The sequence below is a fragment of the Schistocerca gregaria genome, chromosome X (assembly GCF_023897955.1).
Source record: "Schistocerca gregaria isolate iqSchGreg1 chromosome X, iqSchGreg1.2, whole genome shotgun sequence".
Classification (NCBI taxonomy): domain Eukaryota; kingdom Metazoa; phylum Arthropoda; class Insecta; order Orthoptera; family Acrididae; genus Schistocerca; species Schistocerca gregaria.
Window position 1 is genome coordinate 1,521,930 of NC_064931.1, and position 69,073 is coordinate 1,591,002.

At 45.4% G+C, this 69,073-nt stretch overlaps 42 non-coding genes across 42 annotated transcripts; all 42 read right to left on the reverse strand.

The window, feature by feature from the left end:
* Positions 1-26,065: 26,065 nt before the first annotated feature.
* Positions 26,066-26,140, reverse strand: Trnas-cga (transfer RNA serine (anticodon CGA)). Its single transcript has one exon. It is a non-coding gene; the product is annotated as a tRNA-Ser (tRNA).
* A 225-nt stretch (positions 26,141-26,365) lies between these two features.
* Trnas-cga (transfer RNA serine (anticodon CGA)) lies at positions 26,366-26,440 on the reverse strand. The gene has a single exon. It is a non-coding gene; the product is annotated as a tRNA-Ser (tRNA).
* A 225-nt stretch (positions 26,441-26,665) lies between these two features.
* On the reverse strand, positions 26,666-26,740 carry Trnas-cga (transfer RNA serine (anticodon CGA)). The gene has a single exon. It is a non-coding gene; the product is annotated as a tRNA-Ser (tRNA).
* Positions 26,741-27,265: 525 nt separating this feature from the next.
* Trnas-cga (transfer RNA serine (anticodon CGA)) lies at positions 27,266-27,340 on the reverse strand. Its single transcript has one exon. It is a non-coding gene; the product is annotated as a tRNA-Ser (tRNA).
* Positions 27,341-27,565: 225 nt separating this feature from the next.
* On the reverse strand, positions 27,566-27,640 carry Trnas-cga (transfer RNA serine (anticodon CGA)). The gene has a single exon. It is a non-coding gene; the product is annotated as a tRNA-Ser (tRNA).
* Positions 27,641-27,865: 225 nt separating this feature from the next.
* On the reverse strand, positions 27,866-27,940 carry Trnas-cga (transfer RNA serine (anticodon CGA)). The gene has a single exon. It is a non-coding gene; the product is annotated as a tRNA-Ser (tRNA).
* A 225-nt stretch (positions 27,941-28,165) lies between these two features.
* Trnas-cga (transfer RNA serine (anticodon CGA)) lies at positions 28,166-28,240 on the reverse strand. Its single transcript has one exon. It is a non-coding gene; the product is annotated as a tRNA-Ser (tRNA).
* A 225-nt stretch (positions 28,241-28,465) lies between these two features.
* Trnas-cga (transfer RNA serine (anticodon CGA)) lies at positions 28,466-28,540 on the reverse strand. Its single transcript has one exon. It is a non-coding gene; the product is annotated as a tRNA-Ser (tRNA).
* A 225-nt stretch (positions 28,541-28,765) lies between these two features.
* On the reverse strand, positions 28,766-28,840 carry Trnas-cga (transfer RNA serine (anticodon CGA)). The gene has a single exon. It is a non-coding gene; the product is annotated as a tRNA-Ser (tRNA).
* An 825-nt stretch (positions 28,841-29,665) lies between these two features.
* On the reverse strand, positions 29,666-29,740 carry Trnas-cga (transfer RNA serine (anticodon CGA)). Its single transcript has one exon. It is a non-coding gene; the product is annotated as a tRNA-Ser (tRNA).
* A 225-nt stretch (positions 29,741-29,965) lies between these two features.
* On the reverse strand, positions 29,966-30,040 carry Trnas-cga (transfer RNA serine (anticodon CGA)). Its single transcript has one exon. It is a non-coding gene; the product is annotated as a tRNA-Ser (tRNA).
* Positions 30,041-30,265: 225 nt separating this feature from the next.
* Positions 30,266-30,340, reverse strand: Trnas-cga (transfer RNA serine (anticodon CGA)). Its single transcript has one exon. It is a non-coding gene; the product is annotated as a tRNA-Ser (tRNA).
* A 225-nt stretch (positions 30,341-30,565) lies between these two features.
* On the reverse strand, positions 30,566-30,640 carry Trnas-cga (transfer RNA serine (anticodon CGA)). Its single transcript has one exon. It is a non-coding gene; the product is annotated as a tRNA-Ser (tRNA).
* A 225-nt stretch (positions 30,641-30,865) lies between these two features.
* On the reverse strand, positions 30,866-30,940 carry Trnas-cga (transfer RNA serine (anticodon CGA)). Its single transcript has one exon. It is a non-coding gene; the product is annotated as a tRNA-Ser (tRNA).
* A 225-nt stretch (positions 30,941-31,165) lies between these two features.
* Trnas-cga (transfer RNA serine (anticodon CGA)) lies at positions 31,166-31,240 on the reverse strand. The gene has a single exon. It is a non-coding gene; the product is annotated as a tRNA-Ser (tRNA).
* A 225-nt stretch (positions 31,241-31,465) lies between these two features.
* On the reverse strand, positions 31,466-31,540 carry Trnas-cga (transfer RNA serine (anticodon CGA)). The gene has a single exon. It is a non-coding gene; the product is annotated as a tRNA-Ser (tRNA).
* A 225-nt stretch (positions 31,541-31,765) lies between these two features.
* Positions 31,766-31,840, reverse strand: Trnas-cga (transfer RNA serine (anticodon CGA)). Its single transcript has one exon. It is a non-coding gene; the product is annotated as a tRNA-Ser (tRNA).
* A 225-nt stretch (positions 31,841-32,065) lies between these two features.
* Positions 32,066-32,140, reverse strand: Trnas-cga (transfer RNA serine (anticodon CGA)). The gene has a single exon. It is a non-coding gene; the product is annotated as a tRNA-Ser (tRNA).
* A 225-nt stretch (positions 32,141-32,365) lies between these two features.
* Trnas-cga (transfer RNA serine (anticodon CGA)) lies at positions 32,366-32,440 on the reverse strand. Its single transcript has one exon. It is a non-coding gene; the product is annotated as a tRNA-Ser (tRNA).
* Positions 32,441-32,665: 225 nt separating this feature from the next.
* Positions 32,666-32,740, reverse strand: Trnas-cga (transfer RNA serine (anticodon CGA)). The gene has a single exon. It is a non-coding gene; the product is annotated as a tRNA-Ser (tRNA).
* A 225-nt stretch (positions 32,741-32,965) lies between these two features.
* On the reverse strand, positions 32,966-33,040 carry Trnas-cga (transfer RNA serine (anticodon CGA)). The gene has a single exon. It is a non-coding gene; the product is annotated as a tRNA-Ser (tRNA).
* Positions 33,041-33,865: 825 nt separating this feature from the next.
* Positions 33,866-33,940, reverse strand: Trnas-cga (transfer RNA serine (anticodon CGA)). Its single transcript has one exon. It is a non-coding gene; the product is annotated as a tRNA-Ser (tRNA).
* Positions 33,941-34,465: 525 nt separating this feature from the next.
* On the reverse strand, positions 34,466-34,540 carry Trnas-cga (transfer RNA serine (anticodon CGA)). The gene has a single exon. It is a non-coding gene; the product is annotated as a tRNA-Ser (tRNA).
* A 225-nt stretch (positions 34,541-34,765) lies between these two features.
* Positions 34,766-34,840, reverse strand: Trnas-cga (transfer RNA serine (anticodon CGA)). Its single transcript has one exon. It is a non-coding gene; the product is annotated as a tRNA-Ser (tRNA).
* A 225-nt stretch (positions 34,841-35,065) lies between these two features.
* Trnas-cga (transfer RNA serine (anticodon CGA)) lies at positions 35,066-35,140 on the reverse strand. The gene has a single exon. It is a non-coding gene; the product is annotated as a tRNA-Ser (tRNA).
* Positions 35,141-35,365: 225 nt separating this feature from the next.
* On the reverse strand, positions 35,366-35,440 carry Trnas-cga (transfer RNA serine (anticodon CGA)). The gene has a single exon. It is a non-coding gene; the product is annotated as a tRNA-Ser (tRNA).
* A 225-nt stretch (positions 35,441-35,665) lies between these two features.
* Trnas-cga (transfer RNA serine (anticodon CGA)) lies at positions 35,666-35,740 on the reverse strand. The gene has a single exon. It is a non-coding gene; the product is annotated as a tRNA-Ser (tRNA).
* Positions 35,741-35,965: 225 nt separating this feature from the next.
* On the reverse strand, positions 35,966-36,040 carry Trnas-cga (transfer RNA serine (anticodon CGA)). The gene has a single exon. It is a non-coding gene; the product is annotated as a tRNA-Ser (tRNA).
* A 225-nt stretch (positions 36,041-36,265) lies between these two features.
* Positions 36,266-36,340, reverse strand: Trnas-cga (transfer RNA serine (anticodon CGA)). Its single transcript has one exon. It is a non-coding gene; the product is annotated as a tRNA-Ser (tRNA).
* A 225-nt stretch (positions 36,341-36,565) lies between these two features.
* Trnas-cga (transfer RNA serine (anticodon CGA)) lies at positions 36,566-36,640 on the reverse strand. Its single transcript has one exon. It is a non-coding gene; the product is annotated as a tRNA-Ser (tRNA).
* Positions 36,641-36,865: 225 nt separating this feature from the next.
* Positions 36,866-36,940, reverse strand: Trnas-cga (transfer RNA serine (anticodon CGA)). The gene has a single exon. It is a non-coding gene; the product is annotated as a tRNA-Ser (tRNA).
* Positions 36,941-37,165: 225 nt separating this feature from the next.
* On the reverse strand, positions 37,166-37,240 carry Trnas-cga (transfer RNA serine (anticodon CGA)). Its single transcript has one exon. It is a non-coding gene; the product is annotated as a tRNA-Ser (tRNA).
* Positions 37,241-37,465: 225 nt separating this feature from the next.
* Positions 37,466-37,540, reverse strand: Trnas-cga (transfer RNA serine (anticodon CGA)). The gene has a single exon. It is a non-coding gene; the product is annotated as a tRNA-Ser (tRNA).
* A 225-nt stretch (positions 37,541-37,765) lies between these two features.
* On the reverse strand, positions 37,766-37,840 carry Trnas-cga (transfer RNA serine (anticodon CGA)). The gene has a single exon. It is a non-coding gene; the product is annotated as a tRNA-Ser (tRNA).
* A 225-nt stretch (positions 37,841-38,065) lies between these two features.
* Positions 38,066-38,140, reverse strand: Trnas-cga (transfer RNA serine (anticodon CGA)). The gene has a single exon. It is a non-coding gene; the product is annotated as a tRNA-Ser (tRNA).
* Positions 38,141-38,965: 825 nt separating this feature from the next.
* Positions 38,966-39,040, reverse strand: Trnas-cga (transfer RNA serine (anticodon CGA)). The gene has a single exon. It is a non-coding gene; the product is annotated as a tRNA-Ser (tRNA).
* A 525-nt stretch (positions 39,041-39,565) lies between these two features.
* On the reverse strand, positions 39,566-39,640 carry Trnas-cga (transfer RNA serine (anticodon CGA)). The gene has a single exon. It is a non-coding gene; the product is annotated as a tRNA-Ser (tRNA).
* Positions 39,641-39,865: 225 nt separating this feature from the next.
* Positions 39,866-39,940, reverse strand: Trnas-cga (transfer RNA serine (anticodon CGA)). Its single transcript has one exon. It is a non-coding gene; the product is annotated as a tRNA-Ser (tRNA).
* A 525-nt stretch (positions 39,941-40,465) lies between these two features.
* Positions 40,466-40,540, reverse strand: Trnas-cga (transfer RNA serine (anticodon CGA)). The gene has a single exon. It is a non-coding gene; the product is annotated as a tRNA-Ser (tRNA).
* A 225-nt stretch (positions 40,541-40,765) lies between these two features.
* On the reverse strand, positions 40,766-40,840 carry Trnas-cga (transfer RNA serine (anticodon CGA)). Its single transcript has one exon. It is a non-coding gene; the product is annotated as a tRNA-Ser (tRNA).
* Positions 40,841-41,065: 225 nt separating this feature from the next.
* Positions 41,066-41,140, reverse strand: Trnas-cga (transfer RNA serine (anticodon CGA)). Its single transcript has one exon. It is a non-coding gene; the product is annotated as a tRNA-Ser (tRNA).
* A 525-nt stretch (positions 41,141-41,665) lies between these two features.
* Trnas-cga (transfer RNA serine (anticodon CGA)) lies at positions 41,666-41,740 on the reverse strand. Its single transcript has one exon. It is a non-coding gene; the product is annotated as a tRNA-Ser (tRNA).
* Between the last annotated feature and the right edge of the window lie 27,333 nt (positions 41,741-69,073).

Genomic DNA, 69,073 nt, shown 5'->3' on the forward strand with positions numbered 1-69,073 from the left:
ACACAGAAATTGCATCGGGATTGAATACAACAGTCCCCATCCGCACTTTCCTCCATGGGAGTAATGTCTCAAACAGTCTACGCTTTGATCGTTCCCTGGAAGACCAGCAGTAGTTTCCGATGCACATCTGGTGGCACTCTGTAATCTGTGGACCATCAGAGTGTTGATGAAATACAGACATTGCATCGGGATTGAATACAACAGTCACCACGCGCACTTTCCGCCACGGGAGTAATGTCTCAAACAGTCTACGTTTTGATCATTCCCTGTAAGACCAGTAGTAGTTTCCGATGCACATCTGGTGGCATTCCGTAATCTGTGGACTATCAGAGTGTTGATGAAACACAGAAATTCGTTCGGGATTGAATACAACAGTCACCATGCGCACTTTCCTCAATGTGAGTAATGTCTCAAACAATTTACGCTTTGATCGTTCCCTGGAAGGCCAGTAGTAGTTTCCGATGCACATCTGAAGCCAATCTGTAATCTGTGGACCTTCAAAGTGTTGATAAAACACAGAAATTACATCGGGATTAAATACAACAGTCACCATGCACACTTTCCTCCATGGGAGTAATGTCTGAAACAGTCTACGCTTTGATCGTTCCCAGGAGGAACAGTAGTAGTTTCCGATGCACATCTGGAGACAATCTGTAATCTGCTTACTATCAGAGTGTTGATAAAAATCACAGAAATTGCATCAGGATTGAATACAACAGTCACCATCCGCACTTTCCTCCATGGGAGTAATGTCTGAAACAGTCTACGCTTTGATCGTTCCCAGGAAGACCAGTAGTAGTTTCCGATGCACATCTGGAGGCAATCTGTAATCTGTGGACTATCAGAGTATTGATGAAACACAAAAATTCCATCGGTAGTGAATACAACAGTCACAATGCGCACTTTCCTCCTTGGGAGTAATGTCTCAAACAGTCTACGCTTTCATCGTTCCCTCGAAGACCAGTAGTAGTTTCCGATGGACATCTGGAGGCAATCTGTAATCTGTGGTCGTTCAAAGTGTTGAAGAAACACAGAAATGGCATCGGGATTAAATACAACATTCACCATGCGCACTTTCCTTCATGGGAGTAATGTCTGAAACGGTCTACACTTTGATCGTTCCCTGGAAGACCAGTAGTAGTTTCCGATGCACATCTGGAGGCATTCTGTAATTTGTGGACCTTCAAAGTGTTGATGAAACACAGAAATTGCATAGGGATTTAATACAACAGTCACCCTGCACACTTTCCTCCATGGGAGTAATGTCTCAAACAGTCTACGTTTTTGATCGTTCCCAGGAAGACCAGTAGTAGTTTCCGGTGTACATCTGGAGGCAATCTGTAATCTGTGGACTATCAGAGTGTTGATGAAACACAGAAATTGCTTCGGGATTGAATACAACAGTCACCATGCGCACATTCTTCCATGGGAGTAATGTCTCAAATAGTCTACGCCTTGATCGTTCCCTGGAAGACCAGTAGTAGTTTCCGATGCACATCTGGTGGCATTCTATAATCTGCGGACTATCAGACTGTTGATGAAACACAGAAATTGCATCGGGATTGAATACAATAGTCACCATGCACACTTTCCTCCATGGGAGTAATGTCTGAAACTGTCTACGCTTTGATCGTTCCCAGGAAGACCAGTAGTAGTTTCCGATGCGCATCTGGAGACAATCTGTAATCTGTGGACTATCTGAATGTTGATGAAACACAAAAATTTCATCAGGATAGAATACAACATTCACCATCCGCAATTTCCTCCATGGGAGTAATGTTTGAAACAGTCTAAGCATTGATCGTAACCCAGGAAGACCAGTAGTGGTTTCCGATGCACATCTGGAGGCATTCTGTAATTTGTGGACCTTCAAACTGTTGATGAAACACAGAAATTGCATAGGCATTTAATACAACAGTCACCCTGCACACTTTCCTCCATGGGAATAATGTCTCAAACAGTCTACGTTTTTGATCGTTCCCAGGAAGACCAGTAGTAGTTTCCGGTGTACATCTGGAGGCAATCTGTAATCTGTGGACTATCAGAGTATTGATGAAACACAAAAATTCCATCGGTAGTGAATACAACAGTCACAATGCGCACTTTCCTCCTTAGGAGTAATGTCTCAAACAGTCTACGCTTTGATCGTTCCCTCGAAGACCAGTAGTAGTTTCCGATGGACATCTGGAGGCAATTTGTAATCTGTGGACGTTCAAAGTGTTGACGAAACACAGAAATGGCATCGGGATTAAATACAACATTCACCATGCGCACTTTCCTCCATGGGAGTAATGTCTGAATGAGTCTACGCTTTGATCGTTCCCTCGAAGACCAGTAGTAGTTTCCGATGGACATCTGGAGGCAATTTGTAATCTGTGGACGTTCAAAGTGTTGACGAAACACAGAAATGGCATCGGGATTGAATACAACAGTCACCATGCGCACTTTCCTGCATGGGAGCAATGTCTCAAAGAGTTTAGGTTCTGATCGTTCCCTGGAAGACCAGTAGTAGTTTCCGATGCACATCTGGAGGCATTCTGTAATCTGTGCACTATCAAAGTGTTGATGAAACACAGAAATTGCATCGGGATTGAATACAACAGTCCCCATCCGCACTTTCCTCCATGGGAGTAATGTCTCAAACAGTCTACGCTTTGATCGTTCCCTGGAAGACCAGTATTAGTTTCTGAAGCACATCTGGTTTTATTCTGTAATCTGTGGACCATCAGAGTGTAGATGAAACACAGAAATTGCATCGGGATTGAATACAACAGTCACCACGCGCACTTTCCGCCATGGGAGTAATGTCTCAAACAGTCTGCGCTTTGATCATTCCCTGTAAGACCAGTAGTAGTTTCCGATTCACATCTGGTGGCATTCTGTAATCTGTGGACTATCAGAGTGTTGATGAAACACAGAAATTGCATCGGGATTGAATACAACCGTCACCATTCGCACTTTCCTCCATGGGAGTAATCTCACAAACAGTCCACGCTTTGATCGTTCCCTGGAAGACCAGTAGTAGTTTGTGATGCACATCTGGTGGCATTCTGTAATCTGTGGACTATCAGAGTATTGATGAAACACAGAAATTGCATCGGGATTGAATACAACAGTCACTATGCGCACTTTCCTCAATGTGAGTAATGTCTCAAACTATTTACGCTTTGATCGTTCCCTGGAAGACCAGTAGTAGTTTCCGATGCACATCTGGAGGCAATCTGTAATCTGTGGACTATAAGAGTGTTGATGAAACACAGAAATTGCATCGGGATTGAATTCACCATGCGCACTTTCCTCCATGTGAGTAATGTCTCAAACAGTCTGCGCTTTGATCGTTTTCTGGAAGACCAGTGGTAGTTTCCGATGCACATCTAGAGGCATTCTGTAATCTGTGGACTATCAGGCTGTTGATGAAACACAGAAATTGCATCGGGATTGAATACAACAGTCACCATGCGCACTTTCCTCCATGGGAGTAATGTCTCAAACAGTCTACGATTTGATCGTTCCCTGGAAGACCAGTAGTAGTTTCCGATGCACATCTGGAGGCATTCTGTAATCTGTTGACTATAAGACTGTTGATGAAACACAGAAATTGCATCGGGATTGAATACAACAGTCACCATGCGCACTTTCCTCCATGGCAGCAATGTCTCAAAGAGTTTAGGCTCTGATCGTTCCCTGGAAGACCAAAAGTAGTTTCCGATGCACATCTGGAGGCATTCTGTAATCTGTGTACTATCAGAGTGTTGACGAAACACAGAAATTGCATCGGGATTGAATACAACAGTCCCCATCAGCACTTTCCGCCACGGGAGTAATGTCTCAAACAGTCTACGCTTTGATCGTTCCCTGTAAGACCAGTAGTAGATTCCGATGCACATCTTTTGTCATTCTGTAATCTGTGGACTATCAGAGTGTGGATGAAACACACAAATTGCATCGGGATTGAATACAACAGTCACCATTCGCACTTTCCTCCATGGGAGTATGTCTCAAACAGTCCACGCTTTGATCGTTCCCTGGAAGACCAGTAGTAGTTTCCGATGCACATCTGGTGGCCTTCTGTAATCTGTGGACTATCGGAGTATTGATGAAACACAGAAATTGCATGGGGATTGAATACAACAGTCACCATGCGCACTTTCCTCAATGTGAGTAATGTCTCAAACAATTTACGCTTTGATCCTTCCCTGGAAGACCAGTAGTAGTTTCCGATGCACATCTGTAGGCAATCTGTAATCTGTGGACTATAAGAGTGATGATGAAACACAGAAATTGCATCGGGATTGAATTCACCATGCGCACTTTCCTCCACGGAAGTAATGTCTCAAACAGTCTACGCTTTGATTGTTCTCTGGAAGACGAGTAGTAGTTTCCGATGCACATCTGGTGTCATTCTGTAATCTGTGGACTATCAGAGTGTTGATGAAACAAAGAAATTAAATCGGGATTGAATACAACAGTCACCATGCGCACTTTCCTCCACGGGTGTAAAGTGTCAAACAGTCTACGATTTGATCGTTCCCTGGAAGACCAGTAGTAGTTTCCGATGCATATCTGGTGGCATTCTGTAATCTGTGGACTATCAGAGTGTTGATGAAACACAGAAATTGCATCGGAATTGAATACAACAGTCACCATCCTTACTTTCCTCCATGGGAGTAATGTCTGAAACAGTCTACGCTTTGATCGTTCCCAGGAAGACCAGTAGTAGTTTCCGATGCACATCTGGAGGCAATCTGTAATCTGTGGACTATCAGAGTATTGATGAAACACAAAAATTCCATCGGTAGTGAATACAACAGTCACAATGCGCACTTTCCTCCTTGGGAGTAATGTCTCAAACAGTCTACGCTTTCATCGTTCCCTCGAAGACCAGTAGTAGTTTCCGATGGACATCTGGATGCAATCTGTAATCTGTGGTCGTTCAAAGTGTTGAAGATACACAGAAATGGCATCGGGATTAAATACAACATTCACCATGCGCACTTTCCTTCATGGGAGTAATGTCTGAAACGGTCTACACTTTGATCGTTCCCTGGAAGACCAGTAGTAGTTTCCGATGCACATCTGGAGGCATTCTGTAATTTGTGGACCTTCAAAGTGTTGATGAAACACAGAAATTGCATAGGGATTTAATACAACAGTCACCCTGCACACTTTCCTCCATGGGAGTAATGTCTCAAACAGTCTACGTTTTTGATCGTTCCCAGGAAGACCAGTAGTAGTTTCCGGTGTACATCTGGAGGCAATCTGTAATCTGTGGACTATCAGAGTGTTGATGAAACACAGAAATTGCTTCGGGATTGAATACAACAGTCACCATGCGCACATTCTTCCATGGGAGTAATGTCTCAAATAGTCTACGCCTTGATCGTTCCCTGGAAGACCAGTAGTAGTTTCCGATGCACATCTGGTGGCATTCTATAATCTGCGGACTATCAGACTGTTGATGAAACACAGAAATTGCATCGGGATTGAATACAATAGTCACCATGCACACTTTCCTCCATGGGAGTAATGTCTGAAACTGTCTACGCTTTGATCGTTCCCAGGAAGACCAGTAGTAGTTTCCGATGCGCATCTGGAGACAATCTGTAATCTGTGGACTATCTGAATGTTGATGAAACACAAAAATTTCATCAGGATAGAATACAACATTCACCATCCGCAATTTCCTCCATGGGAGTAATGTTTGAAACAGTCTAAGCATTGATCGTAACCCAGGAAGACCAGTAGTGGTTTCCGATGCACATCTGGAGGCATTCTGTAATTTGTGGACCTTCAAACTGTTGATGAAACACAGAAATTGCATAGGCATTTAATACAACAGTCACCCTGCACACTTTCCTCCATGGGAATAATGTCTCAAACAGTCTACGTTTTTGATCGTTCCCAGGAAGACCAGTAGTAGTTTCCGGTGTACATCTGGAGGCAATCTGTAATCTGTGGACTATCAGAGTATTGATGAAACACAAAAATTCCATCGGTAGTGAATACAACAGTCACAATGCGCACTTTCCTCCTTAGGAGTAATGTCTCAAACAGTCTACGCTTTGATCGTTCCCTCGAAGACCAGTAGTAGTTTCCGATGGACATCTGGAGGCAATTTGTAATCTGTGGACGTTCAAAGTGTTGACGAAACACAGAAATGGCATCGGGATTAAATACAACATTCACCATGCGCACTTTCCTCCATGGGAGTAATGTCTGAATGAGTCTACGCTTTGATCGTTCCCTCGAAGACCAGTAGTAGTTTCCGATGGACATCTGGAGGCAATTTGTAATCTGTGGACGTTCAAAGTGTTGACGAAACACAGAAATGGCATCGGGATTGAATACAACAGTCACCATGCGCACTTTCCTGCATGGGAGCAATGTCTCAAAGAGTTTAGGTTCTGATCGTTCCCTGGAAGACCAGTAGTAGTTTCCGATGCACATCTGGAGGCATTCTGTAATCTGTGCACTATCAAAGTGTTGATGAAACACAGAAATTGCATCGGGATTGAATACAACAGTCCCCATCCGCACTTTCCTCCATGGGAGTAATGTCTCAAACAGTCTACGCTTTGATCGTTCCCTGGAAGACCAGTATTAGTTTCTGATGCACATCTGGTTTTATTCTGTAATCTGTGGACCATCAGAGTGTAGATGAAACACAGAAATTGCATCGGGATTGAATACAACAGTCACCACGCGCACTTTCCGCCATGGGAGTAATGTCTCAAACAGTCTGCGCTTTGATCATTCCCTGTAAGACCAGTAGTAGTTTCCGATTCACATCTGGTGGCATTCTGTAATCTGTGGACTATCAGAGTGTTGATGAAACACAGAAATTGCATCGGGATTGAATACAACCGTCACCATTCGCACTTTCCTCCATGGGAGTAATCTCACAAACAGTCCACGCTTTGATCGTTCCCTGGAAGACCAGTAGTAGTTTGTGATGCACATCTGGTGGCATTCTGTAATCTGTGGACTATCAGAGTATTGATGAAACACAGAAATTGCATCGGGATTGAATACAACAGTCACTATGCGCACTTTCCTCAATGTGAGTAATGTCTCAAACTATTTACGCTTTGATCGTTCCCTGGAAGACCAGTAGTAGTTTCCGATGCACATCTGGAGGCAATCTGTAATCTGTGGACTATAAGAGTGTTGATGAAACACAGAAATTGAATCGGGATTGAATTCACCATGCGCACTTTCCTCCATGTGAGTAATGTCTCAAACAGTCTGCGCTTTGATCGTTTTCTGGAAGACCAGTGGTAGTTTCCGATGCACATCTGGAGGCATTCTGTAATCTGTGGACTATCAGGCTGTTGATGAAACACAGAAATTGCATCGGGATTGAATACAACAGTCACCATGCGCACTTTCCTCCATGGGAGTAATGTCTCAAACAGTCTACGATTTGATCGTTCCCTGGAAGACCAGTAGTAGTTTCCGATGCACATCTGGAGGCATTCTGTAATCTGTGGACTATAAGACTGTTGATGAAACACAGAAATTGCATCGGGATTGAATACAACAGTCACCATGCGCACTTTCCTCCATGGCAGCAATGTCTCAAAGAGTTTAGGCTCTGATCGTTCCCTGGAAGACCAAAAGTAGTTTCCGATGCACATCTGGAGGCATTCTGTAATCTGTGTACTATCAGAGTGTTGACGAAACACAGAAATTGCATCGGGATTGAATACAACAGTCCCCATCAGCACTTTCCGCCACGGGAGTAATGTCTCAAACAGTCTACGCTTTGATCGTTCCCTGTAAGACCAGTAGTAGATTCCGATGCACATCTTTTGTCATTCTGTAATCTGTGGACTATCAGAGTGTGGATGAAACACACAAATTGCATCGGGATTGAATACAACAGTCACCATTCGCACTTTCCTCCATGGGAGTATGTCTCAAACAGTCCACGCTTTGATCGTTCCCTGGAAGACCAGTAGTAGTTTCCGATGCACATCTGGTGGCCTTCTGTAATCTGTGGACTATCGGAGTATTGATGAAACACAGAAATTGCATGGGGATTGAATACAACAGTCACCATGCGCACTTTCCTCAATGTGAGTAATGTCTCAAACAATTTACGCTTTGATCCTTCCCTGGAAGACCAGTAGTAGTTTCCGATGCACATCTGTAGGCAATCTGTAATCTGTGGACTATAAGAGTGTTGATGAAACACAGAAATTGCATCGGGATTGAATTCACCATGCGCACTTTCCTCCACGGAAGTAATGTCTCAAACAGTCTACGCTTTGATTGTTCTCTGGAAGACGAGTAGTAGTTTCCGATGCACATCTGGTGTCATTCTGTAATCTGTGGACTATCAGAGTGTTGATGAAACAAAGAAATTAAATCGGGATTGAATACAACAGTCACCATGCGCACTTTCCTCCACGGGTGTAAAGTGTCAAACAGTCTACGATTTGATCGTTCCCTGGAAGACCAGTAGTAGTTTCCGATGCATATCTGGTGGCATTCTGTAATCTGTGGACTATCAGAGTGTTGATGAAACACAGAAATTGCATCGGAATTGAATACAACAGTCACCATCCTTACTTTCCTCCATGGGAGTAATGTCTCAAACAGTCTACGCTTTGATCGTTCCCTGGAAGACCAGTAGTAGTTTCCGATGCACTTCTGGAGACAATCTGTAATCTGTTTACTATCGGAGTGTTGATAAAAAACACAGAAATTGAATCAGGATTGAATACAACAGTCACCATATGCACATTCCTCCATGGGAGTAATGTCTGAAACAGTCTACGCTTTGACCGTTCCCAGGAAGACCAGTAATAGTTTCCGATGCACATCTGGAGACAATTTGTAACCTGCGGACTATCAGAGAGTTGATGAAACACCGAAATTGCATCGGGATTGAATACAACTGTCACGATCCGCACTTTCCTTCATGGGAGTAATGTCTGAAACGGTCTACGCATTGATCGTTCCCTGGAAGACCAGTAGTAGCTTCCGATGCACATCTGGAGGCATTCTGTAATTTGTGGACCTTCAAAGTGTTGATGAAATACAGAAATTGCATAGGGATTGAATACAACAGTCACCCCTCACACTTTCCTCCATGGGAGTAATATCTCAAACAGTCTACGTTTTTGATCGTTCCCAGGAAGACCAGTAGTAGTTTCCGGTGTACATCTGGAGGCTATCTGTAATCTGTGGACTATCAGAGTGTTGATGAAATACAGAAATTGCATCGGGATTGAATACAAACGTCACCATGCGCACTTTCCTCCATGGGAGTAACGTTTTAAACAGTCTACGCTTTGATCGTTCCCTGGCAGACCAGTAGTAGTTTCCGATGCACAACTGGTTGCATTCTCTAATTTGCGGACTATCAGACTGTTGATGAAACACAGAAATTGCATCGGGATTGAATACAACAGTCACCATGCACACTTTCCTCCATGGGAGTAATGTCTGAAACTGTCTACGCTTTGATCGTTCCCAGGAAGACCAGTAGTAGTTTCCGATGCACATCTGGAGACGATCTGTAATCTGTGGACTATCAGAATGTTGATGAAACACAGACATTTCATCAGGATTGAATACAACAGTCACCATCCGCAATTTCCTCCATGGGAGTAATGTCTGAAACAGTCTACGCCTTGATCGTTACCAGGAAGACCAGTAGTAGTTTCCGATGCACATCTTCAGACAATCTGTAATCTGTGGACTATCAGAGTGTTGATGAAACACAGAACTTGCATCGGGATTGAATACAACAGTCACGATCTGCACTTTCCTTCATAGGAGTAATGTCTGAAACAGTCTACGCATTGATCGCTCCCTGGAAGACCAGTAGTAGTTTCCGATGCACATCTGGAGGCATTCTGTAATTTGTGCACCTTCAAAGTGTTGATGAAACACAGAAATTGCATAGGGATTGAGTACAACAGCCACCATGCACACTTTCCTCCATGGGAGTAATGTCTCAAACAGTCTACGTTTTTGATCGCTCCCAGGAAGACCAGTAGTAGTTTCCGATGCACATATGGAGGCAATCTGTAATCTGTTAACTATCAGAGTGTTGATGAAACCCAGAAATTGCATCGGGATAGAATACAACTGTCACCATGCGCACTTTCCTCCATGGGAGCAATGTCTCAAACAGTCCACGCTTTGATCGTTCCCTGCAAGACCAGTAGTAGTTTCCTATGCACATCTGGAGGCATCCTGTAATTTGTGGACCTTCAAAGTGTTGATGAAACACAGAAATTGCATAGGGATTGAATACAACAGTCACTATGCACACTTTCCTCCATGGGAGTAATGTCTCAAACAGTCTACGCTTTGATCGTTCTCTGGAAGGCCAGTGGTAGTTTCCGATGCACATCTGGTGGCATTCTGTAGTCTGTGGACTATCAGAGTATTGATGAAACACAAAAATTCCATCGGGAGTGAATACAACAGTCACCATGCGCACTTTCCTCCACGGGAATAATGTCTCAAACAGTCTACGCTTTGATCGTTCCCTGGAAGACCAGTTGTAGTTTCCGATGCACATCAGTAGGCATTCTGTAATCTGTGGACTACCAGAGTCTTGTTGAAACACAGAAATTGCATTTAGATTGAATACAACAGTTACCATGCGCACTTTCCTCCATGGGAGTAATGTCTCAAACACTCTACGCTTTGATCGTTCCCATTAAGACCAGTAGTACTTTCCGATGTACATCTGGGGGCATTCTGTAATCTGTGGACTATCAGACTGTTGATGAAACACCGATGTTGCATCGGGATTGAATACAACAGTTACCATGCGCACTTTCCTCCATTGGAGTAGTCTCAAACACTCTACGCTTTGATCGTTCCCATTAAGACCAGTAGTACTTTACGATGTACATCTGGTGTCATTCTGTAATCTGTGGACTATCAGAGTGTTGATGAAACACAGAAATTGCATCGATATTGAATACATCAGCCACCATGTACACTTTCCTCCATGGGAGTAATGTCTGAAACAGTCTACGCTTTGATCGTTCCCTGGAAGACCAGTTGTAGTTTCCGATGCACATCTGTAGGCATTCTGTAATCTGTGGACTACCAGAGTGTTGATGAAACACAGAAATTGCATTTAGATTGAATACAACAGTTACCATGCGCACTTTCCTCCATAGGAGTAATGTCTCAAACAGTCTACGATTTGATCGTTCCCTGGAAGACCAGTAGTAGTTTCCGATGCACATCTGGAGGCATTCTGTAATCTGTGCACTATCAGAGTGTTGATGAAACAAAGAAATTAAATCGGGATTGAATACAACAGTCACCATGCGCACTTTCCTCCACGGGTGTAAAGTGTCAAACAGTCTACGATTTGATCGTTCCCTGGAAGACCAGTAGTAGTTTCCGATGCATATCTGGTGGCATTCTGTAATCTGTGGACTATCAGAGTGTTGATGAAACACAGAAATTGCATCGGAATTGAATACAACAGTCACCATCCTTACTTTCCTCCATGGGAGTAATGTCTCAAACAGTCTACGCTTTGATCGTTCCCTGGAAGACCAGTAGTAGTTTCCGATGCACTTCTGGAGACAATCTGTAATCTGTTTACTATCGGAGTGTTGATAAAAAACACAGAAATTGAATCAGGATTGAATACAACAGTCACCATATGCACATTCCTCCATGGGAGTAATGTCTGAAACAGTCTACGCTTTGACCGTTCCCAGGAAGACCAGTAATAGTTTCCGATGCACATCTGGAGACAATTTGTAACCTGCGGACTATCAGAGAGTTGATGAAACACAGAAATTGCATCGGGATTGAATACAACTGTCACGATCCGCACTTTCCTTCATGGGAGTAATGTCTGAAACGGTCTACGCATTGATCGTTCCCTGGAAGACCAGTAGTAGCTTCCGATGCACATCTGGAGGCATTCTGTAATTTGTGGACCTTCAAAGTGTTGATGAAATACAGAAATTGCATAGGGATTGAATACAACAGTCACCCCTCACACTTTCCTCCATGGGAGTAATATCTCAAACAGTCTACGTTTTTGATCGTTCCCAGGAAGACCAGTAGTAGTTTCCGGTGTACATCTGGAGGCTATCTGTAATCTGTGGACTATCAGAGTGTTGATGAAATACAGAAATTGCATCGGGATTGAATACAAACGTCACCATGCGCACTTTCCTCCATGGGAGTAACGTTTTAAACAGTCTACGCTTTGATCGTTCCCTGGCAGACCAGTAGTAGTTTCCGATGCACAACTGGTTGCATTCTCTAATTTGCGGACTATCAGACTGTTGATGAAACACAGAAATTGCATCGGGATTGAATACAACAGTCACCATGCACACTTTCCTCCATGGGAGTAATGTCTGAAACTGTCTACGCTTTGATCGTTCCCAGGAAGACCAGTAGTAGTTTCCGATGCACATCTGGAGACGATCTGTAATCTGTGGACTATCAGAATGTTGATGAAACACAGACATTTCATCAGGATTGAATACAACAGTCACCATCCGCAATTTCCTCCATGGGAGTAATGTCTGAAACAGTCTACGCCTTGATCGTTACCAGGAAGACCAGTAGTAGTTTCCGATGCACATCTTCAGACAATCTGTAATCTGTGGACTATCAGAGTGTTGATGAAACACAGAACTTGCATCGGGATTGAATACAACAGTCACGATCTGCACTTTCCTTCATAGGAGTAATGTCTGAAACAGTCTACGCATTGATCGCTCCCTGGAAGACCAGTAGTAGTTTCCGATGCACATCTGGAGGCATTCTGTAATTTGTGGACCTTCAAAGTGTTGATGAAACACAGAAATTGCATAGGGATTGAGTACAACAGTCACCATGCACACTTTCCTCCATGGGAGTAATGTCTCAAACAGTCTACGTTTTTGATCGCTCCCAGGAAGACCAGTAGTAGTTTCCGATGCACATATGGAGGCAATCTGTAATCTGTTAACTATCAGAGTGTTGATGAAACCCAGAAATTGCATCGGGATAGAATACAACTGTCACCATGCGCACTTTCCTCCATGGGAGCAATGTCTCAAACAGTCCACGCTTTGATCGTTCCCTGCAAGACCAGTAGTAGTTTCCCATGCACATCTGGAGGCATCCTGTAATTTGTGGACCTTCAAAGTGTTGATGAAACACAGAAATTGCATAGGGATTGAATACAACAGTCACTATGCACACTTTCCTCCATGGGAGTAATGTCTCAAACAGTCTACGCTTTGATCGTTCTCTGGAAGGCCAGTGGTAGTTTCCGATGCACATCTGGTGGCATTCTGTAGTCTGTGGACTATCAGAGTATTGATGAAACACAAAAATTCCATCGGGAGTGAATACAACAGTCACCATGCGCACTTTCCTCCACGGGAATAATGTCTCAAACAGTCTACGCTTTGATCGTTCCCTGGAAGACCAGTTGTAGTTTCCGATGCACATCAGTAGGCATTCTGTAATCTGTGGACTACCAGAGTCTTGTTGAAACACAGAAATTGCATTTAGATTGAATACAACAGTTACCATGCGCACTTTCCTCCATGGGAGTAATGTCTCAAACACTCTACGCTTTGATCGTTCCCATTAAGACCAGTAGTACTTTCCGATGTACATCTGGGGGCATTCTGTAATCTGTGGACTATCAGACTGTTGATGAAACACCGATGTTGCATCGGGATTGAATACAACAGTTACCATGCGCACTTTCCTCCATTGGAGTAGTCTCAAACACTCTACGCTTTGATCGTTCCCATTAAGACCAGTAGTACTTTACGATGTACATCTGGTGTCATTCTGTAATCTGTGGACTATCAGAGTGTTGATGAAACACAGAAATTGCATCGATATTGAATACATCAGCCACCATGTACACTTTCCTCCATGGGAGTAATGTCTGAAACAGTCTACGCTTTGATCGTTCCCTGGAAGACCAGTTGTAGTTTCCGATGCACATCTGTAGGCATTCTGTAATCTGTGGACTACCAGAGTGTTGATGAAACACAGAAATTGCATTTAGATTGAATACAACAGTTACCATGCGCACTTTCCTCCATAGGAGTAATGTCTCAAACAGTCTACGATTTGATCGTTCCCTGGAAGACCAGTAGTAGTTTCCGATGCACATCTGGAGGCATTCTGTAATCTGTGCACTATCAGAGTGTTGATGAAACACAGAAATTGCATCGGGATTGAATACAACAGTCCCCATCTGCACTTTCCTCCATCGGAGTAATGTCTGAAACAGTCTACGCTTTGATTGTTCCCTGGAAGACCAGTATTAGTTTCCGATGCTCATCTGGTGGCATTCTGTATTCTGTGGACCATCAGAGTGTAGATGAAACACAGAAATTGTATCGGGATTGAATACAACAGTCACCATTCGCACTTTCCTCCATGGGAGTAATGTCTCAAACAGTCCACGCTTTCATCGTTCCCTGGAAGACCAGTAGTAGTTTCCGATGCACATCTGGTGGCATTATGTAATCTGTGGACTATCAGAGTATTGATGAAACACAGAAATTGCATCGGGATTGAATACAACAGTCATCATGCGCACTTTCCTCAATGTGAGTAATGTCTCAAACAATTTACGCTTTGATTGTTCCCTGGAAGACCAGTAGTAGTTTCCGATGCACATCTGAAGGCAATCTGTAATCTGTGGACTATAAGAGTGTTGATGAAACACAGAAATTGCATCGGGATTGATTTCACCATGCGCACTTTCCTCCACGGGAGTAATGTCTCAAACTGTCTACGCTTTGATTGTTCTCTGTAAGACCAGTAGTAGTTTCCGATGCACATCTGGTGGCATTCTGTAATCTGTGGACTATCAGACTGTTGATGAAACACAGAAATTGCATCGGGATTGAATAAAACAGTCACCATGCGCACTTTCCTCCACGAAAGTAATGTGTCAAACAGTCTACGCTTTGATCGTTCCCTGGAAGACCAGTAGTAGTTTCCGATGCACATCTGGTGGCATTCTGTAATTTGTGGACCATCAGAGTGTTGATGAAACACAGATATTGCATCGGGATTGAATACTACAGTCACCATGTTCACTTTCCTCCATAGGAGTAATGTCTCAAACAGTCTACGCTTTTATCGTTCCCTGGAAGACCAGTAGTAGTTTCCGATGTACATCTGGAGGCATTCTGTAATCTGTGGACTATCAGAGTGTTGATGAAACACAGAAATTGCATCGGGATTGAATACAACAGTCACGATCCGCACTTTCCTTCATGGGAGTAATGTCTGAAACGGTCTACGCTTTGATCGTTCCCAGGAAGACCAGTAGTAGTTTCCGATGCACATCTGGATGCATTCTGTAATTTGTGGAGCTTCAAAGTGTTGATGAAACACAGAAATTGCATCAGGATTGAATACAACAGTCACCCTGCACACTTTCCTCCATGGAAGTAATGTCTCAAACAGTCTACGTTTTTGATCGTTCCCAGGAAGACCAGTAGTAGTTTCCGATGCACATCTGGAGACAATCTGTAATCTGTGGACTATCAGAATGTTGATGAAACACAGAAATTTCATCAGGATTGAATACAACAGTCACCATCCGCAACTTCCCCCATGGGAGTAATGTCTGAAACAGTCTACGCCTTGATCGTTACCAGGAAGACCAGTAGTAGTTTCCGATGCACATCTTCAGACAATCTGTAATCTGTGGACTATCAGAGTGTTGATGAAACACAGAAGTTGCATCGGGATTGAATACAACAGTCACGATCCGCACTTTCCTTCATAGGAGTAATGTCTGAAACAGTCTACGCATTGATCGTTCCCTGGAAGACCAGTAGTAGTTTCAGATACACAAATGGAGGAATTCTGTAATTTGTGGACCTTCAAAGTGTTGATGAAACACAGAAATTGCATAGGCATTGAATACAACAGTCACCATGCACACTTTCCTCCATGGGAGCATTGTCTGAAACTGTGTACGCTTTGACCGTTCCCAGGAAGACCAGTTGTAGTTTCCGATGCAAATCTGGAGGCAATCTGTAATTTGTGGACTATCAGAATGTTGATGAAACACAGAAATTTCATCAGGATTGAATACAACAGTCACCATCCGCAATTTCCCCCATGGGAGTAATGTCTGAAACAGTCTACGCATTGATCGTTACCAGGAAGACCAGTAGTAGTTTCCGATGCACATCTTCAGACAATCTGTAATCTGTATACTATCAGAGTGTTGATGAAACACAGAAGTTGCATCGGGATTGAATACAACAGTCACGATCCGCACTTTCCTTCATAGGAGTAATGTCTGAAACAGTCTACGCATTGATTGTTCCCTGGAAGGCCAGTAGTAGTTTCCGATGCACATCTGGAGGAATTCTGTAATCTGTGGACCTTCAAAGTGTTGATGAAACACAGAAATTGCATAGGGATTGAATACAACAGTCACCATGCACACTTTCCTCCATGGGAGTAATGTCTCAAACAGTCTACGCTTTGATCGTTCTCCGGAAGGCCAGTGGTAGTTTCCGATGCACATCTGGTGGCATTCTGTAATCTGTGGACTATCAGAGTATTGATGAAACACAAAAATTCCATCGGGAGTGAATACAACAGTCACCATGCCCACTTTCCTCCACGGGAATAATGTCTCAAACAGTCTACGCATTGATCGTTCCCTGGAAGACCAGTAGTAGTTTCAGATGCACGTCTGGTGGCATTCTGTAATCTGTGGTCTATCAGACTGTTGATGAAACACAGAAATTGCATCGGGATTGAATACAACAGTCACCATGCGCACTTTCCTGAAATGGTGTAATGTCTCAAACAGTCACGCTTTAATCGTTCCCTGGAAGACCAGAAGCTGTTTCCGATGCACATCTGGTGGCATTCTGTGATCTGTGGACTTTCAGAGTGTTGATGAAACACAGAAATTGCATCGATATTGAATACATCAGCCACCATGTACACTTTCCTTCATGGGAGTAATGTCTCAAACAGTCTACGCTTTGATCGTTCCCAGGAAGACCATTAGTAGTTCCCGATGCACATCTGGAGGCATTCTGTAATCTTTGGTCTATCAGAGTGTTGATGAAACACAGAAAATGCATCGGGAATGAATACAACAGTGACCATGCGCCGTTTCCTCCATAGGAGTAATGTCTCAAAGTGTTTACGCTTAGATCGTTCCCTCGAAGACCAGTAGTAGTTTCCGATGCACGTCTGGTGGCATTCTGCAATCTGTGGACTATCAGAGTGTTGATGAAACACAAAAATTGCATCGGGAGTGAATACAACACTCACAATGCGCACTTTCCTCGATGGGAGTAATGTCTGAAACAGTCTACGCTTTGATCGTTCCCTGGAAGACCAGTTGTAGTTTCCGATGCACATCTGTAGGCATTCTGTAATCTGTGGACTACCAGAGTGTTGATGAAACACAGAAATTGCATTTAGATTGAATACAACAGTTACCATGCGCACTTTCCTCCATGGGAGTAATGTCTCAAACACTCTACGCTTTGATCGTTCCCATTAAGACCAGTAGTACTTTCCGATGTACATCTGGGGGTTTCTGTAATCTGTTGACTATCAGACTGTTGATGAAACACCGAAGTTGCATCGGGATTGAATACAACAGTCACCATGCGCACTTTCCTCCATGGGAGTAATGTCTCAAACAGTCTACGATTTGATCGTTCCCTGGAAGACCAGTAGTAGTTTCCGATGCACATCTGGAGGCATTCTGTAATCTGTGCACTATCAGAGTGTTGATGAAACACAGAAATCGCATCGGGATTGAATACAACAGTCCCCATCTGCACTTTCCTCCATGGGAGTAATGTCTGAAACAGTCTACGCTTTGATTGTTCCCTGGAAGACCAGTATTAGTTTCCGATGCTCATCTGGTGGCATTCTGTAATCTATGGACCATCAGAGTGTAGATGAAACACTGAAATTGTTTCGGGATTGAATACAACAGACACCATTCGCACTTTCCTCCATGGGAGTAATGTCTCAAACAGTCCACGCTTTCATCGTTCCCTGGAAGACCAGCAGTAGTTTCCGATGCACATCTGGTGGCATTCTGTAAGCTGTGGACTATCAGAGTATTGATGAAACACAGAAATTGCATCGGGATTGAATACAACAGTCATCATGCGCACTTTCCTCAATGTGAGTAATGTCTCAAACAATTTACGCTTTGATTGTTCCCTGGAAGACCAGTAGTAGTTTCCGATGCACATCTGGAGGCAATCTGTAATCTGTGGACTATAAGAGTGTTGATGAAACACAGAAATTGCATCGGGATTGAATTCACCATGCGCACTTTCCTCCACGGGAGTAATGTCTCAAACTGTCTACGCTTTGATTGTTCTCTGTGAGACCAGTAGTAGTTTCCGATGCACATCTGGTGGCATTCTGTAATCTGTGGACTATCAGACTGTTGATGAAACACGGAAATTGCATCGGGCTTGAATACAACAGTCACCATGCGCACTTTCCTCCACGAAAGTAATGTGTCAAACAGTCTACGCTTTGATCGTTCCCTGGAAGACCAGTAGTAGTTTCCGATGCACATCTGGTGTCATTCTGTAATTTGTGGACCATCAGAGTGTTGATGAAACACAGATATTGCATCGGGATTGAATACTACAGTCACCATGTTCACTTTCCTCCATAGGAGTAATGTCTCAAACAGTCTACGCTTTTATCGTTCCCTGGAAGACCTGTAGTAGTTTCCGATGTACATCTGGAGGCATTCTGTAATCTGTGGACCTTCAAAGTGTTTATAAAACACAGAAATTACATCGGGATTGAATACAACAGTCACAATGCAGACTTTCCTCCATGGGAGTAATGTCTGAAACTGTCTACGCTTTGCTCGTTCCCAGGAAGAACATTAGTAGTTTCCGATGCACATCTGTAGACAATCTGTAATCTGTTTACTATCACAGTGTTGATAAAAAACACAGAAATTGCATCAAGATTGAATCCATCAGTCACGATCCGCACTTTCCTTCATGGGAGTAATGTCTGAAACGGTCTACGCTTTGATCGTTCCCAGGAAGACCAGTAGTAGTTTCCGGTGTACATCTGGAGGCAATCTGTAATCTGTGTACTATCAGAGTGTTGATGAAACACAGAAATTGCATCGGGATTGAATACAAACTTTCCTCCATGGGAGTAATGTCTCAAACAGACTACGCTTTGATCGGTCCCTCGAAGACCAGTAGCAGTTTCCGATGCACTTCTGGTGGCTTTCTATAATCTGCCGACTATCAGACTGTTGATGAAGCACTTAAATTGCATCGGGATTGAATACAACAGTCACCATGCACACTTTCCTCCATGGGAGTAATGTCTGAAACTGTCTACGCTTTGATCGTTCCCAGGAAGACCAGTAGTAGTTTCCGATGCACATCTGGAGACAATCTGTTATCTGTGGACTATCAGAATGTTGATGAAACACAGAAATTTCATCAGGATTGAATACAACAGTCACCATCCGCAATTTCCCCCATGGGAGTAATGTCTGAAACAGCTTACGCCTTGATCGTTACCAGGAAGACCAGTAGTAGTTTCCGATGCACATCTTCAGACAATCTGTAATCTGTGGACTATCAGAGTGTTGATGAAACACAGAAGTTGCATCGGGATTGAATACAACAGTCACGATCCGCACTTTCCTTCATAGGAGTAATGTCTGAAACAGTCTACGCATTGATCGTTCCCTGGAAGACCAGTAGTAGTTTCCGATGCACATCTGGAGGCAATCTGTAATCTGTGGACTATAAGAGTGTTGATGAAACACAGAAATTGCATCGGGATTGAATTCACCATGCGCACTTTCCTCCACGGGAGTAATGTCTCAAACTGTCTACGCTTTGATTGTTCTCTGTGAGACCAGTAGTAGTTTCCGATGCACATCTGGTGGCATTCTGTAATCTGTGGACTATCAGACTGTTGATGAAACACGGAAATTGCATCGGGATTGAATACAACAGTCACCATGCGCACTTTCCTCCACGAAAGTAATGTGTCAAACAGTCTACGCTTTGATCGTTCCCTGGAAGACCAGTAGTAGTTTCCAATGCACATCTGGTGTCATTCTGTAATTTGTGGACCATCAGAGTGTTGATGAAACACAGATATTGCATCGGGATTGAATACTACAGTCACCATGTTCACTTTCCTCCATAGGAGTAATGTCTCAAACAGTCTACGCTTTTATCGTTCCCTGGAAGACCAGTAGTAGTTTCCGATGTACATCTGGAGGCATTCTGTAATCTGTGGACCTTCAAAGTGTTTATAAAACACAGAAATTACATCGGGATTGAATACAACAGTCACAATGCAGACTTTCCTCCATGGGAGTAATGTCTGAAACTGTCTACGCTTTGCTCGTTCCCAGGAAGAACATTAGTAGTTTCCGATGCACATCTGTAGACAATCTGTAATCTGTTTACTATCAGAGTTTTGATAAAAAACACAGAAATTGCATCAAGATTGAATCCATCAGTCACCATCCGCACTTTCCTCCATGGGAGTAATGTCTGAAACAGTCTACGCTTTGATCGTTCCCAGGAAGACCAGTAGTAGTTTCCGATGCACATCTGGAGATAATCTGTAATCTGTGGACTATCAGAATGTTGATGAAACACAGAAATTTCATCAGGATTGAATACAACAGTCACCATCCGCAACTTCTCCCATGGGAGTAATGTCTGAAACAGTCTACGCCTTGATCGTTACCAGGAAGACCAGTAGTAGTTTCCGATGCACATCTTCAGACAATCTGTAATCTGTGGACTATCAGAGTGTTGATGAAACACAGAAGTTGCATCGGGATTGAATACAACAGTCACGATCCGCACTTTCCTTCATAGGAGTGATGTCTGAAACAGTTTACGCATTGATCGTTCCCTGGAAGACCAGTAGTAGTTTCAGATACTCATCTGGAGGAATTCTGTAATTTGTGGACCTTCAAAGTGTTGATGAAACACAGAAATTGCATAGGCATTGAATACAACAGTCACCATGCACACTTTCCTCCATGGGAGCAATGTCTGAAACTGTCTACGCTTTGACCGTTCCCAGGAAGACCAGTAGTAGTTTCCGATGCAAATCTGGAGGCAATCTGTAATTTGTGGACTATCAGAATGTTGATGAAACACAGAAATTTCATCAGGATTGAATACAACAGTCACCATCCGCAATTTCCCCCATGGGAGTAATGTCTGAAACAGTCTACGCATTGATCGTTACCAGGAAGACCAGTAGTAGTTTCCGATGCACAACTTCAGACAATCTGTAATCTGTGGACTATCAGAGTGTTGATGAAACACAGAAGTTGCATCGGGATTGAATACAACAGTCACGATCCGCACTTTCCTTCATAGGAGTAATGTCTGAAACAGTCTACGCATTGATTGTTCCCTGGAAGGCCAGTAGTAGTTTCCGATGCACATCTGGAGGAATTCTGTAATCTGTGGACCTTCAAAGTGTTTATAAAACATAGAAATTTCATCGGGATTGAATACAACATCACCATCCGCACTTTCCTCCATGGGAGTAATGTCTGAAACAGTATACGCTTTGATCGCTCGCAGGAAGACCAGTAGTAGTTTCCGATGCACATCTGGAGACAATCTGTAATCTGTGGACTATCAGAGTCTTGATGAAACACAGAAATTGCATCGGGATTGAATACAACAGTCACGATCCGCACTTTCCTTCATGGGAGTAATGTCTGAAACGGTCTACGCTTTGATCGTTCCCAGGAAGACCAGTAGTAGTTTCCGGTGTACATCTGGAGGCAATCTGTAATCTGTGTACTATCAGAGTGTTGATGAAACACAGAAATTGCATCGGGATTGAATACAAACTTTCCTCCATGGGAGTAATGTCTCAAACAGACTACGCTTTGATCGGTCCCTCGAAGACCAGTAGCAGTTTCCGATGCACTTCTGGTGGCTTTCTATAATCTGCCGACTATCAGACTGTTGATGAAGCACTTATATTGCATCGGGATTGAATACAACAGTCACCATGCACACTTTCCTCCATGGGAGTAATGTCTGAAACTGTCTACGCTTTGATCGTTCCCAGGAAGACCAGTAGTAGTTTCCGATGCACATCTGGAGACAATCTGTAATCTGTGGACTATCAGAATGTTGATGAAACACAGAAATTTCATCAGGATTGAATACAACAGTCACCATCCGCAATTTCCCCCATGGGAGTAATGTCTGAAACAGCTTACGCCTTGATCGTTACCAGGAAGACCAGTAGTAGTTTCCGATGCACATCTTCAGACAATCTGTAATCTGTGGACTATCAGAGTGTTGATGAAACACAGAAGTTGCATCGGGATTGAATACAACAGTCACGATCCGCACTTTCCTTCATAGGAGTAATGTCTGAAACAGTCTACGCATTGATCGTTCCCTGGAAGACCAGTAGTAGTTTCCGATGCACTTCTGGAGGCAATCTGTAATCTGTGGACTATAAGAGTGTTGATGAAACACAGAAATTGCATCGGGATTGAATTCACCATGCGCACTTTCCTCCACGGGAGTAATGTCTCAAACTGTCTACTCTTTGATTGTTCTCTGTGAGACCAGTAGTAGTTTCCGATGCACATCTGGTGGCATTCTGTAATCTGTGGACTATCAGACTGTTGATGAAACACTGAAATTGCATCGGGATTGAATACAACAGTCACCATGCGCACTTTCCTCCACGAAAGTAATGTGTCAAACAGTCTACGCTTTGATCGTTCCCTGGAAGACCAGTAGTAGTTTCCGATGCACATCTGGTGGCATTCTGTAATTTGTGGACCATTAGAGTGTTGATGAAACACAGATAATGCATCGGGATTGAATACTACAGTCACCATGTTCACTTTCCTCCATAGGAGTAATGTCTCAAACAGTCTACGCTTTTATCGTTCCCTGGAAGACCAGTAGTAGTTTCCGATGTACATCTGGAGGCATTCTGTAATCTGTGGACCTTCAAAGTGTTTATAAAACACAGAAATTACATCGGGATTGAATACAACAGTCACAATGCAGACTTTCCTCCATGGGAGTAATGTCTGAAAGTGTCTACGCTTTGCTCGTTCCCAGGAAGAACATTAGTAGTTTCCGATGCACATCTGTAGACAATCTGTAATCTGTTTACTATCAGAGTGTTGATAAAAAACACAGAAATTGCATCATGATTGAATCCATCAGTCACCATCCGCACTTTCCTCCATGGGAGTAATGTCTGAAACAGTCTACGCTTTGATCGTTCCCAGGAAGACCAGTAGTAGTTTCCGATGCACATCTGGAGACAATCTGTAATCTGTGGACTATCAGAGTGTTGATGAAACACAGAAATTGCATCGGGATTGAATACAACCGTCACGATCCGCACATTCCTTCATGGGAGTAATGTCTGAAACGGTCTACGCTTTGATCGTTCCCAGGAAGACCAGTAGTAGTTTCCGATGCACATCTGGATGCATTCTGTTATTTGTGGAGCTTCAAAGTGTTGATGAAACACAGAAATTGCATCAGGATTGAATACAACAGTCACCCTGCACACTTTCCTCCATGGAAGTAATGTCTCAAACAGTCTACGTTTTTGATCGTTCCCAGGAAGACCAGTAGTAGTTTCCGATGCACATCTGGAGACAATCTGTAATCTGTGGACTATCAGAATGTTGATGAAACACAGAAATTTCATCAGGATTGAATACAACAGTCACCATCCGCAACTTCCCCCATGGGAGTAATGTCTGAAACAGGCTACGCCTTGATCGTTACCAGGAAGACCAGTAGTAGTTTCCGATGCACATCTTCAGACAATCTGTAATCTGTGGACTATCAGAGTGTTGATGAAACACAGAAGTTGCATCGGGATTGAATACAACAGTCACGATCCGCACTTTCCTTCATAGGAGTAATGTCTGAAACAGTCTACGCATTGATCGTTCCCTGGAAGACCAGTAGTAGTTTCCGATGCACATCTGGAGGCATTCTGTTATCTGTGGACCTTCCGAGTGTTGACTGAACTCAGAAATTGCAACGGGATTAAATACAACATTCACATTGCGCACTTTCCTACATGGGAGTAATGTCTCAAACAGTCTACGCTTTGATCGTTAGCAGGAAGACCAGTACTAGTTTCCGATGCACATCTGAAGCCAATCTGTAATCTGTGGACTATCAGAATGTTGATGAAACACAGAAATTTCATCAGGATTGAATACAACAGTCACCATCCGCAATTTCCTCCATGGGAGTAATGTCTGAAACAGTCTACGCCTTGATCGTTACCAGGAAGACCAGTAGTAGTTTCCGATGCACATCTGGAGACAATCTGTAATCTGTGGACTATCGGAGTGTTGATGAAACACAGAAGTTGCATCGGGATTGAATACAACAGTCACGATCCGCACTTTCCTTCATAGGAGTAATGTCTGAAACAGTCTACGCATTGATCGTTCCCTGGAAGAACAGTAGTTGTTTCCGATGCACATCTGGAGGCATTCTGTAATTTGTGGACCTTCAAAGTGTTGGTGAAACACAGAAATTGCATAGGGATTGAATACAACAGTCACCATGCAGAATTTCCTATATGGGAGTAATGTCTCAAACAGTCTACGTTTTTGATCGTTCCCAGGAAGACCAGTAGAAGTTTCCGATGCACATCTGGAGGCAATCTGTAATCTGTTAACTATCAGAGTGTTGATGATACCCAGAAATTGCATCGGGATAGAATACAACAGTCACCATGCGCACTTTCCTCCATGGGAGCAATGTCTCAAATAGTCCACGCTTTGATCGTTCCCTGCAAGACCAGTAGTAGTTTCCCATGCACTTCTGGAGGCTTCCTGTAATTTGTGGACCTTAAAAGTGTTGATGAAACACAGAAATTGCATAGGGATTGAATACAACAGTCACCCTGCACACTTTCCTCCATGGGAGTAATGTCTCAAACAGTCTACGTTTTCGATCGTTCCCAGGAAGACCAGTAGTAGTTTCCGGTGTACATCTGGAGGCAATCTGTAATCTGTGGATTCTCAGAGTGTTGATGAAACACAGAAATTGCATCGGGATTGAATACAACAGTCACCATGCACACTTTCTCCATGGGAGTAATGTCTGAAACTGTCTACGCTTTGATCGTTCCCAGGAAGACCAGTAGTAGTTTCCGATGCACATCTGGAGTCAATCTGTAATCAGTGGACTAACAGAATGTTGATGGAACACAGAAGTTTCATCAGAATTGAATACAACAGTCACCATCCGCAATTTCCTCCATGGGAGTAATGTCTGAAACAGTCTACGCCTTGATCGTTACCAGGAAGACCAGTAGTAGTTTCCGATGCGCATCTGGAAACAATCTGTAATCTGTGGACCCTCAGAGTGTTGATGAAATCTGTGGAATATCAGAGTATTGATGAAACACAGAAATTTGCATCGCGTTTGAATACAACAGTCACCATGCGCACTTTCCTGAATGGGAGTAATGTCTCAAACAGTCTACGCTTTGATCGTTCCCTGGGAGACCAGAAGGAGTTTCCGATGCACATCTGGTGGCATTCTGTGATCTGTGGACTATCAGAGTGTTGATGAAACACAGAAAATGCATCGGGAATGTATACAACAGCCACAATGCGCACTTTCCTCCATGGGAGTAATGTCTGAAACAGTCTACGCTTTCAGAATGAGATTTCCACTCTGCAGCGGAGTGTGCGCTGATATGAAACTTCCTGGCAGATTAAAACTGTGTGCCCGACCGAGACTCGAACTCGGGACCTTTGCCTTTCGCCGGCAAGTGCTCTACCAACTGAGCTACCGAAGCACGACTAACGACCGGTACTCACAGCTTTACTTCTGCCAGTATCCGCCTCCTACCTTCCAAACTTTACAGAAGCTCTTCTGCGAACCATGCAGAACTAGCACTTCTGAAAGAAAGGATATTGCGGAGACATGGCTTAGCCACAGCCTAGGGGATGTTTCCAGAATGAGATTTCCACTCTGCAGCGGAGTGTGCGCTGATATGAAACTTCCTGGCAGATTAAAACTGTGTGCCCGACCGAGACTCGAACTCGGGACCTTTGCCTTTCGCGGGCAAGTGCTCTACCAACTGAGCTACCGAAGCACGACTCACGACCGGTACTCACAGCTTTACTTCTGCCAGTATCCGCCTCCTACCTTCCAAACTTTACAGAAGCTCTTCTGCGAACCATGCAGAACTAGCACTTCTGAAAGAAAGGATATTGCGGAGACATGGCTTAGCCACAGCCTAGGGGATGTTTCCAGAATGAGATTTCCACTCTGCAGCGGAGTGTGCGCTGATATGAAACTTCCTGGCAGATTAAAACTGTGTGCCCGACCGAGACTCGAACTCGGGACCTTTGCCTTTCGCGGGCAAGTGCTCTACCAACTGAGCTACCGAAGCACGACTCACGACTGGTACTCACAGCTTTACTTCTGCCAGTATCCGCCTCCTACCTTCCAAACTTTACAGAAGCTCTTCTGCGAACCATGCAGAACTAGCACTTCTGAAAGAAAGGATATTGCGGAGACATGGCTTAGCCACAGCCTAGGGGATGTTTCCAGAATGAGATTTCCACTCTGCAGCGGAGTGTGCGCTGATATGAAACTTCCTGGCAGATTAAAACTGTGTGCCCGACCGAGACTCGAACTCGGGACCTTTGCCTTTCGCGGGCAAGTGCTCTACCAACTGAGCTACCGAAGCACGACTCACGACCGGTACTCACAGCTTTACTTCTGCCAGTATCCGCGTCCTACCTTCCAAACTTTACAGAAGCTCTTCTGCGAACCATGCAGAACTAGCACTTCTGAAAGAAAGGATATTGCGGAGACATGGCTTAGCCACAGCCTAGGGGATGTTTCCAGAATGAGATTTCCACTCTGCAGCGGAGTGTGCGCTGATATGAAACTTCCTGGCAGATTAAAACTGTGTGCCCGACCGAGACTCGAACTCGGGACCTTTGCCTTTCGCGGGCAAGTGCTCTACCAACTGAGATACCGAAGCACGACTCACGACCGGTACTCACAGCTTTACTTCTGCCAGTATCCGCCTCCTACCTTCCAAACTTTACAGAAGCTCTTCTGCGAACCATGCAGAACTAGCACTTCTGAAACAAAGGATATTGCGGAGACATGGCTTAGCCACAGCCTAGGGGATGTTTCCAGAATGAGATTTCCACTCTGCAGCGGAGTGTGCGCTGATATGAAACTTCCTGGCAGATTAAAACTGTGTGCCCGACCGAGACTCGAACTCGGGACCTTTGCCTTTCGCGGGCAAGTGCTCTACCAACTGAGCTACCGAAGCACGACTCACGACCGGTACTCACAGCTTTACTTCTGCCAGTATCCGCCTCCTACCTTCCAAACTTTACAGAAGCTCTTCTGCGAACCATGCAGAACTAGCACTTCTGAAAGAAAGGATATTGCGGAGACATGGCTTAGCCACAGCCTAGGCGATGTTTCCAGAATGAGATTTCCACTCTGCAGCGGAGTGTGCGCTGATATGAAACTTCCTGGCAGATTAAAACTGTGTGCCCGACCGAGACTCGAACTCGGGACCTTTGCCTTTCGCGGGCAAGTGCTCTACCAACTGAGCTACCGAAGCACGACTCACGACCGGTACTCACAGCTTTACTTCTGCCAGTATCCGCCTCCTACCTTCCAAACTTCACAGAAGCTCTTCTGCGAACCATGCAGAACTAGCACTTCTGAAAGAAAGGATATTGCGGAGACATGGCTTAGCCACAGCCTAGGGGATGTTTCCAGAATGAGATTTCCACTCTGCAGCGGAGTGTGCGCTGATATGAAACTTCCTGGCAGATTAAAACTGTGTGCCCGACCGAGACTCGAACTCGGGACCTTTGCCTTTCGCGGGCAAGTGCTCTACCAACTGAGCTACCGAAGCACGACTCACGACTGGTACTCACAGCTTTACTTCTGCCAGTATCCGCCTCCTACCTTCCAAACTTTACAGAAGCTCTTCTGCGAACCATGCAGAACTAGCACTTCTGAAAGAAAGGATATTGCGGAGACATGGCTTAGCCACAGCCTAGGGGATGTTTCCAGAATGAGATTTCCGCTCTGCAGCGGAGTGTGCGCTGATATGAAACTTCCTGGCAGATTAAAACTGTGTGCCCGACCGAGACTCGAACTCGGGACCTTTGCCTTTCGCGGGCAAGTGCTCTACCAACTGAGCTACCGAAGCACGACTCACGACCGGTACTCACAGCTTTACTTCTGCCAGTATCCGCCTCCTACCTTCCAAACTTTACAGAAGCTCTTCTGCGAACCATGCAGAACTAGCACTTCTGAAGGAAAGGATATTGCGGAGACATGGCTTAGCCACAGCCTAGGGGATGTTTCCAGAATGAGATTTCCACTCTGCAGCGGAGTGTGCGCTGATATGAAACTTCCTGGCAGATTAAAACTGTGTGCCCGACCGAGACTCGAACTCGGGACCTTTGCCTTTCGCGGGCAAGTGCTCTACCAACTGAGCTACCGAAGCACGACTCACGACCGGTACACACAGCTTTACTTCTGCCAGTATCCGCCTCCTACCTTCCAAACTTTACAGAAGCTCTTCCGCGAACCATGCAGAACTAGCACTTCTGAAAGAAAGGATATTGCGGAGACATGGCTTAGCCACAGCCTAGGGGATGTTTCCAGAATGAGATCTCCACTCTGCAGCGGAGTGTGCGCTGATATGAAACTTCCTGGCAGATTAAAACTGTGTGCCCGACCGAGACTCGAACTCGGGTCCTTTGCCTTTCGCGGGCAAGTGCTCTACCAACTGAGCTACCGAAGCACGACTCACGACCGGTACTCACAGCTTTACTTCTGCCAGTATCCGCCTCCTACCTTCCAAACTTTACAGAAGCTCTTCTGCGAACCATGCAGAACTAGCACTTCTGAAAGAAAGGATATTGCGGAGACATGGCTTAGCCACAGCCTAGGGGATGTTACCAGAATGAGATTTCCACTCTGCAGCGGAGTGTGCGCTGATATGAAACTTCCTGGCAGATTAAAACTGTGTGCCCGACCGAGACTCGAACTCGGGACCTTTGCCTTTCGCAGGCAAGTGCTCTACCAACTGAGCTACCGAAGCACGACTCACGACCGGTACTCACAGCTTTACTTCTGCCAGTATCCGCCTCCTACCTTCCAAACTTTACAGAAGCTCTTCTGCGAACCATGCAGAACTAGCACTTCTGAAACAAAGGATATTGCGGAGACATGGCTTAGCCACAGCCTAGGGGATGTTTCCAGAATGAGATTTCCACTCTGCAGCGGAGTGTGCGCTGATATGAAACTTCCTGGCAGATTAAAACTGTGTGCCCGACCGAGACTCGAAATCGGGACCTTTGCCTTTCGCGGGCAAGTGCTCTACCAACTGAGCTACCGAAGCACGACTCACGACCGGTACTCACAGCTTTACTTCTGCCAGTATCCGCCTCCTACCTTCCAAACTTTACAGAAGCTCTTCTGCGAACCATGCAGAACTAGCACTTCTGAAAGAAAGGATATTGCGGAGACATGGCTTAGCCACAGCCTAGGGGATGTTTCCAGAATGAGATTTCCACTCTGCAGCGGAGTGTGCGCTGATATGAAACTTCCTGGCAGATTAAAACTGTGTGCCCGACCGAGACTCGAACTCGGGACCTTTGCCTTTCGCGGGCAAGTGCTCTACCAACTGAGCTACCGAAGCACGACTCACGACCGGTACTCACAGCTTTACTTCTGCCAGTATCCGCCTCCTACCTTCCAAACTTCACAGAAGCTCTTCTGTGAACCATGCAGAACTAGCACTTCTGAAAGAAAGGATATTGCGGAGACATGGCTTAGCCACAGCCTAGGGGATGTTTCCAGAATGAGATTTCCACTCTGCAGCGGAGTGTGCGCTGATATGAAACTTCCTGGCAGATTAAAACTGTGTGCCCGACCGAGACTCGAACTCGGGACCTTTGCCTTTCGCGGGCAAGTGCTCTACCAACTGAGCTACCGAAGCACGACTCACGACCGGTACTCACAGCTTTACTTCTGCCAGTATCCGCCTCCTACCTTCCAAACTTTACAGAAGCTCTTCTGCGAACCATGCAGAACTAGCACTTCTGAAAGAAAGGATATTGCGGAGACATGGCTTAGCCACAGCCTAGGGGATGTTTCCAGAATGAGATTTCCGCTCTGCAGCGGAGTGTGCGCTGATATGAAACTTCCTGGCAGATTAAAACTGTGTGCCCGACCGAGACTCGAACTCGGGACCTTTGCCTTTCGCGGGCAAGTGCTCTACCAACTGAGCTACCGAAGCACGACTCACGACCGGTACTCACAGCTTTACTTCTGCCAGTATCCGCCTCCTATCTTCCAAACTTTACAGAAGCTCTTCTGCGAACCATGCAGAACTAGCACTTCTGAAAGAAAGGATATTGCGGAGACATGGCTTAGCCACAGCCTAGGGGATGTTTCCAGAATGAGATTTCCACTCTGCAGCGGAGTGTGCGCTGATATGAAACTTCCTGGCAGATTAAAACTGTGTGCCCGACCGAGACTCGAACTCGGGACCTTTGCCTTTCGCGGGCAAGTGCTCTACCAACTGAGCTACCGAAGCACGACTCACGACCGGTACTCACAGCTTTACTTCTGCCAGTATCCGCCTCCTACCTTCCAAACTTTACAGAAGCTCTTCTGCGAACCATGCAGAACTAGCACTTCTGAAAGAAAGGATATTGCGGAGACATGGCTTAGCCACAGCCTAGGGGATGTTTCCAGAATGAGATTTCCACTCTGCAGCGGAGTGTGCGCTGATATGAAACTTCCTGGCAGATTAAAACTGTGTGCCCGACCGAGACTCGAACTCGGGACCTTTGCCTTTCGCGGGCAAGTGCTCTACCAACTGAGCTACCGAAGCACGACTCACGACTGGTACTCACAGCTTTACTTCTGCCAGTATCCGCCTCCTACCTTCCAAACTTTACAGAAGCTCTTCCGCGAACCATGCAGAACTAGCACTTCTGAAAGAAAGGATATTGCGGAGACATGGCTTAGCCACAGCCTAGGGGATGTTTCCAGAATGAGATTTCCACTCTGCAGCGGAGTGTGCGCTGATATGAAACTTCCTGGCAGATTAAAACTGTGTGCCCGACCGAGACTCGAACTCGGGTCCTTTGCCTTTCGCGGGCAAGTGCTCTACCAACTGAGCTACCGAAGCACGACTCACGACCGGTACTCACAGCTTTACTTCTGCCAGTATCCGCCTCCTACCTTCCAAACTTTACAGAAGCTCTTCTGCGAACCATGCAGAACTAGCACTTCTGAAAGAAAGGATATTGCGGAGACATGGCTTAGCCACAGCCTAGGGGATGTTTCCAGAATGAGATTTCCACTCTGCAGCGGAGTGTGCGCTGATATGAAACTTCCTGGCAGATTAAAACTGTGTGCCCGACCGAGACTCGAACTCGGGACCTTTGCCTTTCGCGGGCAAGTGCTCTACCAACTGAGCTACCGAAGCACGACTCACGACCGGTACTCACAGCTTTACTTCTGCCAGTATCCGCCTCCTACCTTCCAAACTTTACAGAAGCTCTTCTGCGAACCATGCAGAACTAGCACTTCTGAAAGAAAGGATATTGCGGAGACATGGCTTAGCCACAGCCTAGGGGATGTTTCCAGAATGAGATTTCCACTCTGCAGCGGAGTGTGCGCTGATATGAAACTTCCTGGCAGATTAAAACTGTGTGCCCGACCGAGACTCGAACTCGGGACCTTTGCCTTTCGCGGGCAAGTGCTCTACCAACTGAGCTACCGAAGCACGACTCACGACCGGTACTCACAGCTTTACTTCTGCCAGTATCCGCCTCCTACCTTCCAAACTTTACAGAAGCTCTTCTGCGAACCATGCAGAACTAGCACTTCTGAAAGAAAGGATATTGCGGAGACATGGCTTAGCCACAGCCTAGGGGATGTTTCCAGAATGAGATTTCCACTCTGCAGCGGAGTGTGCGCTGATATGAAACTTCCTGGCAGATTAAATCTGTGTGCCCGACCGAGACTCGAACTCGGGACCTTTGCCTTTCGCGGGCAAGTGCTCTACCAACTGAGCTACCGAAGCACGACTCACGACCGGTACTCACAGCTTTACTTCTGCCAGTATCCGCCTCCTACCTTCCAAACTTTACAGAAACTCTTCTGCGAACCATGCAGAACTAGCACTTCTGAAAGAAAGGATATTGCGGAGACATGGCTTAGCCACAGCCTAGGGGATGTTTCCAGAATGAGATTTCCACTCTGCAGCGGAGTGTGCGCTGATATGAAACTTCCTGGCAGATTAAAACTGTGTGCCCGACCGAGACTCGAACTCGGGACCTTTGCCTTTCGCGGGCAAGTGCTCTACCAACTGAGCTACCGAAGCACGACTCACGACCGGTACTCACAGCTTTACTTCTGCCAGTATCCGCCTCCTACCTTCCAAACTTTACAGAAGCTCTTCTGCGAACCATGCAGAACTAGCACTTCTGAAAGAAAGGATATTGCGGAGACATGGCTTAGCCACAGCCTAGGGGATGTTTCCAGAATGAGATTTCCACTCTGCAGCGGAGTGTGCGCTGATATGAAACTTCCTGGCAGATTAAAACTGTGTGCCCGGCCGAGACTCGAACTCGGGACCTTTGCCTTTCGCGGGCAAGTGCTCTACCAACTGAGCTACCGAAGCACGACTCACGACCGGTACTCACAGCTTTACTTCTGCCAGTATCCGCCTCCTACCTTCCAAACTTTACAGAAGCTCTTCTGCGAACCATGCAGAACTAGCACTTCTGAAAGAAAGGATATTGCGGAGACATGGCTTAGCCACAGCCTAGGGGATGTTTCCAGAATGAGATTTCCACTCTGCAGCGGCGTGTGCGCTGATATGAAACTTCCTGGCAGATTAAAACTGTGTGCCCGACCGAGACTCGAACTCGGGACCTTTGCCTTTCGCGGGCAAGTGCTCTACCAACTGAGCTACCGAAGCACGACTCACGACCGGTACTCACAGCTTTACTTCTGCCAGTATCCGCCTCCTACCTTCCAAACTTTACAGAAGCTCTTCTGCGAACCATGCAGAACTAGCACTTCTGAAAGAAAGGATATTGCGGAGACATGGCTTAGCCACAGCCTAGGGGATGTTTCCAGAATGAGATTTCCACTCTGCAGCGGAGTGTGCGCTGATATGAAACTTCCTGGCAGATTAAAACTGTGTGCCCGACCGAGACTCGAACTCGGGACCTTTGCCTTTCGCGGGCAAGTGCTCTACCAACTCAGCTACCGAAGCACGACTCACGACCGGTACTCACAGCTTTACTTCTGCCAGTATCCGCCTCCTACCTTCCAAACTTTACAGAAGCTCTTCTGCGAACCATGCAGAACTAGCACTTCTGAAAGAAAGGATATTGCGGAGACATGGCTTAGCCACAGCCTAGGGGATGTTTCCAGAATGAGATTTCCACTCTGCAGCGGAGTGCGCGCTGATATGAAACTTCCTGGCAGATTAAAACTGTGTGCCCGACCGAGACTCGAACTCGGGACCTTTGCCTTTCGCGGGCAAGTGCTCTACCAACTGAGCTACCGAAGGACGACTCACGACCGGTACTCACAGCTTTACTTCTGCCAGTATCCGCCTCCTACCTTCCAAACTTTACAGAAGCTCTTCTGCGAACCATGCAGAACTAGCACTTCTGAAAGAAAGGATATTGCGGAGACATGGCTTAGCCACAGCCTAGGGGATGTTTCCAGAATGAGATTTCCACTCTGCAGCGGAGTGTGCGCTGATATGAAACTTCCTGGCAGATTAAAACTGTGTGCCCGACCGAGACTCGAACTCGGGACCTTTGCCTTTCGCGGGCAAGTGCTCTACCAACTGAGCTACCGAAGCACGACTCACGACCGGTACTCACAGCTTTACTTCTGCCAGTATCCGCCTCCTACCTTCCAAACTTTACAGAAGCTCTTCTGCGAACCATGCAGAACTAGCACTTCTGAAAGAAAGGATATTGCGGAGACATGGCTTAGCCACAGCCTAGGGGATGTTTCCAGAATGAGATTTTCACTCTGCAGCGGAGTGTGCGCTGATATGAAACTTCCTGTCAGATTAAAACTGTGTGCCCGACCGAGACTCGAACTCGGGACCTTTGCCTTTCGTGGGCAAGTGCTCTACCAACTGAGCTACCGAAGCACGACTCACGACCGGTACTCACAGCTTTACTTCTGCCAGTATCCGCCTCCTACCTTCCAAACTTTACAGAAGCTCTTCTGCGAACCATGCAGAACTAGCACTTCTGAAAGAAAGGATATTGCGGAGACATGGCTTAGCCACAGCCTAGGGGATGTTTCCAGAATGAGATTTCCACTCTGCAGCGGAGTGTGCGCTGATATGAAACTTCCTGGCAGATTAAAACTGTGTGCCCGACCGAGACTCGAACTCGGGACCTTTGCCTTTCGCGGGCAAGTGCTCTACCAACTGAGCTACCGAAGCACGACTCACGACCGGTACTCACAGCTTTACTTCTGCCAGTATCCGCCTCCTACCTTCCAAACTTCACAGAAGCTCTTCTGTGAACCATGCAGAACTAGCACTTCTGAAAGAAAGGATATTGCGGAGACATGGCTTAGCCACAGCCTAGGGGATGTTTCCAGAATGAGATTTCCACTCTGCAGCGGAGTGTGCGCTGATATGAAACTTCCTGGCAGATTAAAACTGTGTGCCCGACCGAGACTCGAACTCGGGACCTTTGCCTTTCGCGGGCAAGTGCTCTACCAACTGAGCTACCGAAGCACGACTCACGACCGGTACTCACAGCTTTACTTCTGCCAGTATCCGCCTCCTACCTTCCAAACTTTACAGAAGCTCTTCTGCGAACCATGCAGAACTAGCACTTCTGAAAGAAAGGATATTGCGGAGACATGGCTTAGCCACAGCCTAGGGGATGTTTCCAGAATGAGATTTCCGCTCTGCAGCGGAGTGTGCGCTGATATGAAACTTCCTGGCAGATTAAAACTGTGTGCCCGACCGAGACTCGAACTCGGGACCTTTGCCTTTCGCGGGCAAGTGCTCTACCAACTGAGCTACCGAAGCACGACTCACGACCGGTACTCACAGCTTTACTTCTGCCAGTATCCGCCTCCTATCTTCCAAACTTTACAGAAGCTCTTCTGCGAACCATGCAGAACTAGCACTTCTGAAAGAAAGGATATTGCGGAGACATGGCTTAGCCACAGCCTAGGGGATGTTTCCAGAATGAGATTTCCACTCTGCAGCGGAGTGTGCGCTGATATGAAACTTCCTGGCAGATTAAAACTGTGTGCCCGACCGAGACTCGAACTCGGGACCTTTGCCTTTCGCGGGCAAGTGCTCTACCAACTGAGCTACCGAAGCACGACTCACGACCGGTACTCACAGCTTTACTTCTGCCAGTATCCGCCTCCTACCTTCCAAACTTTACAGAAGCTCTTCTGCGAACCATGCAGAACTAGCACTTCTGAAAGAAAGGATATTGCGGAGACATGGCTTAGCCACAGCCTAGGGGATGTTTCCAGAATGAGATTTCCACTCTGCAGCGGAGTGTGCGCTGATATGAAACTTCCTGGCAGATTAAAACTGTGTGCCCGACCGAGACTCGAACTCGGGACCTTTGCCTTTCGCGGGCAAGTGCTCTACCAACTGAGCTACCGAAGCACGACTCACGACCGGTACTCACAGCTTTACTTCTGCCAGTATCCGCCTCCTACCTTCCAAACTTCACAGAAGCTCTTCTGTGAACCATGCAGAACTAGCACTTCTGAAAGAAAGGATATTGCGGAGACATGGCTTAGCCACAGCCTAGGGGATGTTTCCAGAATGAGATTTCCACTCTGCAGCGGAGTGTGCGCTGATATGAAACTTCCTGGCAGATTAAAACTGTGTGCCCGACCGAGACTCGAACTCGGGACCTTTGCCTTTCGCGGGCAAGTGCTCTACCAACTGAGCTACCGAAGCACGACTCACGACTGGTACTCACAGCTTTACTTCTGCCAGTATCCGCCTCCTACCTTCCAAACTTTACAGAAGCTCTTCCGCGAACCATGCAGAACTAGCACTTCTGAAAGAAAGGATATTGCGGAGACATGGCTTAGCCACAGCCTAGGGGATGTTTCCAGAATGAGATTTCCACTCTGCAGCGGAGTGTGCGCTGATATGAAACTTCCTGGCAGATTAAAACTGTGTGCCCGACCGAGACTCGAACTCGGGTCCTTTGCCTTTCGCGGGCAAGTGCTCTACCAACTGAGCTACCGAAGCACGACTCACGACCGGTACTCACAGCTTTACTTCTGCCAGTATCCGCCTCCTACCTTCCAAACTTTACAGAAGCTCTTCTGCGAACCATGCAGAACTAGCACTTCTGAAAGAAAGGATATTGCGGAGACATGGCTTAGCCACAGCCTAGGGGATGTTTCCAGAATGAGATTTCCACTCTGCAGCGGAGTGTGCGCTGATATGAAACTTCCTGGCAGATTAAAACTGTGTGCCCGACCGAGACTCGAACTCGGGACCTTTGCCTTTCGCGGGCAAGTGCTCTACCAACTGAGCTACCGAAGCACGACTCACGACCGGTACTCACAGCTTTACTTCTGCCAGTATCCGCCTCCTACCTTCCAAACTTTACAGAAGCTCTTCTGCGAACCATGCAGAACTAGCACTTCTGAAAGAAAGGATATTGCGGAGACATGGCTTAGCCACAGCCTAGGGGATGTTTCCAGAATGAGATTTCCACTCTGCAGCGGAGTGTGCGCTGATATGAAACTTCCTGGCAGATTAAAACTGTGTGCCCGACCGAGACTCGAACTCGGGACCTTTGCCTTTCGCGGGCAAGTGCTCTACCAACTGAGCTACCGAAGCACGACTCACGACCGGTACTCACAGCTTTACTTCTGCCAGTATCCGCCTCCTACCTTCCAAACTTTACAGAAGCTCTTCTGCGAACCATGCAGAACTAGCACTTCTGAAAGAAAGGATATTGCGGAGACATGGCTTAGCCACAGCCTAGGGGATGTTTCCAGAATGAGATTTCCACTCTGCAGCGGAGTGTGCGCTGATATGAAACTTCCTGGCAGATTAAATCTGTGTGCCCGACCGAGACTCGAACTCGGGACCTTTGCCTTTCGCGGGCAAGTGCTCTACCAACTGAGCTACCGAAGCACGACTCACGACCGGTACTCACAGCTTTACTTCTGCCAGTATCCGCCTCCTACCTTCCAAACTTTACAGAAACTCTTCTGCGAACCATGCAGAACTAGCACTTCTGAAAGAAAGGATATTGCGGAGACATGGCTTAGCCACAGCCTAGGGGATGTTTCCAGAATGAGATTTCCACTCTGCAGCGGAGTGTGCGCTGATATGAAACTTCCTGGCAGATTAAAACTGTGTGCCCGACCGAGACTCGAACTCGGGACCTTTGCCTTTCGCGGGCAAGTGCTCTACCAACTGAGCTACCGAAGCACGACTCACGACCGGTACTCACAGCTTTACTTCTGCCAGTATCCGCCTCCTACCTTCCAAACTTTACAGAAGCTCTTCTGCGAACCATGCAGAACTAGCACTTCTGAAAGAAAGGATATTGCGGAGACATGGCTTAGCCACAGCCTAGGGGATGTTTCCAGAATGAGATTTCCACTCTGCAGCGGAGTGTGCGCTGATATGAAACTTCCTGGCAGATTAAAACTGTGTGCCCGACCGAGACTCGAACTCGGGACCTTTGCCTTTCGCGGGCAAGTGCTCTACCAACTGAGCTACCGAAGCACGACTCACGACCGGTACTCACAGCTTTACTTCTGCCAGTATCCGCCTCCTACCTTCCAAACTTTACAGAAGCTCTTCTGCGAACCATGCAGAACTAGCACTTCTGAAAGAAAGGATATTGCGGAGACATGGCTTAGCCACAGCCTAGGGGATGTTTCCAGAATGAGATTTCCACTCTGCAGCGGCGTGTGCGCTGATATGAAACTTCCTGGCAGATTAAAACTGTGTGCCCGACCGAGACTCGAACTCGGGACCTTTGCCTTTCGCGGGCAAGTGCTCTACCAACTGAGCTACCGAAGCACGACTCACGACCGGTACTCACAGCTTTACTTCTGCCAGTATCCGCCTCCTACCTTCCAAACTTTACAGAAGCTCTTCTGCGAACCATGCAGAACTAGCACTTCTGAAAGAAAGGATATTGCGGAGACATGGCTTAGCCACAGCCTAGGGGATGTTTCCAGAATGAGATTTCCACTCTGCAGCGGAGTGTGCGCTGATATGAAACTTCCTGGCAGATTAAAACTGTGTGCCCGACCGAGACTCGAACTCGGGACCTTTGCCTTTCGCGGGCAAGTGCTCTACCAACTCAGCTACCGAAGCACGACTCACGACCGGTACTCACAGCTTTACTTCTGCCAGTATCCGCCTCCTACCTTCCAAACTTTACAGAAGCTCTTCTGCGAACCATGCAGAACTAGCACTTCTGAAAGAAAGGATATTGCGGAGACATGGCTTAGCCACAGCCTAGGGGATGTTTCCAGAATGAGATTTCCACTCTGCAGCGGAGTGCGCGCTGATATGAAACTTCCTGGCAGATTAAAACTGTGTGCCCGACCGAGACTCGAACTCGGGACCTTTGCCTTTCGCGGGCAAGTGCTCTACCAACTGAGCTACCGAAGGACGACTCACGACCGGTACTCACAGCTTTACTTCTGCCAGTATCCGCCTCCTACCTTCCAAACTTTACAGAAGCTCTTCTGCGAACCATGCAGAACTAGCACTTCTGAAAGAAAGGATATTGCGGAGACATGGCTTAGCCACAGCCTAGGGGATGTTTCCAGAATGAGATTTCCACTCTGCAGCGGAGTGTGCGCTGATATGAAACTTCCTGGCAGATTAAAACTGTGTGCCCGACCGAGACTCGAACTCGGGACCTTTGCCTTTCGCGGGCAAGTGCTCTACCAACTGAGCTACCGAAGCACGACTCACGACCGGTACTCACAGCTTTACTTCTGCCAGTATCCGCCTCCTACCTTCCAAACTTTACAGAAGCTCTTCTGCGAACCATGCAGAACTAGCACTTCTGAAAGAAAGGATATTGCGGAGACATGGCTTAGCCACAGCCTAGGGGATGTTTCCAGAATGAGATTTTCACTCTGCAGCGGAGTGTGCGCTGATATGAAACTTCCTGTCAGATTAAAACTGTGTGCCCGACCGAGACTCGAACTCGGGACCTTTGCCTTTCGTGGGCAAGTGCTCTACCAACTGAGCTACCGAAGCACGACTCACGACCGGTACTCACAGCTTTACTTCTGCCAGTATCCGCCTCCTACCTTCCAAACTTTACAGAAGCTCTTCTGCGAACCATGCAGAACTAGCACTTCTGAAACAAAGGATATTGCGGAGACATGGCTTAGCCACAGCCTAGGGGATGTTTCCAGAATGAGATTTCCACTCTGCAGCGGAGTGTGCGCTGATATGAAACTTCCTGGCAGATTAAAACTGTGTGCCCGACCGAGACTCGAACTCGGGACCTTTGCCTTTCGCGGGCAAGTGCTCTACCAACTGAGCTACCGAAGCACGACTAACGACCGGTACTCACAGCTTTACTTCTGCCAGTATCCGCCTCCTACCTTCCAAACTTTACAGAAGCTCTTCTGCGAACCATGCAGAACTAGCACTTCTGAAAGAAAGGATATTGCGGAGACATGGCTTAGCCACAGCCTAGGGGATGTTTCCAGAATGAGATTTCCACTCTGCAGCGGAGTGTGCGCTGATATGAAACTTCCTGGCAGATTAAAACTGTGTGCCCGACCGAGACTCGAACTCGGGACCTTTGCCTTTCGCGGGCAAGTGCTCTACCAACTGAGCTACCGAAGCACGACTCACGACCGGTACTCACAGCTTTACTTGTGCCAGTATCCGCCTCCTACCTTCCAATCTTTACAGAAGCTCTTCTGCGAACCATGCAGAACTAGCACTTCTGAAAGAAAGGATATTGCGGAGACATGGCTTAGCCACAGCCTAGGGGATGTTTCCAGAATGAGATTTCCACTCTGCAGCGGAGTGTGCGCTGATATGAAACTTCCTGGCAGATTAAAACTGTGTGCCCGACCGAGACTCGAACTCGGGACCTTTGCCTTTCGCGGGCAAGTGCTCTACCAACTGAGCTACCGAAGGACGACTCACGACCGGTACTCACAGCTTTACTTCTGCCAGTATCCGCCTCCTACCTTCCAAACTTTACAGAAGCTCTTCTGCGAACCATGCAGAACTAGCACTTCTGAAAGAAAGGATATTGCGGAGACATGGCGTAGCCACAGCCTAGGGGATGTTTCCAGAATGAGATTTCCACTCTGCAGCGGAGTGTGCGCTGATATGAAACTTCCTGGCAGATTAAAACTGTGTGCCCGACCGAGACTCGAACTCGGGACCTTTGCCTTTCGCGGGCAAGTGCTCTACCAACTGAGCTACCGAAGCACGACTCACGACCGGTACTCACAGCTTTACTTCTGCCAGTATCCGCCTCCTACCTTCCAAACTTTACAGAAGCTCTTCTGCGAACCATGCAGAACTAGCACTTCTGAAAGAAAGGATATTGCGGAGACATGGCTTAGCCACAGCCTAGGGGATGTTTCCAGAATGAGATTTCCACTCTGCAGCGGAGTCTGCGCTGATATGAAACTTCCTGGCAGATTAAATCTATGTGCCCGACCGAGACTCGAACTCGGGACCTTTGCCTTTCGCGGGCAAGTGCTCTACCAACTGAGCTACCGAAGCACGACTCACGACCGGTACTCACAGCTTTACTTCTGCCAGTATCCGCCTCCTACCTTCCAAACTTTACAGAAGCTCTTCTGCGAACCATGCAGAACTAGCACTTCTGAAAGAAAGGATATTGCGGAGACATGGCTTAGCCACAGCCTAGGGGATGTTTCCAGAATGAGATTTCCACTCTGCAGCGGAGTGTGCGCTGATATGAAACTTCCTGGCAGATTAAAACTGTGTGCCCGACCGAGACTCGAACTCGGGACCTTTGCCTTTCGCGGGCAAGTGCTCTACCAACTGAGCTACCGAAGCACGACTCACGACCGGTACACACAGCTTTACTTCTGCCAGTATCCGCCTCCTACCTTCCAAACTTTACAGAAGCTCTTCTGCGAACCATGCAGAACTAGCACTTCTGAAAGAAAGGATATTGCGGAGACATGGCTTAGCCACAGCCTAGGGGATGTTTCCAGAATGAGATTTCCACTCTGCAGCGGAGTGTGCGCTGATATGAAACTTCCTGGCAGATTAAAACTGTGTGCCCGACAGAGACTCGAACTCGGGACCTTTGCCTTTCACGGGCAAGTGCTCTACCAACTGAGCTACCGAAGCACGACTCACGACCGCTACTCACAGCTTTACTTCTGCCAGTATCCGCCTCCTACCTTCCAAACTTTACAGAAGCTCTTCTGCGAACCATGCAGAACTAGCACTTCTGAAAGAAAGGATATTGCGGAGACATGGCTTAGCCACAGCCTAGGGGATGTTTCCAGAATGAGATTTCCACTCTGCAGCGGAGTGTGCGCTGATATGAAACTACCTGGCAGATTAAAACTGTGTGCCCGACCGAGACTCGAACTCGGGACCTTTGCCTTTCGCGGGCAAGTGCTCTACCAACTGAGCTACCGAAGCACCAAGCTAAGCCATGTCTCCGCAATATCCTTTCTTTCAGAAGTGCTAGTTCTGCATGGTTCGCAGAAGAGCTTCTGTGAAGTTTGGAAGGTAGGAGGCGGATACTGGCAGAAGTAAAGCTGTGAGTACCGGTCGTGTGTCGTGCTTCGGTAGCTCAGTTGGTAGAGCACTTGCCCGCGAAAGGCAAAGGTCCCGAGTTCGAGTCTCGGTCGGGCACACAGTTTTAATCTGCCAGGAAGCTTCATATCAGCGCACAATCCGCTGCAGAGTGGAAATCTCATTCTGGAAACATCCCCTAGGCTGTGGCTAAGCCATGTCTCCGCAATATCCTTTCTTTCAGAAGTGCTAGTTCTGCATGGTGCGCAGAAGAGCTTCTGTAAAGTTTGGAAGGTAGGAGGCGGATACTGGCAGAAGTAAAGCTGTGAGTACCGGTCGTGAGTCGTGCTTCGGTAGCTCAGTTGGTAGAGCACTTGCCCGCGAAAGGCAAAGGTCCCGAGTTCGAGTCTCGGTCGGGCACACAGTTTTAATCTGCCAGGAAGTTTCATATCAGCGCACACTCCGCTGCAGAGTGGAAATCTCATTCTGGAAACATCCCCTAGGCTGTGGCTAAGCCATGTCTCCGCAATATCCTTTCTTTCAGAAGTGCTAGTTCTGCATGGTTCGCAGAAGAGCTTCTGTAAAGTTTGGAAGGTAGGAGGCGGATACTGGCAGAAGTAAAGCTGTGAGTACCGGTCGTGAGTCGTGCTTCGGTAGCTGAGTTGGTAGAGCACTTGCCCGCGAAAGGCAAAGGTCCCGAGTTCGAGTCTCGGTCGGGCACACAGTTTTAATCTGCCAGGAAGTTTCATATCAGCGCACACTCCGCTGCAGAGTGGAAATCTCATTCTGGAAACATCCATTAGGCTGTGGCTAAGCCATGTCTCCGCAATATCCTTTCTTTCAGAAGTGCTAGTTCTGCATGGTTCGCAGAAGAGCTTCTGTAAAGTTTGGCAGGTAGGAGGCGGATACTGGCAGAAGTAAAGCTGTGAGTACCGGTCGTGAGTCGTGCTTCGGTAGCTCAGTTGGTAGAGCACTTGCCCGCGAAAGGCAAAGGTCCCGAGTTCGAGTCTCGGTCGGGCACACAGTTTTAATCTGCCAGGAAGTTTCAGTCTACGCTTTGATCGTTCCCTGGAAGACCAGTGGTAGTTTCCGATGCACATCTGGAGGCATTCTCTAATCTGTGGACTATCAGAGTGTTGATGAAACACAGAAATTAAATTGGGATTGAATACAAGAGTCACCATGCGCACTTTCCACCATGGGAGTAATGTCTCAAACACTCTACGCTTTGATCGTTCCCATTAAGACCAGTAGTAGTTTCCGATGCACATCTGGGGGCATTCTGTAATCTGTGGACTATCAGACTGTTGATGAAACACCGAAATTGCATCGGGATTGAATACAACGGTCACATTGCGCACTTTCCCCCATGGGAGTAATGTCTCAAACAGTCTACGATTTGATCGTTCCCTGGAAGACCAGTAGTAGTTTCCGATGCACATGTGGAGTCATTCTGTAATCTGTGGACTATAAGACTGTTGATGAAACACAGAAATTTCATCGGGATTGAATACAACAGTCACCATGCGCACTTTCCTCCGTGGGAGTAATTCTCAAACAGTCTACGCTTTGATCGTTCCCTGGAAGACCAGTAGTAGTTTCCGATGCACATCTGATGGCATTCTGTAATCTGTGGACTGTCAGAGTGTTGATGAAACACGGAAATTGCATCGGGATTGAATACAACTGTCACCATCCGCATTATCCTCCATGGGAGTAATGTCTGAAACAGTCTACGATTTGATCGTTCCCATTAACACCAGTAGTAGTTTCCGATGCACATCTGGAGGCATTCTGTAACCAGTGGACCTTCAAAGTGTTAATGAAAAACAGAAATTGCATCAGGATTGAATACAACAGTCACCATGCACACTTTCCTCCATGGGAGTTATGTCTGAAACAGTCCACGATTTGATCGCTCCTAGGAAGACCAGTAGTAGTTTCCGATGCACATCTGGAGGCAATCAGTAATCTGTGTACTATCAGAGTGTTGATGAAACAAAAACATTGCATCGGGATTGAATACAACAGTCACCATGCGCACTTTCCTCCATGGGAGTAATGTCTCAAACAGTCTACGCTTTGATCGCTCACTGGAAGACCAGTGGAAGTTTCCGATGCACATCTGGAGGCATTCTGTAATCTGTGGACTATCAGAGTGTTGATGAAACACAGAAATTGCACCGGTATTGAATACATCAGTCACCATGTACACTTTCCTTCATGGGAATAATGTCTCAAACAGTCTACGTTTTGATCGTTCCCAGGAAGTCTATTAGTAGTTCCCGATGCACATCTGGAGGCATTCTGTAATCTGTGGTCTATCAGAGTGTTGATGAAACACAGAAAACGCATAGGGAATGAATACAACAGTCACCATGCGCACTTTCCTCCATAGGAGTAATGTCTCAAAGTGTTTACCCTTTGGTCGTTCCCTCGAAGACCAGTAGTAGTTTCCGATGCACGTCTGGTGGCATTCTGCAATCTGTGGACTATCAGAGTGTTGATGAAACACAAAATTTGCATCGGGAGTGAATACAACAGTCACAATGCGCACTTTCCTCCATGGGAGTAATGTCTGAAACAGTCTACGCTTTGATCGTTCCCTGGAAGACCAGTTGTAGTTTCCGATGCACATCTGTAGGCATTCTGTAATCTGTGGACTACCAGAGTGTTGATGAAACACAGAAATTGCATTGGGATTGAATACAACAGTTACCATGCGCACTTTCCTCCATGGGAGCAATGTCTCAAACACTCTACGCTTTGATCGTTCAAATTAAGACCAGTAGTAGTTTCCGATGCACATCTGGAGGCATTCTGTAACCTGTGGACTATTAGACTGTTGGTGAAACACAGAAATTGCATCGGGATTGAATACAACAGTCACCATGCGCTCTTTCCTCCATGGGAGTAATGTCTCAAACAGTCTACGATTTGATCGTTACCTGGAAGACCAGTAGTAGTTTCCGATGCACATCTGGAGGCATTCTGTAATCTGTGGACTATATGACTGTTGATGAAACACAGAAATAGCATCGGGTTTGAATACAACAGTCACCATGCGCACTTTCCTCCATGGGAGCAATGTCTCAAAGAGTTTAGGCTGTGATCGTTCCCTGGAAGACCAGTAGTAGTTTCCGATCCACATCTGGAGGCCTTCTGTAATCTGTGCACTATCAGAGTGTTGATGAAACACAGAAATTGCATCGGGATTGAATACAACAGTCCCCATTCGCACTTTCCTCCATGGGAGTAATGTCTCAAACAGTCTACGCTTTGATCGTTCAGTGGAAGACTAGTATTAGTTTCCGATGCACATCTGGTGGCATTCTGTAATCTGTGAACCATCAGAGTGTAGATGGAACACAGAAATTGCATCGGGATTGAATACAACAGTCACCACGCGCACTTTCCGCCACGTTAGTAATGTCTCAAACAGTCTACGCTTTGATCGTTCCCTGTAAGACCAGTAGTAGTTTCCGATGCACATCTGGTGGAATTCTGTAATCTGTGGACTATCAGAGTGTTGATGAAACACAGAAATTGCATCGGGATTGAATACAACAGTCACCATTCGCACTTTCCTCCTTGGGAGTAATGTTTCAAGCAGTCCACGCTTTGATCGTTCCCTGGAAGACCAGTAGTAGTTTCCGATGCACATCTGGTGGCATTCTGTAATCTGTGGACTATCAGAGTATTGATGAAACACAGAAATTGCATCGGGATTGAATACAACAGTCACCATGCGCACTTTCCTCAGTGTGAGTAATGTCTCAAACAAATTACGCTTTGATCGCTCCCTGGAAGACCAGAAGTAGTTTCCAATGCACATCTGGAGGCATTCTGTAATCTGTGGACAATCAGAGTGTTGATGAAACACAGAAATTGCATCGGGATTGAATACAACAGTCACCATCCGCACTTTCGTCCATGGGAGTAATGTCTGAAAGAGTCTACGGTTTGATCGTTCCCTGAAAGATCAGTAGGAGTTTCCGATGCACATCTGGTGGCATTCTGTAATCTGTGGTCTATACGAGTGTTGATGAAACACAGAAAATGCATCGAGATTAAATACAACAGACACCATGCGCACTTTCCTCCACGGGAGTAATGTCTCAAACAGTCTACGCTTTGATCGTTTCCTGGAAGACCAGTAGTAGTTTCCGATGCACATCTGGTGGCATTCTGTAATCTGTGGACTATCACAGTGTTGATGAAACACAGAAATTGCATCGGCATTGAATACAACAGTCACCATCCGCACTTTCCTCCATGGGAGTAATGTCTGAAACAGTCTACGGTTTGATCGTTCCCTGGAAGACCAGTAGTAGTTTCCGATGCACATCTGGAGGCATTCTGTAATCTGTGGACCTTCCGAGTGTTGTCTGAACTCAGAAATTGCATCGGGATTAAATACAACATTCACCATGCGCACTTTCCTCCATGGGAGTAATGTCTCAAACAGTCTACGCTTTGATCGTTAGCAGGAAGACCAGTACTAGTTTCCGATGCACATCTGAAGCCAATCTGTAATCTGTGGACTATCAGAATGTTGATGAAACACAGTAATTTCATCAGGATTGAATACAACTGTCACCATCCGCAATTTCCTCCATGGGAGTAATGTCTGAAACAGTCTACGCCTTGATCGTTACCAGGAAGACCTGTAGTAGTTTCCGATGCACATCTGGAGACAATCTTTAATCTGTGTACTATCAGAGTGTTGATGAAACACAGAAGTTGCATCGGGAATGAATACAACAGTCACGATCCGCACTTTCCTTCATAGGAGTAATGTCTCAAACAGTCTACGCATTGATCGTTCCCTGGAAGACCAATAGTTGTTTCCGATGCACATCTGGAGGCATTCTGTAAATTGTGGACCTTCAAAGTGTTGGTGAAACACAGAAATTGCATAGGGATTGAATACAACAGTCACCATGCACACTTTCCTCCATGGGAGTAATGTCTCAAACAGTCTACGTTTTTGATCGTTCCCAGGAAGACCAGTAGTAGTTTCCGATGCACATCTGGAGGCAATCTGTAATCTGTTAACTATCAGAGTGTTGATGAAACCCAGAAATTGCATCGGGATTGAATACAACAGTCACCATCCGCACTTTCCTCCATGGGAGTAATGTCTGAAACAGTCTACGGTTTGATCGTTCCCTGGAAGACCAGTAGGAGTTTCCGATGCACATCTGGTGGCATTCTGTAATCTGTGGTCTATACGAGTGTTGATGAAACACAGAAAATGCATCGGGATTAAATACAACAGTCACCATGCGCACTTTCCTCCACGGGAGTAATGTCTGAAACAGTCTACGGTTTGATCGTTCCCTGGAAGACCAATAGTAGTTTCCGATGCACATCTGGAGGCATTCTGTAATCTGTGGTCTATCAGAGTGTTGATGAAACACAGAAAATGCATTCGGAGTGAATACAACAGTCAGAATGCGCACTTTCCTACATGGGAGTAATGTCTCAAACAGTCTACGCTTTGATCGTTCCCTGGAAGACCAGTAGTAGATTGCGATGCACATCTGGAGGCATCCTGTAATTTGTGGACCTTCAAAGTGTTGATGAAACACAGAAATTGCATAGGGATTGAATGCAACAGTCATCCTGCACACTTTCCTCCATGGGAGTAATGTCTCAAACAGTCTACGTTTTATCGTTCCCAGGAAGACCAGTAGTAGTTTCCGATGCACATCTGGTGGCATTCTATAATCTGCGGACTATCAGACTGTTGATGAAACACAGAACTTGCATCGGGATTGAATACAACGGTCACCATGCACACTTTCTCCATGGGAGTAATGTCTGAAACTGTCTACGCTTTGATCGTTCCCAGGAAGACCAGTAGTAGTTTCCGATACACATCTGGAATCAATCTGTAATCAGTGGACTATCAGAATGCTGATGAAACACAGAAATTTCATCAGGATTGAATACAACAGTCACCATCCGCAATTTCCTCCATGGGAGTAATGTCTGAAACAGTCTACGCCTTGATCGTTACCAGGAAGACCAGTAGTAGTTTCCGATGCACATCTGGAAACAATCTGTAATCTGTGGACTCTCAGAGTGTTGATGAAATCTGTGGACTATCCGAGTATTGATGAAACACAGAAATTTGCATCGCGATTGCATACAACAGTCACCATGCGCACTTTCCTGAATGGGAGTAATGTCTCAAACAGTCTACGCTTTGATCGTTCCCTGGAAGACCAGAAGGAGTTTCCGATGCACATCTGGTGGCATTCTGCGATCTGTGGACTATCAGAGTGTTGATGAAACACAGAAATTGCATCGGGATTGAATACAACAGTCACCATGTACACTTTTCTTCATGGGAGTAATGTCTCAAACAGTCTACGCTTTGATCGCTCTCTGGAAGACCAGTGGAAGTTTCCGATGCACATCTGGTGGCATTCTGTAATCTGTGGACTATCAGAGTGTTGATGAAACACAGAAATTGCACCGGTATTGAATACATCAGTCACCATGTACACTTTCCTTCATGGGAATAATGTCTCAAACAGTCTACGTTTTGATCGTTCCCAGGAAGACCATTAGTAGTTCCCGATGCACATCTGGAGGCATTCTGTAATCTGTGGTCTATCAGAGTGTTGATGAAACACAGAAAACGCATCGGGAATGAATACAACTGTCACCATGCGCACTTTCCTCCATAGGAGTAATGTCTCAAAGCGTTTACCCTTTGGTCGTTCCCTCGAAGACCAGTAGTAGTTTCCGATGCACGTCTGGTGACATTCTGCAATCTGTGGACTATCAGAGTGTTGATGAAACACAAAATGTGCATCGGGAGTGAATACAACAGTCACAATGCGCACTTTCCTCCATGGGAGTAATGTCTGAAACAGTCTACGCTTTGATCGTTCCCTGGAAGACCAGTTGTAGTTTCCGATGCACATCTGTAGGCATTCTGTAATCTGTGGACTACCAGAGTGTTGATGAAACACAGAAATTGCATTGGGATTGAATACAACAGTTACCATGCGCACTTTCCTCCATGGGAGCAATGTCTCAAACACTCTACGCTTTGATCGTTCAAATTAAGATCAGTAGTAGTTTCCGATGCACATCTGGAGGCATTCTGTAACCTGTGGACTATTAGACTGTTGGTGAAACACAGAAATTGCATCGGGATTGAATACAACAGTCACCATGCGCTCTTTCCTCCATGGGAGTAATGTCTCAAACAGTCTACGATTTGATCGTTACCTGGAAGACCAGTAGTAGTTTCCGATGCACATCTGGAGGCATTCTGTAATCTGTGGACTATATGACTGTTGATGAAACACAGAAATTGCATCGGGATTGAATACAACAGTCACCATGCGCACTTTCCTCCATGGGAGCAATGTCTCAAAGAGTTTAGGCTCTGATCGTTCCCTGGAAGACCAGTAGTAGTTTCCGATCCACATCTGGAGGCATTCTGTAATCTGTGCACTATCAGAGTGTTGATGAAACACAGAAATTGCATCGGGATTGAATACAACAGTCCCCATTCGCACTTTAATCCATGGGAGTAATGTCTCAAACAGTCTACGCTTTGATCGTTCAGTGGAAGACCAGTATTAGTTTCCGATGCACATCTGGTGGCATTCTGTAACCTGTGGACCATCAGAGTGTAGATGGAACACAGAAATTGCATCGGGATTGAATACAACAGTCACCACGCGCACTTTCCGCCACGTTAGTAATGTCTCAAACAGTCTACGCTTTGATCGTTCCCTGTAAGACCAGTAGTAGTTTCCGATGCACATCTGGAGGCATTCTGTAATCTGTGGTCTATCAGTGGGTTGATGAAACACAGAAAATGCATTGGGAGTGAATACAACAGTCAGAATGCGCACTTTCCTACATGGGAGTAATGTCTCAAATAGTCTACGCTTTGATCGTTCCCTGGAAGACCAGTAGTAGATTGCGATGCACATCTGGAGGCATCCTGTAATTTGTGGACCTTCAAAGTGTTGATGAAACACAGAAATTGCATAGGGATTGAATACAACAGTCATCCTGCACACTTTCCTCCATGGGAGTAATGTCTCAAACAGTCTACGTTTTATCGTTCCCAGGAAGACCAGTAGTAGTTTCCGATGCACATCTGGTGGCATTCTATAATCTGCGGACTATCAGACTGTTGATGAAACACAGAACTTGCATCGGGATTGAATACAACAGTCACCATGCACACTTTCTCCATGGGAGTAATGTCTGAAACTGTCTACGCTTTGATCGTTCCCAGGAAGACGAGTAGTAGTTTCCGATACACATCTGGAATCAATCTGTAATCGGTGGACTATCAGAATGCTGATGAAACACAGAAATTTCATCAGGATTGAATACAACAGTCACCATCCGCAATTTCCTCCATGGGAGTAATGTCTGAAACAGTCTACGCCTTGATCGTTACCAGGAAGACCAGTAGTAGTTTCCGATGCACATCTGGAAACAATCTGTAATCTGTGGACTCTCAGAGTGTTGATGAAATCGGTGGACTATCCGAGTATTGATGAAACACAGAAATTTGCATCGCGATTGCATACAACAGTCACCATGCGCACTTTCCTGAATGGGAGTAATGTCTCAAACAGTCTACGCTTTGATCGTTCCCTGGAAGACCAGAAGGAGTTTCCGATGCACATCTGGTGGTATTCTGCGCTCTTTGGACTATCAGAGTGTTGATGAAACACAGAAATTGCATCGGGATTGAATACAACAGTCAAGATGTACACTTTTCTTCATGGGAGTAATGTCTCAAACAGTCTATGCTTTGATCGTTACCAGGAAGACGAGTGGTAGTTCCCGATGCACATCTGGAGGCATTCTGTAATCTGTGGACTATCAGAGTGTTGATGAAACACAGAAAATGCTTCGGGAATGTATACAACAGTCACAATGCGCACTTTCCTCCATGGGAGTAATGTCTGAAACGGTCTACGCTTTGATCGTTCCCTGGAAGACCAGTGGTAGTTTCCGATGCACATCTGGAGGCATTCTGTAATCTGTGGACTATCAGAGTGTTGATGAAACACAGAAACTGCATTGGGATTGAATACAACAGTCGCCATGCGCACTTTCCTCCATGGGAGTAACGTCTCAAACACTCTACGCTTTGATCGTTCCCATTAAGACCAGTAGTAGTTTCCGATGCACATCTGGAGGCATTCTGTAATCTGTGGACTATCAGACTGTTGATGAAACACAGAAATTGCATCGGGATTGAATACAACGGTCACATTGCGCACTTTCCTTCATGGGAGTAAAGTCTCAAACAGTCTACGATTTGATCGTTCCCTGGAAGACCAGTAGTAGTTACCGATGCACATCTGGAGTCATTCTGTAATCTGTGGACTATGTTGATGAAACACAGAAATTTCATCGGGATTGAATACAACAGTCACCATGCGCACTTTCCTCCATGGGAGCAATGTCTCAAAGAGTTTAGGCTCTGATCGTTCCCTGGAAGACCAGTAGTAGTTTCCGATGCACATCTGGAGGCATTCTGTAATCTTTGCGCTATCAGAGTGTTGATGAAACACAGAAATTGCATCTGGATTGAATACAACAGTCCCCATCCGCAGTTTCCTCCATGGGAGTAATGTCTCAAACAGTCTACGCATGGATCGTTCCCTGGAAGACAAGTAGTAGTTTCCGATGCACATCTGGAGCCATTCTGTAATCTGTGGAGTATCAGAGTGTTGATGAAACACTGAAATTACATCGGGATTGAATACAACAGTCACCATGCGCACTTTCCTCCATGGGAGTAATTCTCAAACAGTCTACGCTTTGATCGTTCCCTGGAAGACCAGTAGTAGTTTCCGATGAACATCTGATGGCATTCTGTAATCTGTGGACTATCAGAGTGTTGATGAAACACAGAAATTGCATCGGGATTGAATACAACAGTCACCATGCGCACTTTCTTCCACGGGAGATATGTCTCAAACAGTCTACGCTTTTGATCGTCCCCTGGAAGACCAGTAGTAGTTTCCGATGCACATCTGGTGGCATTCTGTAATCTGTGGACTATCAGAGTGTTGATGAAACACAGAAATTGCATCGGTATTGAATACAACAGTCACCATCCACACTCTCCTCCATGGGAGTAATGTCTGAAACAGTCTACGCTTTGATCGTTCCCTGGAAGACCAGTAGTAGTTTCCGATGCACATCTGGTGGCATTCTGTAATCTGTGGACTATCAGAGTGTTGATGAAACACAGAAATTGAACGGGGATTGAATTCACCATGCGCACTTTCCTCCACGGGAGTAATGTCTCAATCAGTCTACGCTTTGATTGTTCTCTGGAAGACCAGTAGTAGTTTCCGATGAACATCTGAAGCCAATCTGTAATCTGTGGACTATCAGAGTGTTGATGGAACACGGAAACTGCATCGGGATTGAATACAACAGTCACCATACGCACTTTGCTCCGTGGGAGTAATGTCTGAGACCGTTTATGCTTTGATCGTTCCCTGGAAGACCAGTAGTAGTTTCCGATGCACATCTGGAGGCATTCTGTAATCTGTGGACTATAAGACTGTTGATGAAACACAGAAATTTCATCGGGATTGACTACAACAGTCACCATGCGCACTTTCCTCCATGGGAACAATGTCTCAAAGGGTTTAGGCTCTGATCGTTCCCTGGAAGACCAGTAGTAGTTTTCGCTGCACATCTGGAGGCATTCTGTAATCTGTGCGCTATCAGAGTGTTGATGAAACACAGAAATTGCATCTGGATTGAATACAACTGTCCCAATCCGCAGTTTCTTCCATGGGAGTAATGTCTCAAACAGTCTACGCTTTGATCGTTCCCTGGAAGACCAGTATTAGTTTCCGATGCACATCTGGTGGCATTCTGTAATCTGTGGACCATCAGAGTGTTGATGAAACACAGAAATTGCATCGGGATTGAACACAACAGTCACCACGCTCACTTTCCGCCACGGGAGTAATGTCTCAAAGAGTCTACGCTTTGATCGTTCCCTGTAAGACCAGTAGTAGTTTCCGATGCACATCTGGTGGCCTTCTGTAATCTGTGGACTATCAGACTGTTGATGAAACACAGAAATTGCATCGGGATTGAATACAACAGTCACCATTCGCACTTTCCTCCATGGGTGTAATGTCTCAAACAGTCCACGCTTTGATCGTTCCCTGGGAGACCAGTAGTAGTTTCCGATGCACATCTGGTGGCATTCTGTAATCTGTGGGCTATCAGAGTATTGATGAAATACAGAAATTGCATCGGGATTGAATACAACAGTCACCATGCGAACTTTCCTCAATGTGTGTAATGTCTCAAACAATTTACGCTTTGATCGTTCCCTGGAAGACCAGTAGTAGTTTCCGATGCACAACTGGTGGCATTCTGTAATCTGTGGACTATCAGAGTGTTGATGAAACACAGAAAATGCATCGGGAATGAATACAACAGTCACAATGCGCACTTTCCTCCATAGGAGTAATGTCTGAAACAGTCTACGCTTTGATCGTTCCCAGGAAGACCTGTAGTAGATTTCAATGCACATCTGGAGGCATTCTATAATCTGCGGACTATCAGACTGTTGATGAAACACAGAAATTGCATCGGGATTGAATACAACAGTCACCATGCACACTTTCCTCCATGGGAGTAATGTCTGAAACAGTCTACGCTTTGATCGTTCCCATTAAGACCAGTAGTAGTTTCCGATGCACATCTGGAGGCATTCTGTAATCTGTGGACTATCAGACTGTTGATGAAACACAGAAATTGCATCGGGATTGAATACAACAGTCACAATGCGCACTTTCCTCCATGGGAGTAATGTCTGAAACAGTCTACGATTTGATCGTTACCTGGAAGACCAGTAGTAGTTTCCGATGCACATCTGGATGCATTCTGCAATTTGTGGACCATCAAAATGTTGTTGAAACACAGAAATTGCATCGGGATAGAATACAACAGTTAGCATGCGCACTTTCCTCCATGAGAGTAATGTCTCAAACAGTTTACGCTTTGATCGTTCCCAGGAAGACCAGTAGTAGTTTCCGATGCACATCTGGAGGCAATCTGTTAACTTTGGACTATCAGAGTGTTGATGAAACACAGAAATTGCTTCAGGATTGAATACAACAGTCCCCATCCGCAATTTCCTCCATGGGAGTAATGTCTGAAACAGTCTACGATTTGATCGTTAGCAGGAAGACCAGTAGTAGTTTCCGATGCACATCTGGAGGCATTCTGTAATCAGTGGACTATCAGAGTGTTGATGAAACACAGAAATTGCATCGGGAGTGAATACAACAGTCACCATGCGCACTTTCCTCCACAGGAGTAATGTCTCAAAGAGTCTACGCTTTGATCGTTCCCTGTAAGACCAGTAGTAGTTTCCGATGCACATCTGGTGGCATTCTGTAATCTGTGGACTATCAGAGTGTTGATGAAACACAGAAATTGCATCGGGAGTGAATACAACAGTCACCATGCGCACTTTCCTCCACAGGAGTAATGTCTCAAACAGTCTACGATTTGATCGTTCCCTGGAAGATCAGTACTAGTTTCCGATGCACATCTGAAGCCAATCTGTAATCTGTGGACTATCAGAGTGTTGATGGAACACAGAAACTGCATCGGGATTGTATACAACAGTCACCATCCGCCCTATGCTCCACGGGAGTAATGTCTGAGACAGTCTACGCTTTGATCGTTCCCTGGAAGACCAGTAGTAGTTTCCGATGCACATCTGGAGGCATTCTGTAATCTGTGGACTATCAAAGTGTTGATAAAACACAGAAATTTCATCGGGATTGAATACAACTGTCACCATGCACACTTTCCTCCATGGGAGAAATGTCTGAAACAGTCTACGCTTTGATCGTTCCCAGGAAGAAAAGTAGTAGTTTCCGATGCACATCTCTAGACAATCTGTAATCTGTTTACTATCAGAGTGTTGATGAAACACAGAAATTGCATCAGGATTGAATACAACAGTTACCATCCGCACTTTCCTCCATGGGAGTAATTCTCAAACTGTATACGCTTTCATCGTTCCCAGGAAGACCAGCAGTAGTTTCCGATGAACATCTGGAGACAATCTTTAATCTGTGGACTATCAGAGTGTTGATGAAACACAGAAATTGCATCGGGATTGAATACGACAGTCACCATCCGTACTCTCCTCCATGGGAGTAGTGTCTGAAACCGTCTACGCTTTGATCGTTCCCAGGTAGACCAGTAATAGTTTCCGATGCACATCTAGAGACAATCTGTAATCTGTGGACTATCAGAGTGTTGATGAAACACAGAAATTGCATCGGGAATGAATACAACAGTGACCATGCGCACTTTCCTCCATGGGAGTAATGTCTCAAACAGTTTACGCTTCGATCGTTCCCAGGAAGACCAGTAGTAGTTTCGGATGCACATCTGGAGGCATTCTATAATCTGCGGACTATCAGACTGTTGATGAAACACAGAAATTGCATCGGGATTGAATACAACAGTCACCATGCACACTTTCCTCCATGGGAGTAATGTCTGAAACTGTCTACGCTTTGATCGTTCCCAGGAAGACCAGTAGTAGTTTCCGATGCACATCTGGAAACAATCTGTAATCTGTGGTCTATCAGAGTGTTGATGAAACACAGAAATTGTTTCAGGATTGGATACAACAGTCCCCATCCGCAATTTTCTCCATGGGAGTAATGTCTGAAACAGTCTACGATTTGATCGTTAGCAGGAAGACCAGTAGTAGTTTCCGATGCACATCTGGAGGCATTCTGTAATCTGTGGACTATCAGAGTGTTGATGAAACACAGAAACAGCATCGGGATTGAATACAACAGTCACCATGTACACTTTCCTTCATGACAGTAATGTCTCAAACAGTCTATGCTTTGATCGTTCCCAGGAAGACCAGTGGTAGTTCCCGATGCACATCTGGAGGCATTCTGTAATCTGTGGACTATCAGAGTGTTGATGAAACACAGAAATTTCATCGGGATTGAATACAACTGTCACCATGCGCACTTTCCTCCATGGGAGTAATGTCTGAAACAGTCTACGCTTTGTTCGTTCCCTGGAAGAGCAGTGGTAGTTTCCGATGCACATCTGTAGGCATTCTGTAATCTGTGGACTATCAGAGTGTTGATGAAACACAGAAATTGCATTGGGATTGAATACAACAGTCACCATGCGCACTTTCCTCCATGGGAGTAATGTCTCAAATACTCTACGCTTTGATCGTTCCCATTAAGACCAGTAGTAGTTTCCGATGCACATCTGGAGGCATTCTGTAATCTGTGGACTATCAGACTGTTGATGAAACACAGAAATTGCATCGGGATGGAATACAACAGTCACAATGCGCACTTTCCTCCATGGGAGTAATGTCTCAAACAGTCTACGATTTGATCGTTCCCTGGAAGACCAGTAGTAGTTTCCGATGCACATCTGGAGGCATTCTGTAATCTGTGGACTATAAGACTGTTGATGAAACACAGAAATTTCATCGGGATTGACTACAACAGTCACCATGCGCACTTTCCTCCATGGGAGCAATGTCTCAAAGAGTTTAGGCTCTGATCGTTCCCTGGAAGACCAGTAGTAGTTTTCGCTGCACATCTGGAGGCATTCTGTAATCTGTGCGCTATCAGAGTGTTGATGAAACACAGAAATTGCATCTGGATTGAATACAGCAGTCCCAATCCGCAGTTTCTTCCATGGGAGTAATGTCTCAAACAGTCTACGCTTTGATCGTTCCCTGGAAGACCAGTATTAGTTTCCGATGCACATCTGGTGTCATTCTGTAATCTGTGGACCATCAGAGTGTTGATGAAACACAGAAATTGCATCGGGACTGAACACAACAGTCACCAGGCTCACTTTCCGCCACGGGAGTAATGTCTGAAAGAGTCTACGTTTTGATCGTTCCCTGTAAGACCAGTAGTACTTGCCGATGCACATCTGGTGGCCTTCTGTAATCTGTGGACTATCAGACTGTTGGTGAAACACAGAAATTGCATCGGGATTGAATACAACAGTCACCATTCGCACTTTCCTCCATGGGTGTAATGTCTCAAACAGTCCACGCTTTGATCTTTCCCTGGAAGACCAGTAGTAGTTTCCGATGCACATCTGGTGGCATTCTGTAACCTGTGGGCTATCTGAGTATTGATGAAATACAGAAATTGCATCGGGATTGAATACAATAGTCACCATGCGAACTTTCCTCAATGTGTGTAATGTCTCAAACAATTTACGCTTTGATCGTTCCCTGGAAGACCAGTAGTAGTTTCCGATGCACAACTGGTGGCATTCTGTAATCTGTGGACTATCAGTGTGTTGATAAAACACAGAAAATGCATCGGGAATGAATACAACAGTCACAATGCGCACTTTCCTCCATGGGAGTAATGTCTCAAACAGTCTACGATTTGATCGTTCCCTGGAAGACCAGTAGTAGTTTCCGATGCACATCTGGAGGCATTCTGTAATCTGTGCACTATAAGACTGTTGATGAAACACAGAAATTTCATCGGGATTGAATACAACAGTCACCATGCACACTTTCCTCAATGGGAGCAATGTCTCAAAGAGTTTAGGCTCTGATCGTTCCCTGGAAGACCACTAGTAGTTTTCGATGCACATCTGGAGGCATTCTGTAATCTGTGCGCTATCAGAGTGTTGATGAAACGCAGAAATTGCATCTGGATTGAATACAAGAGTCCCAATCCGCAGTTTCCTCCATGGGAGTAATGTCTCAAACAGTGTACGCTTTGATCGTTCCCTGGACGACCAGTATTAGTTTCCGATGCACATCTGGTGGCATTCTGTAATCTGTGGACCATCAGAGTGTTGATGAAACACAGAAATTGCATCGGGATTGAACACAACAGTCACCACGCGCACTTTCCGCCACGGGAGTAATGTCTCAAAGAGTCTACGCTTTGATCGTTCCCTGTAAGACCAGTAGTAGTTTCCGATGCACATCTGGTGGCATTCTGTAATCTGTGGACTATCAGAGTGTTGATGAAACACAGAAATTGCATCGGGATTGAATACAACAGTCACCATTCGCACTTTCCTCCATGGGTGTAATGTCTCAAAGAGTCCACGCTTTGATCGTTCCCTGGAAGACCAGTAGTAGTTTCCGATGCACGTCTGGTGGCATTCTGTAATCTGTGGACTATCAGAGTATTGATGAAATACAGAAATTGCATCGGGATTGAATACAACAGTCACCATGCGAACTTTCCTCAATGTGTGTAATGTCTCAAACAATTTACGATTTGATCGTTCCCTGGAAGACCAGTAGTATTTTCCGGTGCACATCTGGTGGCATTCTGTAATCTGTGGACTATCAGAGTGTTGATGAAACACAGAAATTGCATCGGGATTGAATTCACCATGCGCACATTCCTCTACGGGAGTAATGTCTCAAACAGTCTACGCTTTCATTGTTCTCTGGAAGACCAGTAGTAGTTTCCGATGCACATCTGGTGGCATTCTGTAATCTGTGGACTATCAGAGTGTTGCTGAAACACAGAAATTGCATCGGGATTGAATACAACTGTCACCATGCGCACATTCCTCCACGGGAGTAATGTCTCAAACAGTCTACGATTTGATCGTTCCCTGAAAGACCAGTAGTAGTTTCCGATGCACATCTGGAGGCATTCTGTAATCTGTGGACCTTCAGAGTGTTGACTGAACTCAGAAATCGCATCGGTATTAAGTACAAAATTCAGCATTCGCACTTTCCTCCATGGGAGTAATGTCTCAAACAGTCTATGCATTGATCGTTCCCAGGAAGACCAGTACTAGTTTCCGATGCACATCTGAAGCCAATCTGTAATCTGTGGACTATCAGAGTTGATGGAACACAGAAACTGCATCGGGATTGAATACAACAGTCACCATCCGCACTTTCCTCCATGGGACTAATGTCTGAGACAGTCTACGCTTTGATCGTTCCCTGGAAGACCAGTAGTAGTTTCCGATGCACATCTGGAGGCATTCTGTAATCTGTGGACCTTCAAAGTGTTGATAAAACACAGAAATTTCATCGGGATTGAATACAACAGTCACCATGCATACTTTCTTCCATGGGAGAAATGTCTGAAAGAGTCTACGCTTTGATCGTTCCCAGGAAGAAAACTAGGAGTTTCCGATGCACATCTCTAGACAATCTGTAATCTGTTTACTATCAGAGTGTTGATGAAACACAGAAATTGCAAGAGGATTGGTTACAACAGTCACAATCCGCACTTTCCTCCATGGGAGTAATGTCTGAAACAGTCTACGTTTTGATCGTTCCCAGGAAGACCAGTAGTAGTTTCCGATGCACATCTGGAGACAATCTGTAATCTGTGGACTATCAGAGTGTTGATGAAACACAGAAATTGCATCGGGATTGAATACAATACTCACGATCCGCACTTTCCTTCATGGGAGTAATGTCTGAAACAGTCTACGCTTTGATCGTTCCCTGGAACACCAGTAGTAGTTTCCGATGCACATCTGGAGGCATTCTGTAATTTGCGGACCTTCAAAGTGTTGATGAAACACAGAAATTGCATCGGGATTGAATACAACAGTCACCCTGCACACTTTCCTCCATGGGAGTAATGTCTCAAACAGTCTACGTCTTTGATCGTTCCCAGGAAGACCAGTAGTAGTTTCCGATGCACATCTGGAGGCAATCGGTAATCTGTGGACTATCAGATTGTTGATGAAACACAGAAATTTGATCGGGATTGAATACAACAGTCACCATGCACACTTTCCTCCATGGGAGAAATGTCTGAAACAGTCTACGCTTTTATCGTTCCCAGGAAGAACAGTAGTAGTTTCTGATGCACATCTGGAGACAATCTGTAATCTGTTTACTATCAAAGTGTTGATGAAACACAGAAATTGCATCGGGATAGAATACAACAGTCACCATCCGCACTTTCCTCCTTGGGAGTAATGTCTGAAACAGTCTACGCTTTGATCGTTCCCTGGAAGACCAGTAGTAGTTTCCGATGCACATCTGGAGGCATTCTGTAATCTGCGGACTATCAGACTGTTGATGAAACACAGAAATTGCATCAGGATCGAATACAACAGTCACGATCCGCAATTTCCTTCATGGGAGTAATGTCTGAAACAGTCTACGCCTTGATTGTTACCAAGAGGACCAGTAGTAGTTTCCGATGCACATCTGGAGACAATCTGTAATATGTGGACTATCAGAGTGTTGCTGAAACACAGAAGTTGCATCGGGATTGAATACAACAGTCACGATCCGCAATTTCCTTCATGGGAGTAATGTCTCAAACAGTCTATGCATTGATCGTTACCAGGAAGAGCAGTAGTAGTTTCCGATGCACATCTGGAGTCAATCTGTAATATCTGGACTATCAGAGTGTTGCTGAAACACAGAAGTTGCATCGGGATTGAATACTACAGTCACGATCCGCACTTTCCTCCATGGGAGTAATGTCTGAAACAGTCTACGCTTTGATAGTTCCCTGGAAGACCAGTAGTAGTTTTCGATGCACATCTGGTGGCATTCTGTAATCTGCGGACTATCAGACTGTAGATGAAACACAGAAATTGCATCGGGCTTGAATACAACAGTCACCATGCACACTTTCCACCATGGGAGTAATGTCTGAAACTGTCTACGCTTTGATCATTCCCAGGAAGACCAGTAGTAGTTTTCGATGCGAATCTGGAGACAATCTGTAATCTGTGGACTATCAGAAAGTTGATGAAACACAGAAATTTCATCAGGATCGAATACAACAGTCACCATCCGCAATTTCCTCCATGCGAGTAATGTCTGAAACAGTCTACGCCTTGATCGTTACCAGGATGACCAGTAGTAGTTTCCGATGCACATCTGGAGACAATCTGTAATATGTGGACTATCAGAGTGTTGCTGAAACACAGAAGTTGCATCGGGATTGAATACAACAGTCACGATCCGCACTTTCCTCCATGGGAGTAATATCTGAGACAGTCTACGCTTTGATCGTTCCCTGGAAGACCAGTGGTAGTTTCCGATGCACATCTGTAGGCATTCTGTAATCTGTGGACCTTCAAAATGTTGATAAAACACAGAAATTTCATCGGGATTGAATACAACAGTCACCATGCACACTTTCCTTCATGGGAGAAATGTCTGAAACAGTCTACGCTTTGATCGTTCCCAGTAAGACCAGTAGTAGTTTCCGATGCACATCTGGAGACAATCTGTAATCTGTTTACTATCAGAGTGTTGATGAAACACAGAAATTGCATCAGGATTGAATACAACAGTCACCATCCGCACTTTCCTCCATGGGAGTTATGTCTGAAACAGTCTACGCTTTGATCGTTCCCAGGAAGACCAGTAGTAGTTTCCGATGCACATCTGGAGGCAATCTGTAATCCGTGGACTATCAGATTGTTGATGAAACACAGAAATTGTATCGGGATTGAATACAACAGTCACCATGCGCACTTTCCTCCATGGGAGTAATGTCTGAAACAGTCTACGCTTTGATCGATCCCTGGAAGACCAGTAGTAGTTTCCGATGCACATCTGGAGGCATTCTATTATCTGCGGACTATCAGACTGTTGATGAAACACAGAAATTGCATCGGGATTGAATACAACAGTCATCATGCACACTTTCCTCCATGGGAGTAATGTCTGAAGCTGTCTACGTTTTGATCGTTCCCAGGAAGACCAGTAGTAGTTTCCGATGCACATCTGGAGACAATCTGTAATCTGTGGAGTATCAGAATGTTGATGAAACACAGAAATTTCATCAGGATTGAATACAACAATCACCATCCGCAATTTCCTCCATGGGAGTAATGTCTGAAACAGTCTACGCCTTGATCGTTACCAGGAAGACCAGTGGTAGTTTCCGATGCACATCTGGAGACAATCTGTAATCTGTGGACTATCAGAGTTTTGATGAAACACAGAAGTTGCTTCGGGGTTGAATACAACAGTCACGATCTGCACTTTCCTTCATGGGAGTAATGTCTGAAACAGTCTACGCTTTGATCGTTCCCTGGAAGACCAGTAGTAGTTTCCGATGCACATCTGGAGGCATTCTGTAATTTGTGGACCTTCAAAGTGTTGATGATACACAGAAATTGCATAGGGATTGAATACAACAATCACCATGCACACTTTCCTCCATGGGAGTAATGTCTCAAACAGTCTACGTTTTTGATCGTTCCCAGGAAGACCAGTAGTAGTTTCCGATGCACATCTGGTGGCAATCTGTAGTCTGTTAACTATCAGAGTGTTGATGACACCCAGAAATTGCATCGGGATAGAATACAACAGTCACCATGCGCACTTTCCTCCATGGGAGCAATGTCTCAAACAGTCCACGCTTTGATCGTTCCCTGGAAGACCAGTAGTAGTTTCCGATGCACATCTGGAGGCATTCTATTATCTGCGGACTATCAGACTGATGATGAAACAAAGAAATTGCATCTGGATTGAATATAACAGTCACCATGCGCATTTTCCTAAATGGGAGTAATGTCTCAAACAGTCTACGCTTTGATCGTTCCCATTAAGACCAGTAGTAGTTTCCGATGCACATCTGGATGCAATCTGTAATCTGTGGACTATTAGAGTGTTGATGAAACACAGAAAATGCATCTGGATTGAATACAACGGTCACCATGCGCATTTTCCTCCATGGGAGTAATGTCTCAAACAGTCTATGCATTGATCGTTCCCAGGAAGACCAGTACTAGTTTCCGATGCACATCTGAAGCCAATGTGTAATCTGTGGACTATCAGAGTGTTGATGGAACACAGAAACTGCATCGGGATTGAATACAACAGTCACCATCAGCACTTTCCTCCATGGGACTAATGTCTGAGACAGTCTACGCTTTGATCGTTCCCTGGAAGACCAGTAGTAGTTTCCGATGCGTATCTGGAGGCATTCTGTAATCTGTGGACCTTCAAAGTGTTGATAAAACACAGAAATTTCATGGGGATTGAATACAACAGTCACCATGCACACTTTCTTCCATGGGAGAAATGTCTGAAAGAGTCTACGCTTTGATCGTTCCCAGGAAGAAAAGTAGTAGTTTCCGATGCACATCTCTAGACAATCTGTAATCTGTTTACTATCAGAGTGTTGATGAAACACAGAGATTGCATCAGGATTGAATACAACAGTCACAATCCGCACTTTCCTCCATGGGAGTAATGTCTGAAACAGTCTACGCTTTGATCGTTCCCAGGAAGACCAGTAGTAGTTTCCGATGCACATCTGGAGACAATCTGTAATCTGTGGACTATCAGAGTGTTGATGAAACACAGAAATTGCATCGGGATTGAATACAATAGTCACGATCCGCACTTTCCTTCATGGGAGTAATGTCTGAAACAGTCTACGCTTTGAAGGTTCCCTGGAACTCCAGTAGTAGTTTCCGATGCACATCTGGAGACAATCTGTAATCTGTTTACTATCAGAGTGTTGATGAAACACAGAAATTGCATCAGGATTGAATACAACAGTCACCATCCGCACTTTCCTCCATGGGAGTAATGTCTGAAACAGTCTACGCCATGATTGTTACCAAGAAGACCAGTAGTAGTTTCCGATGCACATCTGGAGACAATCTGTATTATGTGGACTATCAGAGTGTTGCTGAAACACAGAAGTTGCATCGGGATTGAATACAACAGTCACGATCCGCAATTTCCTTCATGGGAGTAATGTCTGAAACAGTCTACGCTTTGATCGTTCCCTGGAAGACCAGTGGTAGTTTCCGAAGCACATCTGTAGGCATTCTGTAATCTGTGGACCTTCAAAGTGTTGATGAAACACAGAAATTTCATCGGGATTGAATACAACAGTCACCATGCACACTTTCCTTCATGGGAGAAATGTCTGAAACAGTCTACGCTTTGATCGTTCCCAGGAAGACCAGTAGTAGTTTCCGATGCACATCTGGAGACAATCTGTAATCTGTTTACTATCAGAGTGTTGATGAAACACAGAAATTGCATCAGGATTGAATACAACAGTCACCATCCGCACTTTCCTCCATGGGTGTAATGTCTCAAACAGTCTACGCTTTGATCGTTCCCAGGAAGACCAGTAGTAGTTTCCGATGCACATGTGGAGGCAATCTGTAATCCGTGGACTATCAGATTGTTGATGAAACACAGAAATTGTATCGGGATTGAATACAACAGTCACCATGCGCACTTTCCTCCATGGGAGTAATGTCTGAAACAGTCTACGCTTTGATCGTTCCCTGGAAGACCAGTAGTAGTTTCCGATGCACATCTGGAGGCATTCTATAATCTGCGGACTATCAGACTGTTGATGAAACACAGAAATTGCATCGGGATTGAATACAACAGTCATCATGCACACTTTCCTCCATGGGAGTAATGTCTGAAGCTGTCTACGCTTTGATCGTTCCCAGGAAGACCAGTAGTAGTTTCCGATGCACATCTGGAAACAATATGTAATCTGTGGAGTATCAGAATGTTGATGAAACACAGAAATTTCATCAGGATTGCATACAACAATCACCATCCGCAATTTCCTCCATAGGAGTAATGTCTGAAACCGTCTACGCCTTGATCTTTACCAGGAAGACCAGTGGTAGTTTCCGATGCACATCTGGAGACAATCTGTAATCTGTGGACTATCAGAGTTTTGATGAAACTCAGAAGTTGCATCGGGATTGAATAAATCAGTCACGATCCGCACTTTCCTCCATGGGAGCAATGTCTCAAACAGTCCACGCTTTGGTCGTTCCCTGGAAGACCAGTAGTAGTTTCCGATGCACATCTGGACTCATTCTGTAGTTTGTGGACCTTCAAAGTGTTGATCAAACACAGAAATTGCATAGGGATTGAATACAACAGTCACCATGCACACTTTCCTCCATGGGAGTAATGTCTCAAACAGTCTACGTTTTTGATCGTTCCCAGGAAGACCAGTAGTAGTTTCCAATGCACATCTGGAGGCAATCTGTAATCTGTGGACTATAAGAGTGTTGATGAAACCCAGAAATTGCATCGGGATTGAATACAACAGTCACCTTGCGCACTTTCCCCCATGGGAGTAATGTCTCAAACAGTCCACGTTTTGATCGTTCCCTTTAAGACCATTAGTACTTTCCGAAGCACATTTGGAGGCGATCTATAATCTGTGGACTATCAGAGTGTTGATGAAACACAGATAATGCATCGGGATTGGGTACAACAGTCACCATTCGCACTTTCCTCCATGGGAGTAATGTCTCAAACAGTCTACGCTTTGATCGTTCCCTGGAAGACCAATAGTAGTTTCCGATGCACATCTGTAGGCATTCTATAATCTGTGCCCTATCAGACTGTTGATGAAACACAGAAAGTGCATTTGGATTGATACAACAGTCACCATGCGCATTTTCCACCATGGGAGTAATGTCTCAAACAGTCTACGCTTTGATCGTTCCCATTAAGACCAGTAGTAGTTTCCGATGCACATCTGGATGCAATCTGTAATCTGTTGACTATTAGAGTGTTGATGAAACACAGAAATTGCTTCGGGATTGAATACAACAGTCACCATCCGCACTTTCCTCCATGGGAGCAATGTCTCAAACAGTTTACGATTTGATCGTTCCCAGGAAGACCAGTAGTAGTTTCCGATGCACATCTGGAGGCAATCTGTTGTCAGTGGACTATCAGAGTGTTGATAAAACACAGAAATTGCATCTGGATTGAATACAACAGTCACCGTGCGCATTTTTCTCCATGGGAGTAATGTCTCAAACAGTCTACGCTTTGATCGTTCCCATTAAGACCAGTAGTAGTTTCCGATGCCAATCTGGATGCAATCTGTAATCTGTGGACTATTAGAGTGTTAATGAAACACAGAAATTGCATCGGGATTGAATACAACAGTCACCATGCGCATTTTCCACCATGGGAGTAATGTCTCAAACAGTCTACGCTTTCATCGTTCCCATTAAGACCAGTAGTAGTTTCCGATGCACATCTGGAGGCAATCTGTTGTCTGTGGACCATCAGAGTGTTGATGAAACACAGAAATTGCATCGGGATTGAATACAACAGTCACCATCCGCAATCCCCTCCATGGGAGTAATGTCTGAAACAGTCCTCGATTTGATCGTTACCAGGAAGACCAGTAGTACTTTCCGATGCACATCTGGAGACAATCTGTAATCTGTGGACTATCTGAGTGTTGATGAAACACAGAAATTGCATCAGGATTGAATACAACAGTCACCATCCGCACTTTCCTTCATGGAAGTAATGTCTCAAACAGTCTACGCTTTGATAGTTCCCTGGAAGACCAGTAGTAGTTTCCGATGCACATCTGGAGAAATTCTGTAATCTGTGGACCATAAAAGTGTTGATGAAACACAGAGTTTGCATCGGGACTGTATACAACAGTCACTATCCGCAGTTTCTCCATGGGAGAAATGTCTGAAACAGACTACGCTTTGATCGTTTCCAGAAAGACCAGTGGTAGTTTCCGATGCACATCTGGAGGCAATCTATAATCTGCGGACTATCAGACTGTTGATGAAACACAGAAATTGCATCGGGATTGAATACAACAGTCACCATGCACACTTTCCTCCATGAGAGTAATGTCTGAAACAGTCTACACTTTGATCGTTCCCAGGAAGACCAGTAGTAGTTTCCGATGCACATCTGGAAACAATCTGTAATCTGTGGACTATCAGAGTGTTGATGAAACACAGAAATTGCATCAGGGTAGAATACAACAGTCACCATCCTCTATTTCCTCCATGGGAGTAATGTCTGAAACAGTCTACGTTTTGATCGTTACCAGGAAGACCAGTAGTAGTTTCCGATGCACATCTGGAGACTATCTGTAATCTGTGGACTATCAGAGTGTTGATGAACCACAGAAGTTGCATCGGGATTAAATACAACAGTCACGATCCGCACTTTCCTTCATGGGAGTAATGTCTGAAACAGTCTACGCTTTGATCGTTCCCTGGAAGACCAGTAATAGTTTCCGAAGCACATCTGGAGGCATTCTGTAATTTGTGGACCTTCAAAGTGTTGATGAAACACAGAAATTGCATCGGGAGTGAATACAACAGTCACAATCCACACTTTCCTCCATAGGAGTTATGTCTTAAACAGTCTATGCACTGATGGTTCCCAGGAAGACCAGTAGTAGTTTCCGATGCACATCTGAAGTCAATCTGTAATCTGTGGACTATCAGAGTTTTGATGGAACACAGAAATTGCATCGGGATTGAATACAACAGTCACCATACGCACTTTCCTCCATGGGAGTAATGTCTGGGACAGTCTACGCTTTGATCGTTCCCTGGAAGACCAGTAGTAGTTTCCGATGCACATCTGGAGACATTCTGTTATCTGAGGACCTTCAAAGTGTTGATAAAACACAGAAATTTCTTCTGGATTGAATACAACAGTCACCATGCATACTTTCCTCCATGGGAGTAATGTCTGAAACAGTCTACGCTTTGATCGTTCCCAGGAAGAACAGTAGTAGGTTCCGATGCATATCTGGAGACAATCTGTAATCTGTTTACTATCAGAGTGTTGATGAAACACAGAAATTGCATCAGGGTTGAATACAACAGTCACCATCCGCACTTTCCTCCATGGGAGTAATGTCTAAAAGAGTCTACATTTTGATCGTTCCCAGGAAGACCAGTAGTTGTTTCCGAAGCACATCTGAAGTAAATCTGTAATCTGTGGACTATCAGAGTGTTGATGGAACACAGAAATTGCATCGGGATTGAATACAACAGTCACTATCCGCACTTTCCTCCATGGGAGTAATGTCTGAGACAGTCTACCCTTTGATCGTTCCCTGGAAGACCAGTAGTAGCTTTCGATGCACATCTGGAGGCATTCTGTTATCTGAGGACCTTCAAAGTGTTGATAAAACACAGAAATTTCTTCTGGATTGAATACAACAGTCACCATGCACACTTTCCTCCATGGGAGTAATGTCTGAAACAGTCTACGCCTTGATCGTTCCCAGGAAGAACAGTAGTAGTTTCCGATGCATATCTGTAGACAATCTGTAATCTGTTTCCTATCAGAGTGTTGATGTAACACAGAAATTGCATCAGGATTGATTACAACAGTCACCATCCGCACTTTCCTCCATGGGAGTAATGTCTCAAACAGTCTACGTTTTTGATCGTTCCCAGGAAGACCAGTAGTAGTTTCCGATGCACATCTGGAGGCATTCTATAACCTGCGGACTATCAGACTGTTGATGAAACACAGAAATTGCATTGGGATTGAATACAACAGTCACCATGCAAACTTTCCTCCATGGGAGTAATGTCTGAAACAGTCTACGCTTAGATCGTTCCCGGGAAGACCAGTAGTAGTTTCCGATGCACATCTGGAAACAATCTGTAATCTGTGGACTATCAGAGTGTTTATGAAACACAGAAGTTGCATCGGGATTGAATACATCAGTCACGATCCGCACTTTCCTTCATGGGAGTAATGTCTGAGACAGTCTACGCTTAGATCGTTCCCTGGAAGACCAGTAGTAGTTTCCGATGCACATCTGGAGGTATTCTGTTATCTGAGGACCTTAAAAGTGTTGATAAAACACAGAAATTTCTTCTGGATTGAATACAACAGTCACCATGCACACTTTCCTCCATGGGAGTAATGTCTGAAACAGTCTACGCTTTGATCGTTCCCAGGAAGTACAGTAGTAGTTTCCGATGCATATCTGGAGACAATCTGTAATCTGTTTACTATCAGAGTGTTGATGAAACACAGAAACTGCATCAGGATTGAATACAACAGTCACCATCCGCACTTTCCTCCGTGGGAGGAATGTCTGAAACAGTCTACGCTTTGATCGTTCCCAGGAAGACCAGTAGTAGTTTCCGATGCACATCTGGAAACAATCTGTAATCTGTGGACTATCAGAGTGTTTATGAAACACAGAAGTTGCATCGGGATTGAATACATCAGTCACGATCCGCACTTTCCTTCATGGGAGTAATGTCTGAGACAGTCTACGCTTTGATCGTTCCCTGGAAGACCAGTAGTAGTTTCCGATGCACATCTGGAGGCATTCTGTAATCTGAGTACTTTCAAAGTGTTGATAAAAGACTGAAATTTCTTCGGGATTGAATACAACAGTCACCATGCACACTTTCCTCAATGCTAGTAATGTCA